Genomic DNA, 72,089 nt, shown 5'->3' with positions numbered 1-72,089 from the left:
TTAACAAAATAAAAGCCTTGTTTATTTATGTGGGTTTCTTAGACAAGTGTAAGATGACTCTGCTCTTCGTTTCCTCTGGGGATTATTTTTGCCGTTTGGACTTTCACAAGCAGACAGCATCCAGCCGCCCAATCTGTTCATTCATCTGATATGAATGAGAGTGAAGGACAAATAGAGGGCACTTGTTCCTGCACATGCTATTTTGCAATGACCTCACCAGTTTTTGCCACTCAGTTGATGAAAAGTGGCTGCTGGGCAGCTGCAGCCAGGATCTCAGTGTCAAATGGTGAATATGGCTGCATGACGCTGCAGCTTCGACTCAAAAACCATCTCAGACACAGTTTTTGGTTTTGTTTTTTCTATTTACTGTATATTCAGATGACCGCTTTGCTCAGTTTTGTTTAGATCACAGGCGTTATCTTAGATCGACTACCGGCTGCACTCAAGGCTGCAGGAAGCTCAGACTAGACAAAAAAAATCAAAAAATCTCTCTGTGTGGGAACAAATCTGCTCCTTCATAGGCTGGAGGTCATTTCATTGGACATTTAAATGACACCCTCCAAAACTTGATACACTGTCGTCAGCAGTGAGTTTTTCAGTGAGTTGTGCATATTTTTTAAATGAAAACATGACAAAAGCGCTTTAACGCTGCCTCAGTTTTAGCTGCCGTGTTCTGAAAGAACTGTGAGAACAGAATGGCTGGAATATGATGACATTACCCCCAACGTGGTCCAACAGGTCCCTTAGTCCTGCATCTGACCACACAACAATTAACGACTCATTCTTTGTCCCATTTCATTTATATCTGCCAAATTCCATACAATCGCATCATACATCAGGTTTATCTTTCCATCATCATTTTAATGCCCCTCCGCCGCTTTTGCTGCTAGTTTGGGTGTTGGACAAGCACGAGCCGCGTAGTTATGGTGCACAGGCTCCTCTGCTACAACTGTAACCCAGGGATGGATGATCCAAACATCTCTTCATGCGATGCACTTGTCAGAGAGATGAGTGTCAGAAATATCTCCCAATGAAGTGTTTTCAGTGTTGGTAGGTGTAGCTGAGCGGTTCAACGCTGTGTCAAAGGTTTCTGCTGAGTCACAGACGCAGGCTTTGATTCTGGCCACTCAGGTTGCTTTCAGCAAGATTATATCTCTTTCCAGCCGCACGTGTTTTTTCAGGCCTTGGCAAATAAAGTGTTGCATGCTTAGCTGTCAACAGATAGAAATACTGATACAGATAGAAAAGCCAGTGCACGTGAGCAGGATCTAGTTGAAAATCCAAATCTACTTCCATGTGTGGATGCTTTTTTAATAGAAAAAGCATCCTTGTCAACCCACTACAGCTTTAAGGCTAGCTCTTTACTCTTTACTGACAGTAACCTAAGAATTGTACTCGTGCTCTGACGCCTCCTAATTTTAAACCTTCTGACTCCAGGAGGACCTGAGCTAAATATAACCCCTGGCATATATCTGAATGCCTGTAGGAAAACATTCCCCAAACTCTGAAAAGTGGTTATTCATGCCCATTAAAGCGATTCAGACTGAGGAGGATTTAGCTCAGCCGCAGCAACTCATGACTCATCATAATATCTGCAGCAGCAATGTGGAGTTGTCCATCGGAGCGAAACATCTGATGTCTTCAGCACCTCCTTCTGTGGAGAGGAATGACTGATGGGCTGTCAAACCTGCGCCCTTCAAAGGGTCTAAATGGGTTTGTCCATGTGCCGCTCTTTTCTGGCTAAAACGGATCCGTTTGCACCAGAGCCGCTATTATTCCTTGGGGCCTCGCGTTCGACCTCTTTGAACTGAACACTTCCTTATTCTTGTGTCTAACTTTAGATCTGTCATCTTTTTTTCTATCAGGTTCTCTTGATCACACACACTTCATAAAAGTCTCGGGAGCACCTCCCGAATGGTGGTGTGCGTCCAAAGCAGACGGTATCAAATGTAACCAAAACCCTGGACCTTGATTCAGACCTTGATGCTGACGTGCAGGTGTAAAAACGCTCTTAGCAACATTGTGAACTTTGATGGGCCTCTCTCGCTGATGTCACAGCTCTCGTTCCATTTCTGCACCCCCGATCACCTGTTTATTTCAGTTTGCCCGCCACTGACCCCCTGTTCCACCCTCCCTGCCACCACTCCATTCCAGCCTGGCACTCAGTGGCACTTTAGCAGCAGGCTGCACACACACACACTTGGTGTCTGTGTGTGCGTTTGTGTGTGCAGTGGGTGGGAAAAAGTGAAGCCTGCCACTACTGCATCACTCATTTCTCGCTCTCATTCTTTCTCTCCCTCCCTCCCCAGGGCCCATAAACCTTTAAAGCACCTATAAAACACTTGGCGAGGCCTTTTTGAAGTTTTTATGAAGATCTGGCTTTATTGTTCCCAAGAGATGAGCCCCGCTCCGCTGGCGCCTCTGAGCTTTCAAGAAGTGCCAGTGAATTCAGTCGGGGGGGCTGGGACGTGGCAAAATAGGGAGTCCCAGGGAAAGCAGGGCTGGGAATGGGAGTGGGCACTCTGGGGTCTGTGTATTTATGCCCCACACTTTATCTGGGGGTGCAGTGTGTAGCGCACATGTGTGTGCGTGTGCACGCATGCAAATGTGTGTCAGGGTGGCATGTGAGCTGCAGCTGCAGCGTGAACAGCAACAGTGTGAGCTGGAGCTTGGCGTGTTGAGCTTCTGTCCTTGAGGTAGATTTAAGACACGCCAAATCAAACATGAGTTTAGAAAGTTCTAATAAAAGCACATGTGTGTTTGAACACAAGCATGCGTGTGTTCCAGCATGTGTGTCTGCGTATTCCTGCGAGCGCAGACGCTGGGGGCCAGCAGGTTGCGTCCTTGTTGTTTGAAGTGGAGCTCTGTTGTTCTCATAGAGCTAAATGAATGGAGCCGGACCCCCCTCCATCTGTCTGATCCAGCGGCACCGACACTCCCTCCCAAATCCCGGCTCCGACGCCCGACACATCGGCCCCCTCAAAGGAACAGTTGGCAAACGGATGGCCCATTAAAGAGGCGAGGGCGACGAGCCCTCACCTCTGTGCAACACTTGTAAGAGCAGACAGTGTGACATCGACAGAGAGAGATGCGGAGAGATAAAAGCCATCCAGAAATGCGTATGCGCACGCCTGCTTGTGTGTGTGTGTGTGTGTGTGTGTGTGGGTTGGGAGTGGCGGTTACAACTCAGTGGCCATGACATTATCCATGTTGGGGTCTTTGACTGTGCCTCTGGCCTCCAACCCCACTATTGTAACAAAGGTGTGTGTTCTCACTTCCTAATCAAGGCCATGACAGAAAAACATGTCTTATTTTGCTACATTCCCACCCACTCCAACAATTACGCCCCGTCATTCGTAGAAGGGGAAAGGTTGCGTCTGCCATGCGAATGCTTTTCAGTGCATCGGCAGGTTGATTTTTGCTCTCGATCCAGTTTTGAATCTGGACCCTTAATACTGAATCTGGTTTTGCTTTGTTTGGGGTCTGTCTCCGTCTAACGGGCGTGCTTTTGGTGTGTGAGGTGAGCTGGGGTGAGGTGAGCTCAAGCGCTCTGTTCTGCAGATTCTGTCAGGTTCAAGATTGTTGTATAACTCAAAAAGGCAAAAATGTGGATACAATTTGATCCAGGAGCTGGATCAACATTTACAAATGGGGTGTTTCGTCAGCGATCGTATTCACACATGGTGGCCGATGTATCTGCTGTCAACCTCGAGCCTCCTGGACTCTGCAGCCCTAATTCTGTCATGGTTCCTCTTAACACACCTACAGACCACGATGACCCGTTCAGAAGCCCGCAACACTGAAAGTTAGCTGTCCTGTGTAGCCTGGAAGGTCTATCTGGACGGCACCACCTCTGACAGTAAAACCGTCAAGAAAGAGGGAAAGCGATGGAGGGGGTGGGGGGCTGCAAAGGCCCAGCTGAGGGCATTCTATCAAGCATCCAAGCAAACAACCTGAAAGCAATTTCTTTTTTTTTTCTCCAGATTTATAGGATCAAATCCCTGTTAGTCATCGACATAAAAGAGCTCCAGAAAAGATGAAGGGGAAAAACACCAGCTTGGCACATGTGAGTGGGGCATAAAGTAAGGAACTAGAAAAAAAAATCGAAAGATAATAAAAAAGTAGCCAGACTGCAGACTTCAGGAAGCTAAAGGGCCACAAATAACAGACGCATTGGCCAAATGTGTGGCTGATATGCAGAAAACTCCCAAGCACACATATTCGCACATAGATCCATGTTAACCCCAGCTCCAGCCTCCTTTGTGCAAAGAATGATGTCATGCTTTCTGGTGGGGGGGTGTTCAACATCAGGGGGTTTAAGGGGGATTCCTTTGGTCCTTTTAAGTTTGCAGGGGGAGCCTTGGGCCACGGCAGGGTAGACAGTACGAGGGCAGGAGGCTCAACGCTGACACAGCCCCCCCCAGCAAGCAGTCACATTAGGCACGCTCCGGCCACAGCATCAAAGGCCCGGCTTACAGCACACACAAATATGCACACACACGCTCACACACACATACACTCACACAGCTGCTTCACCGACTGGATCTATGGACCCACAGATATAAGCTAAACGAGCATGTTCACACTCCAATGAAACAAACCCGCACCCAAAAATAAAGATATACACGCACACCTATACACACACGCACAGCAAACGCACACACATTCACACCCACCCCCACCGGCTGTGTTATTGTTTTGAAAATATGATTGCAGTGACGGATGGGGTGGGGAGAGGAGAGGGCTCTGGCAGGGGCGAGTGGCAGGGCCCCTCTATTGTCCCCGACCAGTGTGAGTCTGTGTCCATAGCTATAGAAACTGGGGCCACACTGGGAAGGCATGCTTTCATCTCCACCACAGGATCACCGCTTGCAATAAGGGGTCAAATAAATCCCCCTGGATGCAGCGAGGAGGGAGGAGTGGGGTTAGTGGGCACACGCACACACGGACGCATGCACACATACACACAACGTGTAACTGGTGTTGTGGATCCACTTCAATAGATAGGTACTGTATCTGCAATGATGTCTCTGGAAATATATTAACAAATTCCCCTTCAGTTCATGTCACATAGATACATTTTTCCTTCTAATAATGACTGAAAAACCTTTGGATTCTTCTGGTAAAACTATGAATATGTGTGAAATGAATGTCTGGTTTTGACTCTCATGTAGGACAGGGATGGCCACTCACTAAGAATCGTGATGACTTCATCCAGACGCCGTGACTGCGCTCCATACTGTAGTGACTAGCATTTACCGTTGACTGTGACGCGGAATCATTCCTACATTTGCAGCATTGTGTAGTAGATGTGTTTGTTTCCTGGATGTGTTTTTGTGAGTGTTTTGTCATCCTGAAAAATCAATGTAATGGGCATATTTAAAGCTGATGCCTGAGCGATTCTGTCACCATCTTCCAGGCTAGCGTGTTAGCTGCTGCTCTGGACTGCTGTGGGTTTTGTCGCACATCAAGTCTTCAAACAGAAGTTGAGAGATGCAACCCTGTAAACACTGGAACCAGATCTTCTGCCTGATAACTGTGCAAAATGCATGCATGCATGCGTATGTGTGTGTGTGGGTGTGTGTGGGTGTGTGTGTGTGTGTCCACAGCACAGCCTGAAGATATTAAGGCTGGACAATTGGATCAACTGACCAAATAATAGACAAATATGGGAGTAAACATCGTCTGGAGCCGAGAGGATCATCGGCTTCGCTCTGTCTCTTACATAAATTACTCACATTGTGATATAATTGCTCACTTCATGTTGAAACAATTTAGTGAACCGATTTGATCTAATTTTGGCCCCGTGTTTACAAAACAATGGCAGCGATGGTTGCTCTTTATAGCGTTTTGAATTTAGCCCAACAAACATCATAAAACAGCGTACCGGTGAAGTCGGAGCCTGTCTGGGAGTCACCAGGCCTGAGAGGCGAAGGGAGGGAAGGTCAGCACCGCCCACCGCCACAGACAGAGTGACGGTACTTCCACTGGGCTCCACATGAGACCTGGCTGCAATTACAACTCACACGCATGCACGCACGCACACAGACACACACACAAACACACACAGGGTTCTATGCAGCTTTCTTTGCAAAGCTTTTCAATTAATTTCTACTTTTCACATTAATTGATAATGAATTATCATTTACATCTTCATTCTGAAATTAAATAATAAAGTGGCCAAAATGGCTGGTGGGACCCCAGTGTGGAAGCAAAGTTCCTGTCAGGTTTTGAGGTGCAGCAGTTTTGGAGGATCTGTGATGGGGCACCTTGTTGGGTTCAGACTAAATCAGTGACATTGACCCGAGGCCTTGAAGAGGGTTTGGAAACGAGCATAGCAAGAGAGGACGGTGCGCTACCGGTGAGCGCGGGACCATACAAGGGACAGTCTTTAGAATTAAGCTGCAAAAAACGTAAAAATTACAGGTTACGGTGGAGTTTAATTATTTAAGGGGATTGTTTGTGTAGTAACACTGTTTTGGACCATTGAACTCTGTGAAGGACAATCAAGCCAATGGCTACAGTTAAATTATGGGGGGAGATGTTATGGCTACAACATGAGATGCAGAGCACTGCTGTGTCTGCAGACGTGTGGCCATATAATGCATCTCTATGGTCAGACTCCGAGGACTCGTGCAAACGTGCATTTCCCAGCTTTCTGTGTGAATGGACACTTGTAGTCTGAGCTGTCAGCTGGCCAAATCCAAGGTTAAATAAGGTCAACAAGGTTACTTGCACAAACCACAATTGTGATCCTGTTTGGCCCTCAGACTGACACCAGTACAGATCTCAGCTATCAATAGTTCCTTGTTGATCTACTTGGCGAGGTCGTTTGTCGTCTCTCTTCCCCTCTCGCTCTTGCTCCATGGGCTCTTTGACTTGTGAAAGTTATTGGAGTGTAAATGCATTTAACAGCCTCTGTCTGCTGCTCTGTGTATGGAGGGTCTGATCTGTTGTCTGCTTCCTGCTTGGGCGCTAAAGTGGTTCCAGTTCAGTCAGAAAACCGTCTCCCACCACGTGGGAATCGAGTGGTTCGGATGCGATATTGCAGTGGATGAAAGGAGCCGTTTGGAAAATTACTTTTATTACTCATGTTTACCGTCTTTGTCGGAACCATGCTGACAAGTCAGAAGAGAGCTGTTCCACAGTGACAGGTGGGTGGGAATGGGCGTTCCCAGCTCCCCTTGTCTTTCCAGTTTAAAAAAACCAAACCAAACGCTGTTTTAATCCAGGATTGAGGTGCTGCTTGGGGTTTGTCATACTTTGGCTTCTCATAGATTTGTCTCTTTCTAATTCCATGGCAGTTTCCGTACGGACCCCACCCCCGACAGAGAGGCAGACGCTCCTGTTTGCACATGGCTCCAGGGGCTTGTGGCTCACGATTAGCAAACCAGTGTGAGTCAACATCTGGTACATCCCCTGGACAAACTATCTCTCTGAGTGCACACTCGGTCTGTTGTCAAACCCCCGTCACTTTCCGTCCGGTTCCCAAGCAGGCAGGCACCCCCTGGGCAGCAGTGCGTGCTCACACGACGGCGAGACATTTCCCAAAGCGTTCCCAGTCCTCCTGGCATCTCGGCATGCTCTCACCTCCTTCCCCTCCTGCGTGTTCCACAAACATACCAGAGGGCCAAAGGGCAGCGAGGGCCGGCACTGCCCGTTTGTCAACATGCTTGATTGGGGTTAGGGGCAGCAGGAATCGCTCAGGTCGTGACGCCGATTCGCTCCATCATGTCTGCGCAACCTGCAGTGATTATTTGACTGCATTCCATGGAGGACACAGGGCTTTTGAATGCGGTTTAAGGGGCTGCCAGATTTAAACAGGGACACCTAAATCTGAATCCTGTCACAGGCAGATGAAGATGCCATCACAGAGTCTCCCTCCCTTTGTTTTTGTTACTCAGTGCCAGTCTATGAAAGTTTCTTGGCTCTAGACTCAACAGAACACACATGCTGAGGCAGAGAAACATCTGTTGTGGTCAGTGGCTGTGGGCAAACTGCTTTATTTCGACAAGATGGCCTGTGGCATCACAATGGCTTAGCGGTCGGGAGAATGGCCGATTTGCCATTACTTGTGGTTGAGTCGGACCGAGCTTCTGAAAGACGTGCGGTTGCATTATACATCAAAAAACTCTTAGTGATACATAAAAGAATGCTGACGCTGCCTTGACACAATTGCGTTCCAGAATTAGCTCTTTTCAAGTGCAAATGTGGAATCCAGATCTATATTCACCTTCATTTTCCTTTGTCCTCCCTGAGACGGGGAAACTTCTCGATAACTTAGAGTGAGTTTAGTGGCTTTCACGCTGAGTGCTTAGCTAAGCTGCTTTCTAAAAGGCCATTTTTCGGTGTCAGTATTTTGTAAATACCCTTGTCCAACCGGGACTTACATCCCTGATGTGAATGCTCTCAGGAACGGGGTACTTCCTGTAAGATGATTTAAGCTCCGCGCAGTAGTTTCTCATATCCTGATACGGTGAGTCATTGATTATTTCACTGATGAGAAGGTGGATTAGTGTCACAGACTGGATCTCAGGGAGTCACGAGTAGTGAAAACATATGATTTAACTGTTCAAATAAACGGAGATATTCTGTGTTCCACTGTTACAGCTCTTGCGTCTCTGCCATGGGCGTCTATTCAAACTCTGCTTGATGTCTCCGACCTGCCAAGTCTCTGTGGAGGAATGCGGAGCGCTGGTCAGCATGGCTGTCTCTGGGCGTTTGTGTGTTTGTGTTTCAGTGTGTAAAGCCTTTAGGTCTTAACATTGCTGGCATCCTTTCACTTTTCCCCTTTCTTCCCGTATCGCTCACTCACTCTTTCAGCCATGCTCTTGCCATCTCTCTTCTTTTCTTGGCTGTGGTGCCACTGTGGAGAAGGCAACAGTGACCCTATTGTGAACGGTGGGAAATGGGCAGCAGGCCAATGATGTCATCCTGCCATAGGGAAGAACGACGGGAACGCCCTCCTGGCGTTCAGAGTGTGCTATTTTTTCCTGTTGTTTTCCGGAAGGCGGTGATCAATTTAATTCCATCCTCATCACTCCCTGCTTCTGGGTGGTGGGGGTGGTGAAAGACGGAAGGAGGGCAAATGGAGGAGGTGCAGGGAATAGAAAAAACATGGGGCGGCTTCGTACCCTTTCAAAATGTGATGTGACAAAATGTAAGGACAGAGGGAAAAGATGAGGAACTTGAGATGGTCTGAGCTGAAAAAAAATCAAACGTAAGCATCAGTGAGACCTTATTGGTAAAGAAGAGATTTATTCGTAGTAGACTACCTCATGGGGCGGCACCTGCTCATTGGGATAAATGACACATATTCAAACATTCATTTGTGGATTTAGTGTGTTGTGGAGTGCAGGGACACAGCATCAAACTAGCAACCTTGGTATTACCAACACTGACCGTCACTGACGTTTTTGTCCTAAATCGTCGCTGACCGGTCACCTGAAGTGGCCGTTGTTGAATTGTTCTCTGGAGGCTCTCAGTTTGCTTCTGGCTGAATTCCAGGAGTGTAATAAGATGCACCTTGCAGAGGCTTGTGGGATGGGGTGAAGCTCCAGCTGTGATGATAAAGGAGATGGGGTGAAAATAAAAGACGATGACGATGACGTTCCATCATTTATACTTCTGAAAGATGACCTATAGGTGAAAGAAAATGTGCAGTTTTAAAAACATGAATAAGTTTTGATAAAGAACTTTCAGTAATGGCCTTCTCACCGCTGGTTTCTTTTCTTCACTCAAGTGAAAGGGGATGTTTACCACTTTGGTGCTGTTTACTGTGTTTTTTAAAAAAAATAAAAGGAATAACAATAACTTTATGATGAATTTAGGGGAGGGAGGAAAAAACAGCAGAAGGGGCTTCAAAAAGTAGCGTTAACGGGAGACAGATTTTTGACAAGCTTCCCAAGCCATCTGCTTTGGGTTAAGGCTCGGAGACAGAGTCGAACGGGGAGGAGAGGGGAGCGAGACTGAAGGAAATGGTGAGGGAAGGGAATAGAAGGAATGAAATATTGACAGGCATTGATGAAAAGATTTGTATTGCAAGACTCTTTTTTAATTGTTGTGGTGGGTGTACTTGGATGCAAGGCGAAGTAATGTGCAGTCGATCAACAATCAAGGCGCGAGACATGAGCTATTGTACTTGATTTCACATTTCATAAATAAGTCAAACGCACTGTGGTTTTCATATCATGGACAGATATTTATTGGAAAAATATCACGCATTTTATTGCAGTTTTTAAAACCTTCCAAATGACCTGTGGAGGCTCGAGATGATTCTGAAGTCTGTCCGAGAGCCAGAGATCCAAGAGAGAGCGTTCTGCCGGAGACGCCACATCACTGAAATAATTAGGAGCTGTGGTCCAGGCATATCTACTCGTCTGAAGGGAGAGCAGCTTGGGGATTTCAGAGCTGCGCTATCGTTGCCACTCGAGACGTTTTCCAAATGACCACATTACCAAATGTTGCAGTTTTTGCTTATGTTTCTGCTAGATTGTGTAACACCACAAGAAAATCACAAGAAATGCAAAAAGATGTTGACACTGACAAACCGCCTCTTTAGTTTATCTTACTCTTTGACTTTGTCCTGTCTTCACCTCTATCTGTCCTCACTGTCTCCGTTCACCCCCCTGTGCCATTCTACCAACCCCCAGTTGGGCACAGCCAGCCAGTCTGGCCAGACCAGACCCTTGCTGTGCCCCTGCACTGGATTAGCTGTCTGCTTGCCTGGACCTTGGGTAGAAACCTTTGTATAGAACCATAGGGGTGTTAAGAGTGTGTGTGCGTTGGTGTATTTGCTGGTGTGCATGTGTGTATAGTATTCACAGAGAAGAGGGTCCTATCCTTGCCTAGGGGCTGCCCCCCAGTGCACCCTCACCGTGCGCCCTATTGAGACCTAAGGGAGCATGAACAATCACTGTAAAACCAAAGAGCTAAGTCCCCTTGTTATACAAGCCCAATTTTCGGCACCGGCCCCACCTCCCTCCTCCGTGGTGCTTTACACCCCCACTCCGCTCGTCAGAGGTTGATGGGCTTCGTTAAAGTGAGCCAGGTTCCTTTTATGGCATTATTTAATTAGCCATTCCACAGCAAACTGCCATCCGGAACCACTGCTGCCACTCACCACCCCACCTCCGCCTCCACCCCCAGCCCACCATTGCCACCATTCCCCTTCTCTTTGCTGTAACCACCACAGTCTTCGCCATCCTTGCCATCACTGTTTTCACCACTCCCCCTTTCTTTCCCCCTTGTCTTTATCTCCAGTAATTAGCCAGAGGGTGGGGGTGTGCTCACTGCCGGGTTGCTCCACATTATTAGCGTTTGAGAGTGAAGAGAAGTGTCTCTCCATGCATGGGATTTTCTCACTCAGTCCACCACCCCATGACCTGTGGAGGGAGACAATGGAAGTCAGCGGTCCTACAGTAGCCAGCTCAGCCTTACTGTCCCCACTGCCCACTGAGCTACGTCTACACTGGCACCCAAATCATTAACCAGATTACGACTTGGTCTGCGTAGTGGAGAGGTCAGCAGGGAGCTACTCACAGGGTGTGGAAGACTGCTGGCGACTCTCTAAACTGGAGTCCTGCAGATTATTTTCTGAAGATGATAAAGTTAGAAGTTTTAATTAAGAAAATATGAAAACCAAGTCTAAACCGCTTTAGGATCAATTTCACTCGGTTTAACTGGGAGCTTGTTCTCCCATGCAGTCACATGAGTGTGAGCAGTCTCCCAGTGAGGGAGGAGAGCCAGGGAAGCCCCTAACTGCTGATCCGGATCGTGCTGGATCGACGCCCTCTAGTGACCAAAACAAAAGACAAGCGGAATGAAATAAATGTGGGGGGTAAGATGACATTCACTGAATAAACGCTAACAGATTAAAACCAAATACCAAAACTACGTCTAACGTTTTGTGACTGGATTACTTTTATCATGACAGTGGGCATGTTAAAGTTAAGAGTTTGGGATGAAATGTATTTACCACATTGCAGGAAATTTTTGCTTAAAACGGAAAAATTGTACGTTTGAATCCCAGCTTCATCGTGTCCTGATGATTACTTAGTATGGGAAAGGTACCGTGGCCGTGGGTAATAGTTACCCCTGGCCATTAATAGCCTTTAATTACGGGTCCATTTTGTGACCTCTGGGTTCAGCGGGCTGATTTCTGACCCAAAAGCTAACGAACAAAGGTGGAATGTGATGCCCCTCTTCCGTAGACTCGCTACTTAACGTTTCCCATCAATTTCATGGGAAAGTTCAAGCCGAAGGAATCCTTTAACGCATGAGTACTATTGACAACGTATTGAAGCCATTAGAGCATCACAACCCCTCCAAAGAAAAGAAGGAACACGTTTCCCTGGCGCGCAAACCGTGCGTAAGAGCTGCGCACAGCGCGGGGTTGTGGAGGATTCTCGCCTGGAAGAAAACAGACGCTTTAGGACCCAGTAGATCTTGATTGAGCCTGATATTTTCCACGTTGTGAGTGGAGAGGGTGGCCCGGAGGAGGGAGTGGGGTGCTGTCAATCAAAGTGAAAGTGGCCGGGGTGGGCAGGACCCTCTGACACTTTGTACCATCGGAGGGGGATATTTAACTTGGGACTGAGCAGCGCTCGCTGCAGACACACTCACGCACAGTGTGCCTTAGCAAAGAAAGACTCGAGTGCCAAGTCACTCAGACTCCTGAAGTAGCAGCGACTGAGAGCTTCAGTTATCACAGGAGTGGAGACGCTCCCGCAGGATTTGAAGGCTTGCATCGGCGGCGCAATTGGGTTCCAGATTATGGATGGTCTCGACATGTTGCGACGCTTGAACCTGGAACTTTTCTCAAAGGATTCTACAATGCCACAGTGAAAAGAATCCCAGAACTTAAAGCGCTGGTTGGCTTTCTGTAGGCTGCAGTTGAGGTGCACTGGCAATTGATGTGAATTTCTCTCAAGCGTTTCTTTTTTCCCCTCCACGTGTGCACAGCGGAGACTTTGTGGGAATGTTAGTCTGAGACTTTTATTCCCTAAAGAACAAATCTGCGTTTTGGATCAGCCTCTGGAAAGATAAGTGGCTGTTATTTGTTAAGTTGCTCTTACATCCCACAGCAACACGTTTTCTCCAATTTGGACAGTCTAGCGAGGTACCCACGACTGGAATACCAAAACGGACCTGAGGGCAGAAAGTGTTCCCCTCAGTCCATGGATTGTGCGCTCTGGGACCTTGACAGACCTGAGAGTGTCGGGCAACGTTAAAAGAAGCTGCATTTATAAAAGCCGTGCGTAAAAATAACATTGGCCAAGGCAGCCCTCATTGCCGGACGCGTGACATTTAAAACATTGTGAAGTACCCTTTGTACGCACCTCTGTCGCCGGACGCTCCGGAACTATTCTGTCTCTTTAGAAAACGCTCATTCCATGCAGGTCTCGCCTTGGCCGCTGTCATCCAGTGCAGACAGTTCGTCGTGGCTTCGAGTCTCCGGGGTAACCATGACAACCAAAAGAAACCCAAAGTGAATTTAAGGGAGCGAGGTGAGGCCAGAGAGAGTGTGTGAATAGACTTTCTTTTCCATTCTGTTTGGTGCTTTTTGTTTAGACTAAACACTTTTCTGCAAGGCGGGGGATCCGTTACGCGCTGCAGGGTTCCATCAAATCGTAAAGTTGAGAGCCCTAAAAAGCAAAGCACCACATGTCATTCAAACCCAACGTGGTCTATTAAAAGTATCGCTTTGCTGTTGACTGAACATTTACTATTTATGAAGCCCCGGGCTGATCACTGTAGAGAATACAGTAACCGGGAGAAGAACTGAATATCATTTACGCAAGGAGATTGTCTGCGTAAAACAAGAGGAATAATGGGCCTCTCACAAACGCTGCTCTTTTACGTGCTTGTGTGCGTTCACCTCGGAGTTTCACAGATTCTTCGCCTCCGTCCTTCGCCCAGTGATCACCTCCCCGTGCCCGACCTTAGGGAGGACCCCGACCCGGAGTACGACCCCCGAGAGCAGGACTTAGCCGAGAGGACTCTGAGGAAAAAGCTCGGCAGTAACTTCGACCCCAACTTCATGTCCATCAGCCAACCCGTGCTGGTGAACCTCTCTGCATCAGACAACCACGTGAAGATGCAGGGGCCAATGCCTAACGAAATCAAAAAGCTGGACTTGACAGAGACCCCCTATGGAAAGCGGGTAAAAGTGGGCAAGAAAGCCCGTAGGAAATTTCTGCAGTGGCTGTGGACCTATACGCACTGCCCCGTGGTGTACACCTGGAAGGACCTGGGCGTGAGGTTCTGGCCACGTTACATCAAGGAGGGAAACTGTTTCTCAGAACGCTCTTGCTCCTTCCCCGAGGGGATGTCCTGCAAACCAGTCAAGTCAATCAACAAGGTTTTCCTCCGGTGGTACTGTCAAGGCTTTCTAAGACAGAAATACTGCACGTGGATACAGGTGCAATACCCAATCATCTCAGAGTGCAAGTGTTCCTGCTGATCTTCTCGAGCTGAGGGCAGGAGGTGACTGAAAACACGGTTTCTATTGCACTGTTAACTTTCTACAGAGATGGGCACCATAGCGAATCTATTTTTTTATATAGCATTTTAAGTGAAATACCAACATTGTACATATTTAAGAAAAATGCAGCTATTTTTTCTAATTAAACCAGGACCATATTTTATTCTCCACCCCAAAACGAGTTTTTTGGGGGGAACCACGAGCACTTCAGAAGGAAGAGCTTTTTTTTTTTTTTATCATTGAAGAAGGAATACATATATGCTACACTTCTCCAAGAGGTGAACTTTTTTCAACTGAACATTGATGCTGACTGTTATTTCACTGCAATGCTGCCTAGAGTTTTGTTTTTTTGTTTTTTGTTTTTTTGTATAATATTAATATCAATAATAATTCAATTGTAAAAAAAAGTTGAGGTTAAAGATATATATAAAGGCGTGAACTCAGCTTTTTTGGAATACATAGTATTGTAGAAATAAACAAATCTGTACGTTTTATTTATTATTTTAACGATTGTGAGTATAGATCATAAGGAAAGAAAATAGCAGAGTATACCAGAAAAAATATGGGAGATGTCTACTTGAATATTTCTAAAAATATATTAAAAAAAACCAATAAAATAAATAAAAAAAATAAAACATATCAGTGTACATGTTATGTTTACACGTTTTAGCAATAAAGTCTATCTTTTCAACGTGCTTAGTGTCAAACCATGTTGCTTGGAAATGTCCAGAGGGGCGTGTACACTGTAAAAAATATCGTCTCGACACTTTTGGCTTATTCAGTCCGTTTATTTCTTTGTCAGCTCATTCCTCCGATGGCTGAGGAATGCCTGAGAATTTATGATCCAAATGATGGTTCATCTGCAAAAGGTATCCAAATGTTGAAATAGTAATATCATACAGATCTCGTTTTTAAGCTTCAAACTGATATTTTTACAGTAAAGAGGTGGCGAAAAGTGCTCAGTCCCAGTCCAAGCCCCAGTGATTCTATGCGGACTGCCTGACGCTCCACGCCGTCAGAGTGATTTTAGAAAGGCTTGATTTACTACGCCGCGTAATGCGCAGCGCATACCTCAAACGCCTCCGCGGAACTGGCTTTGTCTCAGTATGAGACGGAGAGAGGGGCCACGCACATCCATCCACCCCGCCTGCGCACAGGCTCGTTTCAGGGCTTCGAGGTGTTAACATAACGGATAAAATATGATTCAAACATTTCAAACACGAGCAGATGATTAACTGCCCTGCGTAAATACGCGCGAGTCGGTGGCGTCCGGGGTCTGCGCTTTTTTACTCTGGAAGCTCCACGCAAGTTCCACTGAGGTATTTCTACAGAGGTGGACTGAAGCAGACCGGCGCCTGTTCAAGTCTGAACGCCGTAGAGGGAGAGAGTAAAGAACACAAAGCCCATAAAACAATGGTCAACTGTTCCTGAGGTTGCCAGACTATTAATTGGAGAGCGTGGCTGCGCTGTCTGCGAGTCAGAGAGATGTGGCCAATTTAACGCGCTGGAGACGCGCAGGGACATTAAGTCCCATTAGAGCGGTGGTGAGGGGGGGTTGTGGTGTTTATATTATACTTTAAATACAATCATGGGCTTAAACAGTGCATGACTGCATGTCTGAAAGCTAAAATAAGCGTGTGTAGTGTTTCCACTGAGCGCATCGTGTGCGAGTTTAAGTGATTTGTGTTTTGCGGTCAGAGCTGGATTTGACACTTGCCGCCCGGTTATTGTGACAGAACCACTGAGGGAATTTGGTAAGCAGAGGAGAAAAACGGCGGCATGCCAGCGAGGAGGAGGAGGAGGAGGAGGCGGCGGAGGAAGAGAGGCGGGGAGGGGGCGGCTTTCCTTACTGTCAGCTTCTTTCTTGATGATGTCTCGGGGTTTTTAGAAACTGCGTCTCTGACTCGACGGCGCCACTCAGCCGCCCCCTCTCGACTGCGTAGAATGAGGCACTTTGGGAAACAGTAACCCTTTCAGGCTCTGCCCGGAGAGTATTTTAGAAGCGTGCGAAAGGCAATACGCCGCCCTGGCTCCAGCCAGTTAGGTGCGCACCTTTTAGAAACAGAGCCTGCCAGGCGGACGGATCTCTGGTTCCAAAGTAGGGACCTACAGGTGGTCCTGCAAAAGATTCCAGATAATTAAGCATCTCCTCCTCTCAGACAAACGAAATCCTCTCAGCGGGGTGTGTTCATTAAATGAAATAATTGGTATAATCAGGTCCTCTCATGGTGCTCTATTTAAAAGCTCATCAGTGTCTAAAATGCTGTCTGATTAGATAAGCTGACATTTGGCTCGTCGTGCTCAAATCCTCTGCACATCCACTAAATGAATACCATCCTAGAAATAGAAAACTGTTGAATCCACATAGGAGCATCCAGCATGGTTATAGGTTAAATATGGACCCTGTGGCTTTTCCCTCTTCCATCAGGGGAAGAAGGGGGCCAATCCTGAACAGAACAGTCAGAGGCCTCCTGTCTTCAGAGCTGTGCGCCATTCATAAAATCCTTGCTTTCATTCAACAACAAATCATAAAGTGTCATCCTGAAATTCTCTTGAAGTCGATTTATGGCTGCAAAGAGACCATCCAGCAGAGAGTTGTGGAACCTGGAGAGAAGAGAGAAGCTGAGAAGAATTCTTTGCATCAATGTCAGGAGGACTTTCAAACCTTCAAATCCTCGGAGGCCGATACAGTTGCCATGTGTCTCCACATTCATCACAGAATGCCTCTGGGATGCAATCAATCCATAACGGTAATAAATGTCACTCGGTATATTCAAACACATACGTGTTTGCTGCCTATAGGGGTTTTAAGTAAGAGCCTGGAGACAATTAGGATGAGGAAGGAGGGAGGAGGGTTTGGCACGGATGATGCAGAGGTTGTGTCTCCTAATGGGAATGAATTATTATTGCTGAGCATTGTGGTCTGATTGGGAATGACTGGAATGCATCAGAGTGCGGCAAAAGGTTTGTGGCGATTCAAGGAAATCCTTCAAGGAAACATCCCGTACCTGTGCACGTACACACAGAAAGAGAGAGAGAGAGGAAGAGAGAGAATAAAGAGCATGGAAATAAGCATGCACAGCTAGAGGCAGAATGTGTGTGTCTGTTTGTGTGTGTGTGTGTGTGCGAGAGAGAGAGAGAGAGAGAGAGTGTGTGAGATCCCTCCCCTCGGTGCTCCATCTAATACCCTGTCATCATCAATAACCTCAGCAGTGCTGACTCACTGGCTTTTAAAACTATGGGGTTTGGGTCTTACTTACAGCCACAGACCCTTGTCTCCATCTGTCTGTCAGTCCGCCACGCACACGCCCGCACGCGCACGCACGTCTGTTGCAGAGTCCCTGCTGATGATACCCTCCTTTCAGCCAGACTGTCGACCCCAGAGAGAGTCGAAGCTAAGTGGCGTGCGTCCACGGCGCTACGCCAGCAGGAGTCCTTGACTTATGCTCCAAAATATGCGTTTTTTTTAGTGTTTTTTAAACATGTTTGTATCTCCCTCACTCCCTTTGCTGTGAGACTCTTCCAGGATGGACTGACCACCCTGAGGTGGACCTGCCATCAGCTCTAGAGCATGCCATTACAGCCATGCAGCAGTCACGTCTGACTGCAAATGTATGCAGGAATTCTCCAGGCAGATTCTGTCCAGCTGTGTCACCTTTCTGTACTCAGATTTGATTATCTTCTTAGGTGTAACAGATATAATGAACCCAAACCCAGGCCTAAAAATAGAGCCGTATGTGGCAGTGCTTGCAGGCCTGGGAATAGTCCATATTCTGAGCTCTGTTTCCATGGTTACATCAGCTTTCTCCCATTTCCATCGCGGTTGCTGCTCTGTGCCCATCAGTGGGCAGCCCAATTTTCCGTTTTATCCCGATTCAACTCCCCCCCCCCCCCCAGTCAGGAAATGTTTGTTAAGACTGTGATTGCTGAAGTGTTACGTCTGGGAATTAAAGTCGGCTTTTAAACGCGACTGACTTTGCTATCATGACTCTATCAAACAGTATCCAGGAACCTAGTACTTCAAATGGGAGACAAATTGTGGGACCCCCCCCGCCCCCCCGCCCCCTTTTTCCCCAACTTCCAGTTATCTCTTTAACACACACACAGAATCTTAGGATAGTGTGCAAACCTAGGTGTTTCCAGACGGGTCCTGATATCCTAGAGATGCATGCTGGGAAACTTATTCTGATTGTTTACAATGGATTTAGTGTAGTGCACACACACACACACACGCACACACACACACACACACATACATTTTCCTCTAATTTAAATCTATATTTTCTATCTCCTCTCAGCAGACTGTTTGCTGCTGTACACACACACACACACACACACACACACCTCCCCCTCGCAGCCTGTCCGGCGGCTGTCTCCCAGTACCCCTCTGTGCGCCTAGATGGCATGCTGAGAATGTTTACTTTCACCACAGTGTGTATTTACAGAGCCTAATAGTTTTTTAGGCCGCAATGGCGCCTCACTTCGTAACATGTGTACAACCCACCTACTCCTTCTGCTCCCTCCCTCCCTCTGTCGCAGACTCACAAACACACACGCACACACGCAAAGTCTCACCCACCAAACAAGCCAGACCTCTGGTATTTGGCGTCCAGTGCAGCCAGGTGATGTGAGGAAGCAGCAGCAACTGAATGTGATCTCAGCTCTGCTCTGCCTGAAGTCAATGGATCAGGTAAGCTAAAAATAAGTCACAAGAAGAGTGTGTGTCACCATGGCTGAAGGCAGGACCTGCAACAACTGTAGACAGTCATGTGGGACCGAATGTGCTGGAGCTCCAAGATACAGCAAAACACACAGATTATTATTATTATTATTATTATTATTATTGTAATTATTATTATTATTGTACTTTGCTTGAGCAGCATGGAATAGCAACTGACTGTTTAGATTCAAAGAATAAAAAAGGCAATCTGACAATATTAGTCCACTGAGAAATTAAGATTAAGATTAAGATTAAGATTAAGATGGACTTTATTCATCCCCGTGGGGAAATTGAATTATAGTAGCAGCGAATGCAGAGTAAAGAGACAGAAAAAAATAAATACAGATAGATTAGAATGTTATAAGCATATATACAGCATATATTATAAGCATATATATAATATATACATAATATAATATATACATATTATAAGCATATATACATAAATATAGAATAAATTAAAAATAGAATTACAACATAAACATTACACAATTATTGTTGAGTTGGTTTGAGTGAATTGTACAGTTTAATGGCGGACGGCAGGAATGACTTCCTGTACCGTTCCTTGGAGCAGCGAGGCTGCAGGAGTCTGCTGCTGAAGCTGCTCCTCAGTTTGTCCACTGTGTTATGGAGGGGGTGGGAGGGACTGTCCATGATTGTCCGCAGTTTCAACACCATCCTGTCCCTCACCACCTCGTCCAAGTTATCAAGTCTACAGCCAACAACAGACCCTGCCTTTTTGATGAGTTTGTTGAGTCTGTTGGCATCCTTTGCTTTAATGCCTGCACCCCAGCACACTGCAGCAAAGAAGATGGTGCTAGCCATGACAGACTGGTAGAACATGTGGAGCATCCTGCTGCAATCACTGAAGGACCCGAGTCTCCTGAGGAAGTAGAGTCTGCTCATGGCCTTCCTGTAGACAGCATCGGTGTTTGTGGACCACTCCAGTTTATTGTCCAGCTGAACACCCAGGAACCTGTAAGATGGGACTATTTCCACATCTTTCCCACTGATGCAGACTGGGGAGGGTGGGGACTTGCTTTTTCTGAAATCCACCACCATCTCCTTCGTCTTGGTCACGTTGAGCTGCAGAAGGTTCTCCCTGCTCCACCTGACAAAACTCTCCACAAGGTCCCTGTATTCATCCTCCTGTCCATTCTCCACACACCCGACTATGACTGTGTCATCCGAGTACTTCTGGAGATGACATGTCTCAGAGTGGTACTGGAAGTCGGCTGTGTAGGTGGTGAACAGGAATGGGGAGAGCACAGTTCCTTGGGGAGCTCCTGTGTTGCTCATCAGGGGGTCGGACACACAGCTCCGCAGTCTCACAAACTGTGGCCGACCTGTCAGGTAGTCCTCGATCCAAGAAACAAGGGGAGCATCCATCTGCATCTTCTCCAACTTCGCCCTCAGCAATGCTGAATTATCCAGTTTTATTATTGTTTAAATGGGTTTTCTTGCCTTTTTGATTAGATGAATGAGAGCTGTGTCTTCAAGAGCTTACTTGAATAGACACAGCTCTTCCGACAGCACCTGCTCTCCTAACAGCACTTATCTTCTCCTTCTATCTCTTCCCACCTCCTCTCTCCTCTCCTGGTTGCATCCCTCTTCACTCCCTCTCCACAGCTGTAAAGTTGTATTTTATTCACATGAGCCTCAGTTGCATGGTGGCTTGATTGTGTAACAGCAGCCTCTGCTTAATGACTAAGATGCAAAATGCTTCAGAGGGTCCAGCTGGTTCTTTAAAAACATTCACAAAGGAAAATGACGGTTAAAAAAATGATCTCAAAATCCGTCTTGGAAGATCACTAATTGCTGATATGTGAGTATAAACATTCAACGATGGTCATGTAGTCGACCCCAGAGGACAGAATAGAGTCAAAGACACTGAAGCCTTTGTTTTATCTTCTTTCTCCCGTAGCAAACAGGTGAAAATAACCGGCTGCGTTTTGCTCGCTCAGTCACCGTGCTTGACTTGATGAACCTGATGTCCTGACGCCTGCCTGTCTGTCGTATTCAGCCGAGGTGGTCTATTCAGAGTTAGGGACCAAGGGACACACTGCCCAGGGGGTGTGTTTGTGCCTGTGGGTTTGTGCGTGCGTGTGTGCCCATGCATGTGTGTTGGGCTGCGAGGGGGAGGGAGGAGGCGCTGTGAGCAGCAGAGAATGCTTGGTGATGGGTTACCAAAAACAGAGCACCAGGGGACAATGGGACCTAGGACATTCCTGACATAACCCCAACACACTGGGGAGGAAGTAGAAGGGGGGATTTATTGGTGTCAACGGCCCCTCGCCCTGAAACTAGGAACGGGTGCCTCTTTTGTCCCCTCTGGCGTTGGAGATGGACCGAATCGAGACGCCTTGCACACAGGACGCCTCTAAACACATACACACATAATCACTCCTTTGAAAGAAGAACCACCAATTAGGGAATGGACATATACGGCTATAGAGGTTCAGGCTGTGAGGGGGCCGGTTCCTCTGAGTGTGTGTGCCGGCCTGCATGCACTTGTCAATAGGGTCCGAATGTAAAGAGAAAGCCAAATGGGATGCTTTTCAGCTCAGATTGCATGAGGGTTGACCTCATGGGAACACCACTATGAAGTTGTTTGAATCAGAGGGCATTTAGTCTCATTTAGGAACGGTTCGTATTACGCCCAAGGAGACCACATCCAGCAAGACAATGTGCTAATTGGCTGCACCATTCTCCAGCAAATTTCCCATAGTGGTAACCTAAATGTTGCTACCTACAACATGCAGAACACCCTTCCTTCTATCACTTATTGTACTGCTTTAATATTTAAAGCAAGTAAAATGTGGCAAAAGTCTTCAAAATTCTGACTAGTAGTATTTTCCCAGTTGCACCAGTCGTTGTGCTCATCTAATATTGTTCAGACGAAGCATCCTTTAAGAAACTGGACTGGTGCTTCTCTTTACGGCTGCACAAAATATCCCAAAAGCAAAAAATAAACATGTTCTATGCTTAAATGCTATAATTGATCATAGATACCATAGTTAGTGAGGATGGACTGAAATGTGAATCTATCACCTGGATGGAAAACCAGCAAGATTCCGCTGCAAAAGTGGACCTTCAATTATTCGATCCTGAAGTTTTGGATCATTTATCGATTAAAAAATATGACTTCAGTCAGTTTTGACCTATTAAAAAACCCTGAAACAGGTAGGAGACACACCAACATAGTCCAACACTGTCATCTAGTGGTTAAGGCGGTATTATATTTGCGTGTGGGGCCACATGAAGATCTTCTGTCATTTTTAAAGATGTTTTTAAAAAGAGATTTACTATGTTCCCCCAAACCAATCTGATGGTGATCCCGAATTTTTATTTTTGTTGACAATATGGCTGTTGTCTGCAGCAGCGTGGCTGCCTCCCCCACAGTAATACTGGGATGAAGCTCATCCTCTGGGGGGATTATTTCAGACGTCCTGAGAGACCCAGAGAATCCCTTTAATGTTTTAGTGCATATACTGAATGATCACACACTAATCAAAAAGGCTAATAATTACCACTTAGATGTTGATGGAATTAGACAAGCGGGAAATGTCAAGACATTCAAATGATTCTTTTAATTGTTTGCAGATGTATTGGATCATTATTTATTGTCAGTGCACCTATAGGGAATCTTTATCATCATCCACTTCCAGCTCCCTGGATTATCAGTAATTCATAACTCTATAGCTTTGTGGTGGCATTGTTGTGGCCGTGTAATTTATTAGTTAATGGACGAGACAGTGCCAGATCCTGGGGCTCATGAATATCAAGGCGGAATGAGAACCAGAATGTGGGCTTTCATTAGAGCGTTACGTCTCTCTTGCTCTCTCCACATCTTCAGAACACACATAGAGTTCAAATAGGAACTCCCAAGCACTTCCAGCTGGCAACACTTTGGGATAATGATGCTGGATTCCACACAAATGAAGGGTCTAAATACCACCAGAGAGGTACCTGAACCAACACCCCCCCCTCCCCATCTCTTCAATGCACAGGCATGCATACATATATGTAATAACACTACTTATACCAAGCAACCTTTCTTTTTTTCTGATGGTCAGGACACACACACACACACACACACACACACACACACACACACACACACACACACACACACACACACACACACACGGTGTGTGTGTGTTACCAGTTGCCGCCTGGTCCACTCCTTTAATATAATTTAATCTGTGAAGTTAAGCCATCAGAGTGAGATGACCAAAGCTAGACGGATGGATGGATGGATGGATGGATGGATGGATGGATGGATGGATGGATGGATGGATGGATGGATGGATGGATGGATGGATGGATGGATGGATGGATAATCCCGGCATGAGAGTCATCGATACCTCTGTTTCTTCATGTACACACATCTCACAGCAACATTGTGCCTGAAAACACACACACACACACACACACACACACACACACACACACACACACACACACACACACACACACCGCTGATCCACAGGCTCTGAGGTGAAGTGGCACCTGAGCAGTGAGGGAGCGTCTGAAAGGTTGCATACAATAACGCCAACATGTCGTCCTGACTTAAGATGAGTCGGCAGAGGGAGAGTAACCAATCGGAGCCTCCTGCTGCCTGTTGCTTGATCCTGAGGGTCTGCTGAGAGGCGCTTGAGCTGTTTATCTTAACATAGGAACTCAATGACAGTTCAAGTACATTCTGAGCGCACTCTTCTTGCTGTTTTAAGCTATTTTTCTTCCTCAATCCCTGCTGTAACCCTCACCTCACCAGCAGACATCTAATTAACAGTCCACAGGGTTCCACTCTGTCCATGTTTGGCCCACTCCGCTACCCCTGACTGTAAGGACATATGGATATAGGATGTGCTGCTTTTACTGTGCAGCCAAACACTTTGACTGCTGAACGGAAGGGCATCAGCAGGGATCTGAACAACATTGCAGGGTTTTTTTTTTTCTAAGTAATAAAGGTGCCACAATGAGAGAAGCTTCATTTATCACGTAACTGCATTTGGAATCTGTTAAGTGTGCTGACAGTTCAAGTGTTGGATATTATCATGTTCATTTGTACTGCTGACTGTATATTTATTATAGGTAAACATAAAGAAACCTTATTGAAAAGAATAAATAAATTATTTTTTTTTATGTGTTAGACTGGTGTAAATGAAGATGAACTATTATTTAAAAAAAACAGTAAATGTCCTTTTAAGTCCAGATAATGACATTTCCAAACACTGTGAAAACAGATTTAGCAGCACAATGATGCCAAAACCTCATAAATACTGAGACTGCGATCATTTTACAAGTTGAAGTAAAAACTCAAGATCAACCCTGACATCAGTAGGAATTATTGTGGTTGACCATAAACCTTAATTTAGATAGTTGGATAATAACGGCGCTTATCCACAAGAGGGCGCTTGCTCCCCGTTTAACACCAGGTAGCAGTTTTCGCCCCCACCCGGACAAGGTAAGCATCTCATCCTGCGCTGAGCAGCAGGGGTGCGAAAAAAAACATGAAGCGAGGAAAAAGCATTTTCTCCAGGGTGTCTGCTGCAGGGAGCCCAGCTCTGAAGCCCCGGGGTCGTGAGCAGACGCACCGCTGAGACTTGTTGTACCAGACAAAATCAGACAAGTGTTCCAAGTGCAACAACTAGAGGACCGAGGAGAGCTCCCCGCCTGAGAGTCCACTGACAGCCAGTGAGTGTGTTGCCTATTGTTGCTCTTGTTTCCTTTCATTCTTTTATTGTGTCTTTTACGATTTTCTGCTGTGGATGACTGGAGAGAGGCTCAATCTGATCTTCAGATTCCAGCAAAATCTATTTTATTTTGTATTTCATAAACATTAAAACTCGTCTATGCTGGTTAGATTGGGACGGGATCTATGACCTGGATTAGTGAGCCGTAGAAGTACAAAATAAAGGCTCATGGAACCAAAATTGGACACGAGGCCCGAGATTCAAAAGGAGGAATAATAGACCAAAAATGTAGGTTGCAGGTTTCCTGAATTAAAATGATCAGTTAACAAAGGGAAAAAAATGTTGTGGCACCACAACCCATCTCGCCCTGGCTCGAGTTTGATTGCCTTTTTCCATTTTAGCCCATTTTCCTGCTAAATCTGGCACACATTTCCCTCCGGTATCCAAACCCATTAACTGTCACTGACACCATTAATTAGCATCGGCTGCAGGTGCTCCATGAACGTGCGTGTTCATCTGTTTCAGATGCGGCATTTGCTTCTCTCTTTTTTTAAGCGTCGTTTGTGTGAGCGTAAAGCTACAGAGCTCCGTCCTGGGCCGGACCGGCCCGGGCCCGGGCGGCGTGTCCCCCCAGAGGATGGTACAGTAAATACGGGAGGAATGTTGATCAGCTTACAGCAGGGCGGTGGAGGGGATGGGGTAGGTGATCGACCACGATGCTTGAATAACAGACGGCACCTGCCCAAACACACGGCGCAAACGTTGCCCGTAAAGACTACACATGAGACTGCTGCTGGCCTTCTGAAGGAACAGAACGCGTGTGCGCACTGACGAAGTTAATCCTCAACCAATAAAAAAATCCAACTCAGAATACTCACATTTGCTCTAATTCCTCGTCCAAAAAGGCAACCCCCCCACTCAGCCCGAGATTTCCTGTTCGACAGCTGCTCTACCTTTAGATGAGGAGCAGCCTAATGCCTTATGAATGGCACATAGTCACATATACTTTATAACTCACACGCACAAAAGAAGGTCCACAGGATGCAAACCATAACGCGCTGTTTACTTTTCTTATAATAGTGGTAAAATGTCAGCATTTCGGGTAATATGTCCAATATGTCTTGGACAATTATGAGGATTAATAAGTTATAACATTCTGCATCTGCCTCTCGTTTCTGTGGCCCCCGGAGCCCCGCTATAGGTCCCTGCTCCGTTTCAACAGGTTCCGCGTTGCGCTCTCATTACGAGCGCCATATGGCTGCGCGCCGCGGCGGCCACTCTGTGCGGGCGGCTCAGGCAAGACGAGTGCGTGAGGCGTGAGGAGCGAGAGTGCTGAGGAAGTGAGTCCAGTTGTGTTGCTGAACCAACTTATCCGGGTTCGTTGTTGTTTTACGTTTGTGTGTAATTAGCCTTCACTTTTAAATCTGAACGCCTCACCAAAGCGCAGCGAACATTTGCCTCTCTCTCTCTCTCTCTCTCTCTCTCTCACACACACACACACACACACACACACACACACACACATTCTCTCTCTCTCTCTCTCTCTCTCTCTCTCTCTCCCGCTCATCCACGAGTTGGGGAAATCTGGGTTTGATTTTAATGGGGAGTAGCCTATTTCGGGTTCGCTTTACAACCCATGGCAGTTCGGGACAGTTTTCACTTGGTTTCTGCTTCGGGGGCGGATGGCTGCGCTCCTCCGTGGTGTCCCCTCACCTCTGATTAGCGCGTTTCTCTGGTCCTTGAGGGAAAGAACGAAGCGACGGGAAGAAGCCGGAGACAGTTGAGCACTCGGGGAGGACAGTTTCTGACCGAAGAGTACGCCGCACATTAATTGTCGTGGATCTCAGGAGACATATTTGTAAATTCACAGCTTGACTGGGTAAGTTTCTAATCGCTCTCTCTGAGTCTTACACGCGTTACGCGTTGTTTTCGTGGCGATTAGATTTCAGTTTTACTGATCCCATATCTGAAATAGGAAGTGAGGGCGCTTCTGTTCTGATTGTTCCAGAGGTCTTGATTGATAATTGTTCTGACAAAATGACAGTCAAGAACTGACTGAAGTTTCCCTGACTGGTGTTTGGGTGGTTGGAAGATCGCTGCGCTGGCGCACAGGTCACGGACAGGTGTTCATCTCCTCAGCTTGCAAGTGTGAATCCTACCGACAAGAGAACAATAATAATACTAATAGTATTACTACTATTAATTACAAGAACAATAATAAAAGAAAATCGAATCCAATTTACATGCCAGTGATTGTCTCCCTGAGTCAGTGAGCTGGGAATCCAGACGCCAAATTAAGCTCAACATTTGTTTCTTTGAAATATCTTGCTCTTCAAAATTTTAGTTTTTATTTTAAACGGAAATTTTCTAGATTCCTCTGATGGTTTAATATGGTATTGTGTTAACGGGAGTTCTGATGTTTTTAATTGTACATTATCATACAGCTTCTCTGGAACCATTTCAGTGGTGAAGGTAACCGGAAACAAAAGCCTGACAGCCAGAAGCAGCTCCGCCCTTTTTGATTTAATCTGTTTTCCCCTCATAAGTAGGGACAAGAGAGGCCTGAACCCCTTATCCTAAATATTGCAGACTGAAACAGTGTCACCCACTTGACCTACTTCTCACTCTGCTGAATAAGTCCATGAAGGCATCAGTGGTTCCTTCTGCTCACTAAGGTCAGATATGATGCCAAAGTTGCAGTTAGAGGAAAACTGTGCATTCACCTGATAAATTAAGGAGTTTCCCCCCCCTATTTGCTGGTATTTCCCAAATTTCCCTATTACTTAAATTAATCAAACAATTCAGTGATCAATAACAGAACAGCAGAGGCTCACCTGAAGACACATGACCTGATAACCAACCCAGAGCCACCGAAGTGCTGGTTTTATGTGCGTGTGCTGCTGAATGTAAAAACAATTCCTCAGAACTCACACAGTGTAAAATCAACATCTCAGTATATTTTCCTTCTGTGGCTTCAACATTTTGATGGTGCAGAGTTAAGGGATAACTCTCACCTTAGTAGTCACTCCCTGTTCTTCACTTTTGTACCTTCCAGCTAGTTATTCTTCTGTAATACTGAACCAATAACCTTGCTGGTGAGACTGTCTGTGAACCCAGGGATCAAATCAAGCTTTCTTATTACAGCTGTGCAGCAGGGGCCGTCCTATCTGCCTCTGGCACTCATTCCACAGTCTAACACCCCTCTTGAATGGCAGATTAATGTTGCGGTTTGATGCCTGGAGATGGATGTGGTGTGTAAATACCCACATTACACAGTCAGACACTCAGAAATCCACTGTCTCCTCCTCCGAGGTGAGACAGAAGTTAAAACACTGCTCTTGTGCTGACTTAAGTGGTCGTGTGTTTTGTCTTAGAGTGACAAATTGTGTGTGTGTGCATGTGTGTGTGTGTGCGTGCGTGCGTGTGTGTTTCCTGTTAAAATACCTGTCATTCAACGGCACAACACCCCATGTTGGGCTCTCAGCGCACAGAGAGGATCTGGGGGGGGGGGTTGGCTCACATGTCTCATCCTGCCGCTCCCTGCACCCTGCGAGGCCCGCATGTGTCAGCCACACACTTCCTCCAGATGCAGAGGAGGATGTCTGTGTGTGAGGTCCACGGCTCTCCATACATCCATAGCAGCTATCGCTATCTGATCTGGATACACACAGCAGACACTGAATGACTTATGATTGGCTGGTTCTTCAAAAGGCCTGAAGGACCACTGTGCTGCTGCTGCTGCTGCTGCTGCTGCTGCTGCTGCTGCTGCTGTAGCTGCTGCTGCTGCTGCTGCTGCTGCTGCTGCTGCTGCTGCTGCTGTTTCTGCTACTGTTGCTGCTGCTGGCTCAGATCACTCACAGTTACACATCAGCATTTCCACACAAAAAAAACAAGATGGAGGTGGGGCTGAATTTATCATGAAACTGCAAGCCAGTCAATCCCCGTATAGGTCAATATTTAACATAAGAGACCACTGTTTGTTTTCTGTCTCTAACCAAATTGTCGACTTTGCTTATTTTTGTCCACAATTGTGGACAAAAATATTTCTCTAACTCCATCCTTAACCTTAATCCACCACTCAACCTACAGAGGCCACGACAAGGTCTCAGTCTGGGTAGTTTCCCCATCTTTTCTTCAGTGGGATGTTATCCTTTTAATTAATTGTGTGTTGAGGTGTATGGAGCTTTGCTTTTTCCTGATCTGCAGAGATGTCAGAACTGCATTACAATAAATCAGGCCGACGGACTGAAGCAGCTGCAGATGCGCTTACATTCGCTCACATCAGTTACTTTCTCAGACATTTTAACATTCAATCTATTAGGAACTCAACCCAAATAAGGAAGAAAGAAGTGAAGAAGGTGGAAAGAGAGCAGGACAACCCATGCCTGCACACCTAGTCAAACTATAATACAGACAATTAGTCGTTTTTTTTCCTCTACACAAAGAGACCACCGACCTTTGAACTTGAGGTCACTCGCTGCATGCCAGCAACTTTGAGGGAGTTGAGGTGGAGATTAGGAGGGAAACGGGACAGACAGAGTAGGGAGACTGGCTTGATGAGTCACCATTTTTGACATGTTTTAGAAATGTGTCTGCATATGTGAGCGTGGGCACTCTGAGACCCAGCAGTGTCTGTCCATCACCAGCGTGTGTGTTTAAGAGCGACGTGCACAGCTCTGTGAGTGTACCGAGCACTTAATAAAATCATTTGTGGGTTTTTTTCCCCCCTCAAAGTTCAAAGCTGGTCCTCGCTTTCGGCTGTGGGGTAGAGGTTGTTCTTGTGCAATGGAAAAAAAAAAAGAGACTGTTTTCCTGTCAGGGGGGGCTTTTTTGGGAAAACCGCGGCTCTGCCTACCGCAGCCAGCCTTCAAAGAGCTTTGGAGCTCACCTCTCCTCTCCCTAAGTCCTTCCATCTCTCCCAACAAGTTACTTCCTCTCGTATTGGGGAGTATTTCACCTGCCTCTCCTCGACCGCCGCCGTCCCACCACAGCGCTGCAGAGCTGTGGTCAGGATTGCGCTCAGGTTCATGGGAAATGTTCAGTCAAGGAGCCCTTAATCCTCCCACCCACACGTCCTCAAAACAGAGCGCTCCAGAATCTTTAACCTTTCAGCATTTTTTGCATGTTTTTATCATCTCTGTAAAGATGCCACATGGCTGCCGTCCAGTGACAATGTTGAAGAGTGCGTCTGCCAGTGGCGCGGGGTGTTCTCCTCACACATCTTGACGGCACATGCAAGGCAAATATCTCCGATATTCGAAAGAGTGTTTTTGAACTCGCATTTCTTCACTTTCAAATCTCTGACAGTAGAAATGCGAGCCTATAGTGATAATTTATGTAATACTTAGCAAGCACACAAGCATGTTATGCGGTGATGCTCTACAATTCCCTATACTTCATTTGTAATCTGAACACTTTTTTTAAACATATTTTCTGTTAAACCCAGTGAGGGGGGAAAAAAAATCAGATTTTTAAAATACCATTTGAAAGTTCAGTCACCTCATAGTTGGAATAGTCAGAAGTCTGGCTAAAAGTCAGCATCACATTTGCTTTTTCATTCCATTCCACCCAGTCAACACGGACCACAAAAACAGTTTGTTGTTGCCTCACAAAACAGAACAATGGCTGGATATGTTGAGACATCCAGGCAAGTGAAATATCTCTAAATATTTGCATCTTTTCATGCCTCGTTTCTCATGAATTCACTGTGAGCGAAATAAGTCACCACCACTCAGACCCGTCTGCCTGCACACATCCTTTCCCTTCTCAGAGCTCCCAGTTTCTCACCAAAAACACTGAAATGGCAGGATATTTTATTAGCAGAAATACACACCACAACTTGTCCTTTCAGCACTTTTGCCCCTGCTTTGGAACCACCATGCATGTGTGCGATCACAGAGCGCAGTAGCTTAGCAAAACTTCCTGTCGATAAATCTGCGACAACTAGCCTGACCTCATATTCTGCCCTGGACTCTCTGTCTTTTTTGTTCTTCTGTTTGGTCCTGGATCAGGTTCTGTTGATTTAAAGAACCACTGTTAGACTCTGGGCCAGCCGTGCGGGCTGAGCCAAAGAAGCTGCTGCATTCCTCTACTGGGCGTTCTGTCTTTCTTTCTTTCTCTCTCTTTTCTGCCAGATTACATGCGATATAATGGCGGTTCTGAAACTTGGACTTAAGACCAAAGCAGCAAAAACGATCCTTTAGAAATGTGTCACGCACACACACACACACACACACACACACACACACACACACACACACACACACATACACACACACACACGGGTCGACTCAGCAGACATAAGTGGGCTTTAAAAATTTGTCAGTGATCCCCTCAACTAATGATACTCTCAGCTGTGAAGCTGACCCCCTCCTGCCCTCGGCCCTCCCTGCTCCTCCTCCCATCCTCCTCAGTTTGTCCCTAATGAATGCCAGCGAGGAACTCCTACACCCACCTCCCACACACTCTTGCGTGCTTACCCAGAAAACAGTATCGTCATCAACACTGCAGAGGGGCCTATCGTCACGTGGAGTTCAGAGCGTTAATATCTGACCCCTGTTACCTGAAGCCTGTCAGTCATGTTGATACATCTGGACAGGTTTATTTACTTTTTAAACAAGTGTGTGTGTGTGTGTGTGTGTGTGTGTGTGTGTGTGTGTGTGTGTGTGTGTGTGTGTGTGTGTGTGCATTTCACTGGTATCAAGCACAAATCAAAATGTATAAAATTTAAAGTCAAATAAGATGTCACCCGTTGAGCCTTCTCTCAGTTTGACTCTAAACATCAACAGGATTTTCTGTAATTATAATAATCCTGCATCAACGACCTCTTCAAATCTACACACGGGGGATTGTCTGACTTTGCTGCTGCTTCTTTTATATCCATACAACTCAACTCTCTGTAATGATAATGAGAGTGGAGGCAGTCTGTTGTTAGCCAATTAAAAAGTCCTCCATGGTTCTGGGCAGTTGCTAATGGACCCACCAGGGATTACTGTACAGCAGGCTGGGGGGACAGCAGGGCACCAGTTCGGGCCCCAGCTTGCTGTCATCCGAGAGAAGCAACCCCGTCGACTTGCATTCACCCCCAGTCTTCGCGGGGGCCTGCGTGGCAGCTCTCTAGAACAGCGTGAAAAGCTCCCACTTGGGATACAAAGTGGCTCAGCTGTCCCTCTCTCCTCTCCGCACCTCCCACAGTGCCCTCCTCTACCTCCAAGCCAAATAAAGCCTCTCACCAACTTCTGTTTTCCTAATCTGTGAACTCTGACAGAGGCGCCCACGCTTGAAAGAGCTAGAACTCAACATGGGATGATCTCCTGGTGACAGGGAGAAGCTGAAAAAACGTGGCCGCAACCACCAGACCACCCTGTCATCCCCCTGTTTCTGCTGCCACTCCCTCTTTGTCACCCACTGCTTATTCATCCATTTTCTCTCCCCTCTTCCCTCCATCCTCTACCTCTTCTAATTGGGTTGTCAGAGACAAATGAAACCTCTGAGTGTCTTCCAACTCTTTGCTTTAACAGCATATTAATATTTTTAACCATGATCCACACCACAAATTGTTTAACATGTCAGAAGCTTCGCCAACGGGGATTTTTTGTTGGTTTTTTTTTTTGCCTTTAATCCACAGAGGAATGCCGCTGTTTGTAATTGTCGCCCCACTCAATAAAGCCATTCACTTGGTGAATAAGCTGCCGCACAGATTCCACATATAGATGGTGTTTGGTGCAACCTGTGAAAAAATGCAATACATTTTGCACTGTTAAAGAAAAACCTGCCCAGATTGAGAGCTGATATTAAACTCAGAGGAACAGAATCTATTTGAGGAGTTGTTCCATATTTGTTTTCACAGCTTCTATCGTGTTAAATGGAACAAAACAATGCTGCGTTTTTCTGTTTAATCCCTTGTCGTGGATGGAAGCGCTGAGCTGAAGCTGTTGCTGCGTCAACCACGTTTAACGAAATACCACGTCTGCCCCCAGGCCGAGCAGACCCGGTGGCGTCTTAAACACCATATCCAGGATACAAACGATTCCTCAAAATTCGAATTTCAACCTGCTTCCCCACAATGCCAACATCCTCGCACGGCTGGCAGAGAGTTTGAGGGTTTTCTGATAATCTCTGAGTCTTTCAGTGAGAGCCAGCTTCATGTGTTTGCTCGGACTTGCAGAGCTCTTGCAGAGTTGAGGGTACAGAGTGGAAGGAAAGAGCCGTGTCACTGTTCTCCCCTTTGTTTAACCTACACGTTCATATGCCAGACGCGCCTGACAGCACCAGACCCTGGAACAATTTCCCAGCAGGCCGGCGACACGCGGACTGCACCATATTTAGTCATCCAGAGTTCAGACGCAGACCAATGCAGCCCTCTACTGTCATCTGTCACCCCTCTGTTCCTCCCTCCCGTTTTTATATCTTCCCTCCAACATCCCGCTCTGTCTCTGTCAAGTTTCCTCTCTCTCCATCCATATCTGTCCTTGCTCGCACTCCCGCAACTCATTGCGCTCCATCACTGTCGTGCCCCTCGCTGTGTCTTTGCCTCTTCACGAGTCCCTCTTTTTTCTAACTTAATCTCTTCTTTGCCCGTTTGTCCTCTTTTTTTAGTCTCTTAAGCTTGTCGTATATTTTCCGACAGGCCTGGTTTTCATCTGGTCCAACTTTTCGAACTTCCTCTCACTTCCTCAACAACATGCCCGTCAAATCTGAGCCTGCGTAATTCTCAACATCCGTCTTTTTTTTTCTTTTCCCTCGTCAGCTGTCAAAATTTCTACCCTGTCTTCTCCTTTCTGCTCCTTCATCTCTCCCCAGGTCCCTTTTTCTCTTGGATGAGCCCACTGCTAATGTAGCTAGGCCTACAAACAATTTGCTAATTCCATCAGTTGTCTGCTCATGGCCTCCCCTGTGGCCGCTGTGGACTGCCAACTTTACTATGGCCAGAGATTTGACGGAGTGCCTTGGCTGAAGAACTGCAGCCCCCATGCCCGCTTTAACCTCCTCATCCTCACACATATGCCAGTGATCAATGTCCTCAACTGTCCTGGCACTCTCGTCTCTCCCCGGTCATTCATAAGCGGGCTGATGTCCTGGAATCGACTTTGCATGTGTTGAATATTAGAGGATTCTTTTCTGTGATGTTTCCAGAATTGCAGAGGGAACTTCAGATCTTGTTGGGAAGGATCATTGAATCCTGTGAACATAATGTGAAAAAATGTGAGCTTTACAAGTATTTGAAACAGTTGACGGTGTTTTGGATTTGACTGTGTCCTCTGGATGTTTCACATTCTGCAAAATAGGAAAGTTGTCTATTTGAAATGATCCATCAAGCACCAGGCATTACAAGCAGCTGGCTTTTTTTCTCCTCCCAATCTTTCTGCTCTGGATAAGTCCCTCACACATTTTTCCCTCAAGACCCAGTTTGTTTGTTCTTAAGAAAAGGCCACATGGCATGGTTTAAGCACTTGAGCACAGAAGAGTGGTCCTATTTACCAGGCCGTTGGGCTCTTTGGAGGGTGTCTAGCTTTGGACCCCTCATATTCAAAATAGAAGAAGGAGACTTCTGTTTTTCAGCTTCCATTAAATCCGTCTGTCTGCCTTCCCTGCTCAACTGAAGTGGATAGAAGGACGGCCTATTGTTCATCCACACTGAAAAAGGGGATGCTGCGTTGTAGAGGCTGAGGGTAAGAGGAGGTGGTCGTGACTCATTGTATTTTAATAAATACCTCACTAAGAGGGTTAAGATGCCTTCACAACCCCTAAGCTGTCTGTTTTGAAGTAGGATTCTTCTAGATTTGACACCCAAAGAAATAAAAAGGGGATTAGCAAAGGAAAAAACTGGTATACATTTCTGTCTTTTTCTTTGTCCTAAAGATTTCCCCCTCTGTCCCTTCAAACTTTCACTCTCCTTTGACCTCCCGTTGAGCTGCAAGTGTGTGAATTACGCCATCCAGGTAACTGAGCTTAGAGCTTTGATCTCCAGCTTTGAGTCACATATCCTCCATTAGTTTAATGTTAATGGTCTTCAGATGTCTTATCTTCTTTTGTCAAATATCGAACTTGATGGTTGTCCTGTCTTGGATCGGCAAATGTCATAGTTGTGGTGTTTATTTCTCTTCAAATCTGCACAGGAATTGATTAAAAAAGGCCAAAATAAAACACAGAGCTCTTAAAGCAGAGGTTCTGCTATTGGACACTGGGATGTGGTATCATCAGGGATTATAGGGTAACTTCTGCCATGCTGCTCAAGCATGTCCAGAAGCTTTGGCTGAGTTCAACCCGAACGGGAGCTCTGAATGAGAGACCGGCATTGAAATTCTGGACGCAGTCAAACGTAACCTCTAATGTCTCTCTTTAAATGGTCACATTTGTCCTCCGCTTCTCCCGGTCAATGAAAGAGTCTAAGTCCACAATTTCATTTCCTTTAAAGCTTATTTTTATACTGTAAAATTCAGCCAGTGTCAGTTTTATATATTAGATCCTTTTATGGTAAAAACATGTCTGCGACTCTGACCATTGTGTTTGTTTCCCTCTCTTACAGGAAGGGCTCTGGCCAGCCCCGAAGTGAAGGGTCACTGAGCTCAGACACCCTAATTATAAACACATCGGTGAAAGTCACACGCACAGACTGCAACACTTATACTCTCACACTTAGACGCGCGCACACACACACACACACACGAACGAGCACATACACGTACACACCCTCCAATTGTTAGTGCACACACAAAGACACAAAGATCACCAGCACAGACTCAGTTTCACACACAGACCCTCTGATCAGGATGAGGGAACCCTGGAGGAGCCTGCTGGGATTGTGCATTCTTGCATGCTTAGCCTCCACACACAGTGCCACCAATCCCTTTGCAGGGCAGCAAACGCCTCAGGACCCTTGCTATGATGACACAGGCGCTGCCCGCCGATGTATCCCAGAATTTATCAATGCTGCCTTTGGCAAGGAGGTGATGGTGTCCAGCGTATGTGGCCGGCCACCTTCCCGTTCTTGTAGCGTAGTGGAGCGAGGCGATGATCGTCCGTCTGTGCGCACATGCCAAATCTGTGATGCAGCTGACCCACGTCGTGCACACCCTGCTTCCTACCTCACGGACCTGAACTCAGCCCACAACCTCACCTGCTGGCAGTCCGAGAACCTGAACACCTCACCACACAATGTTACTCTTACCCTCTCCCTGGGTAAAAAGTTTGAGATCACCTACGTCAGCTTGCAGTTCTGTTCACCAAGACCCGAGTCCCTGGCCATATATAAGAGCATGGACTACGGCAAGACCTGGATGCCCTACCAGTTCTACTCGTCACAGTGTCGGCGTATGTACAACCGGCCCAATAAAGCTACCATCACCAAGCAGAATGAACAGGAGGCGCTGTGCACAGATGGCCACACTGACCTCTACCCACTTTCTGGAGGCCTCATTGCCTTCAGCACTTTAGACGGAAGACCCTCTGGAAAAGACTTTGACAACAGCCCAGTCCTCCAGGACTGGGTGACAGTCACTGATATCCGTGTAGTTTTCAGCCGCCCACAGCTGCCCAGAGAGCTGGGTCTGGGGCCTGGAAGCAACAACGGGGGGAGAGACGATGAGCCCACGGGCGTGACGTCAACACTGCCGGCTTATTTCTACGCGGTGAGTGACTTCCAGGTGGGCGGCAGGTGTAAGTGCAACGGACATGCATCCCGTTGCCTGAAAGACAAAGAAGGAAAGCTGGTGTGTGATTGCAAACACAACACAGAGGGACCCGAGTGTGACCGCTGCAAGCCCTTTCACTATGACCGGCCCTGGCAGAGGGCCAACGCCCGCGAGGCCAACGAATGTCTGCGTAAGTCCACCTTGTATTCATCATCCTTTACCAGTGCTTCTATTTGTCTTCTTCTTCTTCATTATTTGAAATCCATGCACTTTATTTAGGCTTCGGACAGCTGAACTTTTCACCACTTATTTTGAGGATATAATAAAACCAGTCATGCAATTTAAAAACATACACATCCACAAACTATGACCTGTGGTTGGCTGTCGCAAGGGCAATTAGGAGTTTTTCCAGAACATACCAGATGAGTTTGTGTTTACACAGGTGACGCCCGAGAGTGGTGGTAGCAGCAGTTGAGCTGGCAAGTCTGGCAACGTCTTTAAGAAATCCATCTCGTCCTTTTGCATTTCCCAACAACCTGCCCTGTATTTACTGGTCCTCCACAGAGAAATCAGTTTTTCACAATCAGGAATAAAGATGACAACAGTGTGACTCACTGCTATGCTGATTCATTTAATCCATCCAATAATGTCATTTGGTTTTGTTGGCTTTTACTTCACAATATGTTTGCTTTGTGTGAAAATTGCCCAGACAGGAATTATGTCCTTTTCTGTGGCCATTTTGTAAATGTAGATTGATTACACTTGCATTTGTTAAGACTATAGTTAAATGGGCCATAAAATAATATGGGTTTAGTTGTTATATTAAAAGCAAACGTTGATTTAACGGTTGTAAGAGAGATTCACGCGTGTTTTAACCACGTGTGTTCACAAATTAGTCCTCCAATATGTTGCTGTTTCCTCGGCGGCAGTTTTAACAACATTGGTTTGTTAGCATAACGAGTCATACTAGGAGCAACCTAATTTAGGTCAATTAAGTCTGTCTCCCCTTCCTCACCATTTACCCTAATGAAATAAAATTAAAGCCAGGGTAATGAACAACAAAAAGAAAACAGGAGCAGAGCTTTGAAAACAGCCTTTATTTTTCTAACAGCCATAATGAGTCAGTATGCCGGCCTGCATCATATTTAACGTCAAACCCCGCCAGATCTCCAGAGGAGTACATACATTTCAAATAGGCCAACCAATCCAACCTCCTGTGCCAAAAACACCATATTTTGGCCATTCTTCCCTCCCTGACACCCTCACTTACTCGGCTCAGAGATACAGGCACACACCCGTACACACCCTGCTCTTTCTGCAACAATATCCTGTAAATCCCTCAGTGTGCTCATGCACACAGTTTTCCACACACCCTCTTTCAAATGTCCCGTAGCCGTTTCCGAAATGTTACACCCGCTTCCCGTAGCTTTCTTCTCTACGGGCCTGACATGTAACTTCCATCCACGATTTCTGGACTAAAGAGCCCGCCTGCCCCGGCCAAAAATGATGACCTAATCCCAGTGTTGATACATAGTTGCACGTTATACCTGATCGCACATTTTTAATGTGCCAAATAGTTACTCCCAGATGTCCCTTATTTTGTTTTCCAATCCTCTTTTTACAGCTTATTCCGGAAGAAATGTTTCCAGAATATACTCAGAGTGGCAGGAGAACTTTTAAAAGGCCTCTCAGTGTATATTAAAGCCCATTCATCCGATCCACTCCCGCCGAGTTGGTTTGGTTCTGAAGCAGTGGACGGATGACAGGCAGCAGCGAGAAACCTTCAGTCACAACTCTGAGGTGACGAGGTGCGCATATCTAGATTAGCCAAGTACTTGAGTGGCACGTTACATAGCCAAGGAGACGTCACCAGCGCCTCCGTGAGGCCCTGCGGCTGTTTGGGTTGGGAGGAGGACTGAGGAGGCCGAGGTCACGATCCTTTGTGGGACGGTGATGAGGTTAAGTTGACAGGGTGAGGATTGTGGGTAATGAGGAATGTAAAGCAGCCAGAGAAAGAGCTGAATCGATTGCTGTTTCACGCCCGCCTCGACTCTGCCCTTGAGAAATCACATGTCTGCTGATAGGTGTTGCATTGCTCGCAACGATCATGCGTGGTTTTACGCTCCCACTGGGAAGGAATTGACTCAAAGGATTTTATCCTGTGTTCCAGACCCAACAGTCACATTGCTGCTTGACATGTTTGACATGTAGCAACCGTCTGAACTCGTGTACGTCTCCAGACGCCAGCCACACACATACACCCACCATCTGCCGCCTCCTTCGCTATGAATTCCACATTGGGACGTTGGTTTATAAATCCCTGTTCCAGTAGTCAGAGAGGGCGGCCTTGTAAAGGAGTGTGTCTGTTTGTATTGAGGGAGACATGATGGAAAAAGCGGTGATTTATCTGAGACAGAATGAGGAAACAGATGGATAGGAGCTGGAGTATTTGGTTACCGGTTGTGATGGAGTATGGGCTTTTTTCTGCTGACAGTCTTGTATGTGCAGGTCTGATGCTGACTTCCAATGTGGGCCAGTGGCCCGTGCCATAATAACGTGCCGCCATTTAAGATGAAGAGGCCTCTTGTGGACTCAATGACAATGTGACGTCCAAAGTAGATGATAATTTATGAGGGTGTAAGAGCTCTTAGCGCCTGATGGTTTCTGCAGCCATCATGACCCTGTTTGGCTGTGGCGCTAAGCTCTTTTGTGCTCCGGATCTTCATCTCTCTGATGTGGACTCTGCTCTGGAACAGTGCGAGCCCAAGGTCAAACCCAGTCCTTTCCTAATGGGACAGCCAATCCAACTCTGTTTCCAGTAGCGGCCGCTGGTGTGTATTCATCAATATAAAGGCCACAGGAAGGTCATCTTTTGGTTTAAGTTGCCATTAAATTGAGATGAGCTGTTGCTGGTAGTAGAGTGGGTGTCCTGGGAGCTTCTGCAATGTTTTGGTTTCATTTTAACCATTTTAACAGAGAATTTTGATACATCATCTCCAGGGAGTAACACAGGGTTCATGGTTTTTTCCCCAGGGAAATAACAGCCATAACTAAATGAATAGCTTCTGTGGAGTCACCACCTCAGGAAAATCCCACAAATTAGAATGAACATATAAAAACGAATTACCTTTTGCACAGTCATGGTTATTAGCTCATGTATTCCGCGCTAATGAGTGAGTCACTGACTTTATGTTCAACTTTAACCATAGAAAGCGACTCAAAAGAGACATTTTAAAGTTGCAAACCTTTTCAGAAGCCAAGTCAAACTTTTTTCATGGAAGCTTGTGGTTTTTAGTGGGCTCGGCCCTTGGTTTTTGGAACCTATTAGCTGGAATTAGGGGGGATTTGACAGATGGGTTTCTTAGGGGAAGCGCTGTGATCCAGCAGAGGTGTGTGTGTGTCAAAGGAAGAGGCCAGCCAGGAACAGAGCTCACGATCAGACCTCAGATCTGTAAAGAGCTGTGGAAACTCTGAAGACCACAGAAGCACAAGTTCATTTCTCCATTTTTTTTTTTTTTTCTCGGGGTTCTTTATTTTCGCTCTTTTGATTGCACTGACAAGAGGGCAGATGGTTATATGATGCTGATTAGAATTTCAAACTAGGCCTCGGCCCTTTCACACCGTTAGCTCTCCCCTCCCCTCCAAATCTCCTCCAAGGGCAAGCAGAGGTCAAACCTATGTTCTAGTTGACGTGCATGTTTGCCAAGACACTTCTTAGGCTTAACTCATTCTCTTAACAACATCATATTTCACTCATTATATGTATGTATTTATTTTTTACCCCTCCAAAGCAGTTGGGGTTGGGCACATTTTTCTTACCACACCACATGACTTTACAACTTGTTTGAATTACCACATTACACAAAATTAATGTCCCCACAACTAATTCCAGTCTAGAGGTTTGTGGATATATGTAGCCAATTTATTCAATTGACTGAAATTTAAACAGTTGAATTGATTATAACTTAGTAATAATAATAAATAGTGTTTGTAAGTTTGCAACACTATCTGTTTAACTCTTGGTTACTTGGTTACCTTTAAATCTCTGTTAACTACGACAAAATGAAAATAACTATTGTGTCATATCATCTCTGCGGTCAGAAGAAACGTAACTATCTGGAGCTAAACTGGGTGACTTTCTAAACACAGAAGAGCAAAGCCAGAACTGCCATCATATGTCTTGCATGTATGTTCTGTGCTATTACTTTTGTTCACTGACTTAAAGACAACTCCTGCCCCTTCGCCCTGGTGTTCGAGGTGGTGGGGGATTCAGTTGCTGAGCAAAAGCAAGTGATTTTTTTACTTTCTTTTTTTTAAAGAAAAACTTTGCCTGTGTTTTCCAACAATTACACAGTCAAGGAATGTTGTTCCAAAATCAGCAGCTTTCTGAAATGATGTCCCTAGGGGAGTTAGCAGGAGACACTGGGACAACAAAGATGCAGTGTGTGTGTGTGTGTGTGTGTGTGTGTGTGTGTGTGTGTGTGTGTGTGTGTGTGTGTGTGTGTGTGTGTGCGTGTGTGTGTGTGTGTGTGAGGTAGTGTGTGTGATCAGTCCACATTATCATCAGCGCTTGGTCATTTTAGATCGCTTTTCCATTCTCTTTTCTCTGTTCCTGTTTTTGTCATTACTCTGTTTTCCTCACTTATGTCCGTCCCACAAAGGCTGATATTTCACTCATTCTACAAACCTTCCCGTAAAGATTTTGTAGCAATCAAAGAACGCTGAACCAAACAGCAAAGCATCATATAACAGCATCCAACTGCTCGCCTCTCTTCAGGAAACTCTCTGCAGCAGCCTGAGGCCCAGAGAAAGTCTGCGTCGGTGTGTGCGTGTTCATCTCCCTGCATTTGTGCATACGTGCACGCCACATGTAATCTGGTTGTGTGATGTAGTGTTTCATCCTTGTGCCAAAGCAAACTGATGGGATGCCCACCTCTCTCAGCCCCCCCGCCCTCAGCTCTCCTTTGCAGATGGTAATAATTACCTCCTGAGGTGTCCCCGCCAGCAAACTCTTCCTCTCCATCCTCTCGTAACCGTCTTCTGTCACAGATTAATATTGCTTTAACCTTTCCCTTCCTCCTAACAGTTTATTATGTATTTTCGATATTTCTCACTACTAAATTTTTTTCTGCTCTTGTGTGTTTTATTTTCGTAAGTGTCCTGCCACGTTGAAGGCCATGTGCTCCATTGTATGAGAAAATATGCGGTTTCTGGCTGTGAGCCGGCATTGCGGGAAGCGAGACTCCGAGGCTGTTAAGGAAAAATATACATTTGCTTGCTTACAGTGACTGCACTGCGGTTTGGTGGCTAACATAAGCCGTTGAGCTAATCAGCCGCCATCGCTGTGACCTGGCCAAGCTCATCAGCAAAATTTTGATCTAATGTGAACATTAACCGAAAGCTCAAGTGACGGTATTTAAAGGACAACAGCCTTTGGCAGGAAGGATGGGAGACATGCATTGAAATTTCAGAAGCAAAATCTTTTGCCATTGAGCCTGTAGCTTCATTCCCCTATAGAGCTTTGGTTAAAGGATGGACACCTCATAAAAGCTTCTTTGACACCTCCTTATCCTTTACCTTCCTATCTTAATATCTTATTTTACTTTCAACTAAATGTCAGTGGCGCAAGCTGACCATTGATCACCCTAAAGTTCCTCACCATTTTCACTGTGGCCATAGTGGCCATCTGTCACTTTCTATTTCTGAACAAGTCCCGGCATCACATGTCTCCTGGAGGGCACTTCGTGCTGCACAATCAATCTTATTTTAATTCAATCCGTCATGATAATGTGCTCGTGCAAAAGTCAGGTTCTGTGATCGTGCCAGTGGGAAAAAAAGAACCCAAGCAACTGAGACAGCGAAGGCAAAGGCACAACAGAGATAACAATGTTTAGATGTGGGGAAGTGAAGTGGACCAGTGAGACAGAACAGAGCGAAGGACTCAGCTCTCCACTGACACCAGGCCTCCCAGGCTGGCAACTGTCCAGCTTAATCTTGTTAAAATCTTTCCCTGCCTGATGCCATCCAGAGAGAAGAGGGCTGGGGGAGAGAAGAGGGCTAGGGGAGAGTGGGGTGGGGGGGGTTGGAGGGCAGTGAGAGTATGAGGTCTGAGAAGGAATGGTGGGAGAGGAATGAAGGGTAGGCTCAGTTCAACAGACCTACAAAACATGGCGTTATGAGGCTAACAAATGGAACGGAGACGCTTTGTAGAGGAGAAGGACACTGTTTTTTATGGAGGAAGAGCCGGAGCCACAATGACTTAATTACGGCAGGCCATGATGCAAATGCAGCTCCAAGTAAGGCTGGAGCTGAAATGCTTTACCTAAAGCAATCAACTTCACAAGTACTGGGGTTTAGACCTTTCACTTTTTACCTCTGGAGTCTCTCTGTGGTTGGTCTGAGTGTGTTTGTCTGCACTGTACACTTCCTTGGCTCTAATAAGGAGCCAATTAACCGGGTGTTACCCCGGAGCCCTGAGCAGGTGGCTGGAACAGCCAGGCGGAGCTCAGCCCAAATACACAGACACACACATATGCATGATGGCAGCTCACGGAGCAGAGTCTGTTTGGCTAAGCATGGAAGGCACCCAAGGGGGCTGCAGAGGGGCTGGACGGGGCAGTGGTGGGACCAATTTTAGCTACGGGGTTTGGGTTTTCCACAGGCATCCAAAATCAATTGGCTGTGCTTTACCGGCTCAGCTTTGCTCAGAGTGAAGGAAAAATGAGGGCAGATTTATCATCAACATATGGAGGGAAACAGAGAAGCGGTGCACTCCACAAACACACTTGCATTTCATTTTCAGTCTTTACGGGCCAATTTGTCATAGTACACTTGACAGATCAGTAACTGAGCTTGTTCAGAGCACATTAACTTGTTGAGGTACCTGCTATGAATGCTGGAACAGAACCGAATATGCCCGTAAGATGATCTTCTGCCAGGGTAACTCACCAAAAAAGCAAGGTAACACTAGACAGGCCATAAACTAAAGAGGAGGACAATAGTTTCACTCGAATTATTTTATTTTTTCCAACTTTTTCCACTACAATCACCAGTTTGCTGCAGCCTGTGTTTGTGTTTGTTTCAAATTAAGAAGCTGGAGGAATTGAAGGAGTTGGCAGTGTATTTATATTCTTATTTGACACTACTTGCAGCTCTTGTTTTTGGCTCCCCAACTGATAAGAACTATGAACATTTCTTTTGGTCTAGTCGGGCTTTAGTGCGTTAATGAACTGAGGAATGACCTTCAGCAGTGTTCAGTTATCCCCACTGAGCCTAATTTGGGTTAGTGGGTGCTGTGGTTGTTGAAAAGGGTGGGGGATGGGGGGTTTCAGCATGTGTGAATGTATGCACACAAGCACTTCAAAACAAACCCATAAACATTCCAGGATCTTTGGGCATCTGCAGCTCAGCTGCAAACCACATACACCACCATCATGAAGAAATTGAAACTGGCTCTTATTTGCTTTTTTATTGACTTGAAATCCCATTTCCGTACACATTTTCAGTTACTGACGCTAATTCTCTCATTCATGAACCGCCCTCACTGTAAAAGTCATTCTCAGCCATCGCGTTAACACATGCTCAATCAACTGAAGCTTTTTTTTATTTTCCACACTTGGACGAAAAGATTTCCCTCCTCTGTCACCTACGGACTTTGCTGCCTGATCTCGTTGCACGAAAAGAAAATGGAGACGATACCGTGAGAGGGCCGCCGGTACTTTCGTAAAGGAGAAAATGTGAGACGCTGCTTTCATGTTGTGCTACAAGGTGTTAATGGACACAAGTGCTCACAGCTGTGTGTGTGTTTGAAATGCTTGATCATAATCACACCGGCCACCGCCACCACCAGCGCTGCTCTTGCCGGAGCTGCTGTGCTCTTCGTCACAGGCAGCCCTCAGTAGAGGATCTGACAGGCTCTTTAAGTGTTCACATGCGCACACGTTAGAAGCACAGACAGACAAAGCTAATCTCAGCATCACACAATGCTGCTGTATTGGTGCATTAACATATATAACTCGAGCTTTCAGCTGCCTGTCAGCTCCTATTTTTGGCCAGTATCTAACATGAACTACCTCGATATGGATCCATAAGTGAAACCGTGTTTCATTAATGGCAACATTAGTGTACGCGCAAATTTGGTTGCATAAACAATTGGAGTCTGGGAATGTGCTCACTCCCCCTTTTTTCCATGGTGTGGAACCTGGGAAAACTGGGCCTCTTCCCGGACCTGGTGCCAGGTCCGTCTCATTGGCTGTAGGGTCTTCATTTACTGTACACATAAAGGAGTCTCCACCCTGCATCACCAACAGTCATTTTGATCAACTGTAAAGAGCTAATCCAACATTTCAGGGAACATTGAGTTTAATGTAGCTGCTGATCTAACCTTGGCAGCAGGGATCTGTATCAGCTAGTCGGGATGAGGGACTGAACTTATTTAATCTTCTTGAAGCACCTCCAAGCAAGTGTGATTGTCTTACCATCCAACGCAAATACAGAATTACAAGACTTGAAGAGAGCTGAGAGCTCAAAGTCAAGAACTCCCAGACTCCTCAGACTTACCTCAGTGCTCAAACATAATTCCAGAGATTATGTACTTTGTAGAAGACTGAAAATCTGGAAAAAGATAGATGTTTTAAATTACTGTCATGTAGCATAAAACTCTTCCTTCCACAACACACAAGTCATGTAGTCAAATCTGCACAGTACTCTGCTGTTTCCCAAAGTGACGTTCCTGAAGGTATTTTGCTGGGTTCTCTGACGGGTGCTAGTTGCTGGTGTCTAGTTAAACGTGCCATCTTTTCATTAGCAGCTCTGCTTTTGTTTTAGCCTTTGGTTTGAAATATGTCCGGTTTAACCTGTCACAACAGACAGGCCAATCTGCTGAGTAAACATCATAAATGCAGATGCAAACCTCTGTACGCACGTAGTGATCAGAGATAACAAATAGTGTCAGCGCTGCGATTGAAGTATTGCTGGAACGTGGTGGGAGTTGATGAGGCATAAAGCTGTTGGGTTTCAAGTGCACCCTGGGGACGCTTGCTGGGACATACGTACGTCCGGTTTTACTGTGGCTTGGCTCATTGAGAAGAATACCAGCTCCAGCTCATTCCTATTTCTGAACCTGGCTGGCATTTATTAGATCTTAGAGGTCTTTGCTCATCTGTGACTTTTAAAATGAATGTCTATCTTTCCAGTGATTAATAACTGATGGGCTGAGAGGAGCCGGATTCATTAATTATGAAATGGAGAAAATGAGCCCTGCAAATATCACCTTTGATTGATGAGCTCTGGAAAAGCAGCCAAGCACAGAGCCACAGTGCAGATTATAAACCACTCACCGCTGCCTCACTGGAAAATCTCTCCCAGCTCTCTTGTAATATACACAATATAATATATTTGCCTCTAACGCACAGTCTGATATTTAGACTGCAGGGAATTTTCCGGAAAATAATGTTTCACTCTTCTCATAATCTGCTAATGCATTTACACAGCTGACAGCATTAACCCTCTTTCTTCTGCAGCGTGCAACTGCAACCTCCATGCCCGTCGCTGTCGATTCAACATGGAGCTGTATAAGTTGTCGGGGAGGAAGAGCGGAGGCGTGTGCATGAACTGTCGCCACAACACTGCAGGTCGTCACTGCCACTACTGCAAGGAGGGCTTTTACAGAGACATGGCCAGGCCCATCACTCACCGACGTGCCTGCAAAGGTAAGAAGCCGATACAAAGAGTCAGTTAAGCAGTTTTGTAAACTCAGAAATCACATTTTAATAACAGATTCCTCTTTATCTCCTTCCAAAAGTCCAGTTCTTCTTCTGCTGACCACAAAATAAAACCTTTTATAAACATCGCTTTTCTCGGAAAGAATGACCAACCACTCTGTGTTTACAACTCCTCATACAAACACGGATGGATCCCCTGTTATATCAATCAGTAATAGAGTAGCACATTGAATACGTATTTATATGAAATTGTCAGAGATTATAACTTTAAGCTCACTCTGACATTTCATTTGGCATTATGCTGCGCTAAATGTTTATTAAGTGCTTAAACAAAGGCTGATTGAGATGTTCTAACTTCAATAATATTTGTGTTATCGTGTCAATTCTGGAAAGATTTACAATAAGTAATAAGTTATGATTAGAAACACACACTGTCACAGTACCGTAGGAAATATCAGCTGTCTAATGCCTGAAACACGTTTGCCCCTCTCCAAAACTCTCCTCCTATCACAAACCACACAATTTTATCGCTTGACCAGAATGTTTCTCATGACAACATGTGTTTTACTGCATTTCACATTTAAAGCAATTATATTTCAGCCTGATTTTATGCTCCAAGCATTTATTCTGTCTTGTTGGAGCAATTGCAAAATCAACAAAAGTTTCCTGCGTGTGTTACTTAGGAAAATATTCAAATCAATAACAGAGAGGGAGCGCTCTTGATTCTGATGATGAAGGTAAAGAATCTCATCCAGAATATTCAATAAGAGCGCTGTGAGCGCTGCCAGCGTTTCATAGCTGTGAAGATCTATTGGGTGAAAATTCCTCTCCCACTAGTTTTGGCTTTCCAGCCACATCAAGCAGTAACCAAACACCACGAGTGCAGGAATGGCACCATATGAGATGTGCTCAGATGTTTGGCCATCCCTCATAAGATGGCAAAACCTCCACCTACCTTCAAAATCAATCATTTAATGCAGCTGCTTTTCAAAAATACTGACAGAAAGAGATCATGCACATAGATGATAATATGATAAATAGAATGCTAATCTACTATTATTGATAGCAGTTCCTTGTCTGGAAGGTGAAAGGTCAGTGTGGCTGACACGTTGCATCTTTAGCATATTTGAAACAATAAAACACAGACTGAGAAAGATGTGGAAAAGAGCAGCATCGGCCCTGGAAAAACAAATATGCCATGCCTGTTTCTAATAAGACCTGAGGCCTGTACTACAAGCTGACCATATCCAGGATATCTTTACATCATCAGGCCACACTAATTTTAAAATGGGAGAGTTGTTCCAGTATGTTATTCCAAAAAGGAGGGTTGTGGAGAGAAACAAATGTTGTAGAGACAGATATGGACAGTATGATTGGGGGGAAAAACAAAGGCATAATCGTTCTAAATGTTGGAAGGTACTGTAAAAATACTGTGTAAATATGTTGAATAATACACTTCTAAAATGGCTGTGACTCAGTAGGTTGCATGCCGATACACTTTTGTATGTTATTATAGTCCTGTAACTTTAGGTTGCTCTCAGTTGCATTGCGGCAGTGGCCAACAGTCGTGGGAGCAATCTGAAATGCATAAGGTATAAAACACAAGTCCAAGCAGTAGTAGTCCGTCCATGTAAAACACACACTCAGCTTCCCTTGTTAAAGACGAGGCCTCCAGCTCTGCAGTGGAATTGCACAGACACCAGCCGCTCCTGGAGCCCTTTAAAGTGTCAGGAGCATTAAAACATCAGAAAAATAAAAGCAACATGGCAAGCACCACATGGTCTGGCTGCAGCGCACGATGTCTTCAATCCAAGCCGTACAGCTGGTATCTGTATCTCCTATCGCAGGGGACATTGATTAAAGGCGTTTAGAGGAGACTTCAGAGCACATGATGCAACACAGGCCAATATTAACCACACTGGATGTCTGTTTAAATCATCTTTCTGAATTAGGGTTCGATGATATTCGGTGTCGTGAAAAAAGTCTTAAAGTAATTGCAGGTTTATGATAGAGAACATGGCCTATGCCCACAAGAGAATATGCTCCTTAAACTCAGATTTTGTAGATGAAAAGAGGAAAAGCAGAGAAAAGAGCCTTTGATTTAAAATCTGGTTACAACACAAACACAAATGTCCTAAAAAGTCTTCACAACTCTTCAACCCCTCCGGTGCTCTGTTGCCTCTTTCTTTTGACTGGATTTTCACCAGGTTTCCTTAAATTACCACACACAGAAACACGCAGAGGGCCACAAATCATTTACAGGGAACAAACGTCTGTCAGAGGCCTGAAAGCCCAACGCCGTGCATGTCCTGTCTGCAGGCGCAAAAAAAGGCTTGAAAAGTCATCAGCCTCTGAGGATGTTTTTACTGCGTCTTAACTGGCCCGAGCCCCTGCACATAAAACTTCAGAAAAAAAGAGCAGTTCAAGGAGGAAGGCTGGGGGTGGAGATTGACACCAACCGCCCCCTCCTGCCTCTTACAGCCTATTCAGATCTGGCATTTGTGGGTTGTTTACTGAGCGGTGTAGACACACAGGCAGTAAACTCTGAAGTCTTAACAGCTTGTGATTGTTTAGAAGGGAAGTGAGAAGATCTAACATTGCTTGTGACTTGTTTATGTCGAGCAGACTGAGTTGATGTGGTGTACTGCCAGGCGATCAGTCGGAGGAAACAACGGCCTCTTCTTCAGACTCCTGTCACACAGATCTCACCGCACTGAGTGTATTCTTTCACAGGTAGCAAACCTGAAACCTGTGGGCTAAAACGCAAAACAAGTTTCTGGTTATTAGCACAGTCCAAGCAGCCGTGGATGGGGAACATTTATGTGTTGCAGCTTGTTTTATGATCAGGCTTCAGCTCGCACGGATGACCGGGGGTGGGAGCAGATGTGTGCGTAGACGACCAGAGATGGCTTGACTTGACCTCTGACAGCCTCCTCTGTGTATTTTCCTCAGTTCATTCACAAACCGCGTGAGCCAAGCAGCAAGGGTTTTGCACGGACGCTGAAACATCAGATTTATGTCTCCAGCTTCAAACGGAGCGCGGCCACTCTGACACCTGTGCACCTCTCGGCCCTGCCGGAAAAGGCAAATGTGTTTTCTGAGGCTCTTTACTGCGGTTAATCCCCTCTAACCGCGCTTTGAGACACACACCATCACTTTTGGGTTCGTTTCAGGCATTTAACCCCCCCCACCCTTCCCCCATGTGTGGTCAACAGGTGGTAACGCCTCTGTTATAACATACGAAAATATAGAAATACAAAAAAAATAACCAAAAGAAATAGAACCCAACTGATGCAGAAGAAGCAACATTATCAATATGATGTATATTAATATTCCATTACTGTAAGTGTCTGAGTGCAGTGGTGTGAAATTTAAAGTATGCATTTTTATCCTGAAATTATGAATGCTTATTTGATTTAACAGCATGGTTTGGTTAGATCCACGGTTGTTTATGCTGGTGACACACAGGAGGCTGTGTTTGGACTGCACTAAAACACTCTCCCCAGTCCTCTGCTTCCCTTCTCACTCACAATATTTAGTTTCATCCTCTCTCTGCTGCCACCTTCTCTCATGTCTTCAGTGGCTCTCTTGGTAGGTTCAAACTCAACTTCCTAAAAAAAAAAAGCTTTATGTTTCAGAAATTTGCAAAGAACCATCAAACCCTATTAAAGCTTTAGAAAAACAAGGTGACTCGGGCACTGCTTGTTGCTGTTGGCGTCGGCTTGACACTGGCTAAAGGTTTTGGAAGTGAGGGCACATAGCGATGTCATCAGGCCGGCACCGCCAGATTTAACATTCTAACAAAGGAATCCGCTGTTTTGACTGTGCCAGACTTGAAGTATTGATATTCAACAAACTCTCTCTCTCTTCCTCTCTCCCTTCACACCTGCTGCCCCGACCCCCACCCCAGCCTGTGACTGCCACCCTGTGGGTGCTGCTGGCAAGACGTGCAACCAGACCACAGGCCAGTGCCCCTGCAAAGATGGCGTCACTGGCATCACCTGCAACCGCTGTGCCAAAGGCTACCAGCAGAGCCGCTCCCCTGTCGCCCCCTGCATCAGTGAGTCACACACACAGTAAAATTTTAGTGCAGCCGGATAAAAGCTTCTACTGTCAAAACTCTTGATTCTTGGTGCTCTACTTACAGTAAACAGCACCATGTGCCCATGTAAAGTCGACTCTCTGCAGTATACATCAACTTCCTCGGGTTTTTAATTTGTCATGCAAGTTGTGCAGATTCTGAAATATGCCAGTTGCCTGGCACATGGAGCCGAGTGTAATCGGAAACACCTTTACAGCACGCAGCAAGTGCACACGCTCTCCAACAAAGCCAATGTGCCACCTAGCGATGTAGCATTTCCCGCTATATTGAGCCTCACACTGCCAATGTTGTTCCTCTGACATGCAGCTCTGCAGCAGATGGCAGACGGAGGAAACAACTGTAGTCATGCATGGCAGAGCCCGCGCTTAACGAATGCTACTGAAGCAACCCAGAACAGCGAGAAAGGCTTAATTGAATTGGCCCATTTCACTAATTCTCTGGATTTGTCTCACAGTTGGAGTCGAATAACGATGTATTCTCAATCCAAAATGAGATATAAGCTAGGATAAATATTCCATTCAGTCTTAATCTGTATTTAAGTACATGAACATGTTTGGATCCATGACAGTATTAATGACAACTGCGTATGCATGTCTGCGGCCTCATGGTGAGAAGACAAGCCCCTTAAGCTGCCAATTAGTATGATGGCGGCAGCCCTCATTTGAATGATCCTTTCATCATCTGTCCATCTTTGCGAGATGTGACCGTAAAGGGCACGCGGAAAACAAGCTCCTTCCAACAGCTGCGCCTGCCTTTGCTAAGCTCTGGGCCCTTGTTTGTTTTTGTTGGTGGGGTGTCCATGATTTCAGAGACACAACTGTTCCTTGTCTCGCTCCAACAACCGCCCACCGGTACTGTCCTGCTCGCTTGGTTTAAACCATCAGCCTCCCAATGAAAAGCAGATCCTGAGGATGGAGGCAAAGCCAGCCTTCCCAGTGGCTGCGGTTAAAGCAGAGAGCCTGTTGTTAACGGCAGCATTTGTATTAGAAAGTTGAATACATTTACAAGTGAGGTCCTGGAGGAATTCCACCAGCTTGAGAACAGCCAGCGGGCACAGGGAGGGAGTGTCGCATCTGTCTCAAGATGATCCAACCAAAATTAGCCCGTGCCATCTGTCCATTTGTCTACGCTTGCATTAGAGTTACGCCGCCATGTCGACCCAGCATCTGTTTCAGGAGGACAACACCAATCTAAGGCAGACACGCTCTCACCCAGAGGTATCGAGCGTGAGCTTTGAACCGACTGACTTCTCCATAACAGGATTATTGCATGTACTGAAAGCCGAAATGGGATCATCAGACATGCATTTCATTCCTCGACTTACACAGTACAGGATCTTTCAACATATTCCTTAAAATGTTGGAAAAACCACCGCTTTGGTCTGTGGAATTCATGGTTTGTTTGAGCTCTTCTTCGCTTTCACCACCAATAAGTATCTCTGTCAGTGTTTATCTAGCATGTCTGACTCCAAATCCCCCGCGTGTTCTTGGGTGCATTGTTGACATAAGTCACAATCCAAACTTACAGTGTTATAAGCCTGCTGTTTTTTCCTCCTTACGATTAGCCTAAACTTTCTATTCTGTTGTGGGTGTATTCACATATTCATAAATGTCTGTGGAATTACTTTTATTGAATTCAGACATGCTTCAGTTCTTTGACTGCTCATGCACTGTTAGCAGCCACAGAGCCAGATCATTTAGACCATACTTGAAAGGTAAGAACGTGCATTTAACCAGTGAGATGACTGTGTTTCTGGTGTGCTTTGCAGAAATCCCAGTGGTCAGCCCCACAGCTGTGGTGAGCAGCACAGAGGAACCAGCAGGTCGGTAGACGCTCTCTGCACCTCACCCCTTAAGCACCGCTGCTTTATGAGAGGAACAAAAACACGTTTTTTTTAAGTACTGCATTTCTGGACTTGACTTTTAAGGTGTGGAATAAATATTAATGAAGGGTTGGTCCTGTCTTTTGAAATTCTCCACATAAAATGAGTGAACTGGGACCTGCAGAATTTTTTCCATTGTCTTAAAAATCAGTGTCAGTGGCGCAGTTTCCCTGCTAACCTCCAGAAAGTGGAGCTGTACTCGGCACAGCAGCAGTCTGAGGCCAAGGCCAGCAGATAGACAGACAATTAGTTAAACGTTAGCTGGGAGACACAGTGGAAAGAGGAGTTCTCAGGCATGAAAGAGGGTTTTTCTGCCCGATCAAGGGGAAATTTGTTCTGTCTCGAATGTCCAACACAGACTGCATTCAGTTATCCTTCCCTTACTTTTTTGTATCTGTGTCCTCATAATCGGAATGTTGGAAAAGACGCTTTATTTTTATTTATTGCATTAATTCATCGCAGATGTTGTTCCATAAAGGCTTCCAACAAGGTGTATTTTCACTTTTATTTAGAAAGATGGCCACCTTTAAAGCTAAAAGCTAATAGTAAAGAGACGGGTATTTCTATTGAAAGTTGATGATATTTGCTTTCCTGCCAATAGATTTATGAAGTAAACTAATAATTATCTCAACACAACTGAATTCCTAATCTTATTGGCATTTTGGCTCCAACTATTGTTTATGTTTACAAGAAAAACAATTTTCTATTGTGCCACCCTGTTTTTCCATTTTCTGCCAATTATCAACATATTTTTCATTACACATTTTCATATGATAAAGGGTTTTTTGAATTTATACTGTTTGTACTTCAGAGCCTTTTGGAAAAGAAATTTCTTAGCACAGGCACTCAAAGGCCTCTCTGGTGGGTTTTTTTGCTTCCCTGGGAAAATGTTACCAGGTCTAAGAACACAAGAGTTGTTGATCGCCAATTCAGCTCAGGTCCTACCAAAATGGACCAGAGAATTTGCCCCATCTTTCTCCCTCTGAAGCTACCGTGAAACTAGAAACCTCAGAGGCGGTGGGTGCAATTTGTCCTTGTCATGGCACAATGAGAGGGGCTCAACAGATCAGGGGCATCTGGAGCCCCAGCAGAGTGCCAAGTGCAAGTCAGTGGGTGATTCAGGTAAAGAGCAAAGGAAGAGTCTTCGTGGGAAAACTCAATTTTATACCTTTGGGCACACACACACACACACACACACACACACACACACACACACACACAGAGTGATAATGGTCTAATGAAAGCCATGCAGATGCAGGGCTGCATGCTAGTCTCACACAAATGCAGAACCTACAGAGACGGTAACGATCTGCACATGAAACCACACACTGACTTATAATGAAAAACCAAGCCGCCATCTTTAATATCGGTCTGTCGGTCACACACACACATAAATCCATCCTTTTGCACAGCGTCTGCATCCACACCTCAACTCATTTTTTTTATCCTGTCTTGAGGTTATTGGAAGTTACCATCTGCTCTTTCTTTCCCCTTTTTATTCATTTTCTCTCCTTTCTCTGGCTAATAAAACCTCCAGCACTCTGATATATGGCCAAGCCTCCTGGACGTTTTTATGAGCTCCTCGTTCCCCTGTTTTTTCCCTTCTTCCATTGCTCCATCCGTCTCGCCCCCAAAATGAACAATGTAACACTCCACTCTGATGCAGCTCAGAAAATGTAATTCCTCTCTCTCGTGGCCATTTTTACATCCTAATTGCTGTGTTTGATGTCCAGCAACTTTATTTGATTTGGGAAGCAACGGGACTGAATGGTTTCCCCTCTGAAGGCCTGACCGCGGATACCAAACCTGTTAGTCGCATGTGGTTTTTCAGTTTCATGCCCTGACATTCTAAGTGAGCAGAATGGTCAGCTTCTCAGAATTTCTCTGATCTGTGTTGGAAAATGTTCATATTTGTAACTTTTAAACTGTTCCCATAGTTTTGTGAGTGGAATAAATGGATCCAAATGTGTACGGTTTATAAAATCCAGTGGCATCACGTCATGTGCGGCAATGATCAACAGTGCCTGTTTCATGTAGCTCACCATTATTTCACTTTTCCACTGAATTTGCCTTACCTCTATACCACTCTAAACACCTTTGGAACTGCCAGTTGTTTTTTTGTTTTTTTTTCCATGTATAAACTTAAATGAAAAGGCAAGATGTTTGTTAGCATTAGCATTATCCAGCATCAGAAGATATAATCCAGATCACCGTGATAGACAGCAAAGGTGACCAGGATTTATTATTAGCAGGCACTAACATCGCATTTTAGGATGGTCTGGACTATAATAATATACTGTAGGTAGTATTTTAAAACATAGTTATTACAAACATGTAGCAGCGAGTAGAGAGGATGCATATTAAGTGGATACTGTCAGGACTATAGGAAGATATTTTAAAAGCAGTCATACCACTCTGTTTTTGAAACTATATTTCAAATTTCTTAATATTGTATTGTGGGATGAATACAAGATTTTCTTTAGCCCTCTTTTTTGTGATTATCTAGAACCCCTCTTAAAACACTGTGATGACAGAACAATATTTTTATGTGTTAGTTACACAGGCTGCGTTAAACTTATTCCAACTTACATGTCTGCAGTGGAAAGTGTCATTTAAAGAAAAAATACTTTTTTTCTTTTAAACTTTTGGCCTTAGAGAAACCGGAATATTGCGGCCAAAGTGATTTCAAAATTACTTAAATTGAGCTGCCTTTTTATTTTTTCATACCTCTTCTGAAGACACCTCACCACTGACAGCTCTACCTATACATGGTCAGTAGAGGTCATCTGTCCAACGTGTGGTCTCAGTCATCACACTGGCAGCCAAGGCCTATTCAACTGCATCCAACCATGAACTGCTTCCACCACGCTCTGTTTTTCTTCAAGATCCCTGAAAACATGTCAAACGCAACACTTTTTTTCCACTCTGGTATGTTTCACCTGCCTCTCGCTGCTGCCATTGGATGTGTGATTTAGTCTTTGTTGTCCTTTAGCTATGCAGACCAGGCTCAACGGCATCCGCCCGCCCGCATCTGCCTCTGTGTGCTTTCACAGTACATAAAACTGTGTTAAGTCGCACAGACTTTGCATAACAGATGTGCTTCTCCTCATTTCTGTGCTCCCAGAGCTCCCCATAATGCACTGTGATACGGTGTGAAATTGTCTTAAAATGTAACCTCGGCAATTTGAAGTGTGTAAGCGTCCCATTATGCGTGGAATATGAGTGTCAGCAGAAGAGCTGTGGTGTTCTCAGCTGGTTTAACTGAAGCGATGGTTCTGCTTGTTTCTGCAGATTGTGAGTCCTACTGTAAACCAGTCAAAGGAAATCTGAAGATCAACATGAAGAAATATTGCAAAAAGGATTATGGTAAGACAGTCAGTCGAACAAGAGTGATTCTAAATGTTCAGTATATGATGTATTAACCTCAGCATATTTTTGTGTATAAATGTGTCTATAGCGGTCCAAGTCAATGTTCTGGATATGGAGACCATTGGAGACTGGGCCAAGTTCTCAGTGAATGTGGTGTCGGTGTACAAGAGCCGTGGTGAGCCCTTAAAGCGAGGCGATAACGTCCTTTGGGTCCACATGAAGGACCTGGCCTGCAAGTGCCCCAAGATCCAGATGAGCAAACGATTCTTGGTGATGGGAGGCAGCGACGGTGGGACCGCTGTGGGTCCAGGATCTGGGCCCAGTCCCGGAGCCCCCAGTCCAGGAGCAGAGAGAGTGGGCCTAATGGCTGATAAGAACAGCCTGGTGATCCAGTGGAGGGACGTTTGGACAAGACGCCTGAGGAAGTTCCAGCGCAAAGAGAAGAAGGGGAAGTGCAACAAAGTGTGATGGAATAGCGAGCGCCCATCCCTACCTCTCCCTGGATCAGCCGCTTCCATGAACCCACTGATCACCAAAATCTTTCCCCATCACAGGAACACATTAGAAAAACTGCATGTACCCTACCTGTTTGAAGGACTATGATTTGTGTAAATTGTATAATTATTTTACTTTTTTTCAAGATTTGTCAGTTGTCGATTGGTTTGCCTTAAAAAGGGACCATTAAAAAGGGTATGAAGTGTACACTAAAGAGACGCCATTCCCTCCCCTTGACGACGACAGCAGAAATGTCCACCCCAAAAAGGCGACCCTCGGCCTGACCCCCCCTTCTTCCTCTTCTTCCTCTGTTCCTGTCATGGCTGAATCTCTCCTGCCCCTCAGTCTGACATCGTAATACCAGTGCTCACTCTTCACAGACCTCTTCCAGGATTTTTTTTTTTTTTTTGACAACTGACTGATCTTCCCCGGCTCAATGTTCCGGAAACAAACTGAAAACATTTGAATAAATAGGGTCTGCCGGCTCCTGGTCTTTGCAGTATCTTCAACAGGCTGTAATTGTGAAACTCTCGTCCTGTGAGGAATCAAGGGCTCCCATTACAGGGACAATTTCCACAGCAAACCTCAGTCACGCTACCACTGCTGCTGCCACCAGACGGCCCTCACAGACTAAACTGCTCATGTAGGTTGTTATATCTGCAAGTATTCGATAGTAGAGTTTATATCCTTTGTATTATCTCATCCTTTCATATCCCAGCGAAATATTCATTCTATAGATGTGTCCTCTGGTTGCGTTTCTAGGCTGAGTAAAGCTTTTAGCATGCATGAGTCACATCCCAGGGCTCCAGGGAAGGCGCATCCTCTCGTGAGTGGTTTCCAAAGTCGTGCATCACCATCATGACTCATTGCTTGTCACTGTCAGGAAGAACAATTATCCTGTGTGGGCAAACGGCTGGAATTTCAGAACGATTCTGATATTTCCACGGAGGCTTCTGAATAGTTTTTCTTCACAGATCGGTGCCCTGCTCGGTGTTGTCCATCTAGATGTTAAGCTGTGTGCCCAGTGTCATCATTTGTATTTATACGTGCGAACCTTGTGCTGATGTGTCCGTTGACTGGCAGGCTGTTGTTTGCCAAAATAAGAGAATTGAGGGTTCCTTTTCATGCAGTAAAACGAAACAAGTTCGATAAATACCACATCCATGTGTTTCGCGAGCGTATTTTGACAAAATGAATGAGGCTGGAAAGTTTTTAGTGCTCACTGATTGTATTATTACACAAGAAGCTCACATTTCATTCCTCGTGTGCTTTGTTGTGTTTGCATGTTTGTGGTTTTTGCTGGTCCATCATAATCTTAACGTGAGCAGAAGACCTAAACCAGTATGAGCATTGAATTCCAAAGGAAAACTACCCAAGTCATCTACTTGCCCACCATAACACGGTCCCTGTCATCCTTTGCCAAATAAGCATAGTCAGTTTTTAAATTCAATTAAGGGACTGTGGAGGTCAGGACTAACGAAAACCACAGAGAACCATCTGGGTGCTCTCCAGCTTTTTATCTGCCTTTTGCTTTTATTTCATTTTATAAAGCACATTTCCACTTATTTCTGAGAAAGAGGAAAAGATAAACACAGATTTTAAGGGGCACTTGGAGCCAGTGTAGCGGCCTGTGTGTGTGTGTGTGTGTGTGTGTGTGTGTGTGTGTGTGTGTGTGTGTGTGTGTGTGTGTGTGTGTGTGTGTGTGTGCACGCGCTGAGAGCAAGTGACCACATTTTTCTGACTGTGGTCGTTTGTTTGGTTTGTCATCCTGTCAAAAATGCCTCTCTTCTACATGTCAGCCACCTTCCCTCTCAAAGGCCAGTTTTAAGCTCTTTCTTGTCATGGACTCATTGTTTTTAGATCGGCGACAGCACAGAACCAGACTGCCAACGAACATCCGTCTCAGTGGCCGGCTGTTCTGCACTATGCTGTATCTGAACCCGTGTATCAAACTGTGAAAAACACACTCACACAGGTGCAGGCTCTGAATGTACGTGTTATGCTAATATTTTTCTCTCGTAACGACATGTTCCTCTATCCAGAAATGATCCATAACCCGCTTTTTCTGAAAGGACTGAGGTGCAAACAAGGAAAATGCAGAGCCAAGCTGTTATTAGTTGTTCACGGCGGTCTGTATGACAGGTGGTGGTGGAACCGCACCGGCCTCCTCGCGCTGGTATGCGCGTGTAGCGTGACACGTTGTGATTGATGGTCAAATTACGTGCCCACGAGGCCTCTCTGGCACTCAGTTCCTTAAACACCCAACACATTACTGCTCTTAAATCTGGACTTTCGATTTGCGAACGTAAAAACCTGAACGAAATCCTCTGGGTTCTTTTGAGCCCGCTGGCTCTCTGCTTCTTCCTGTTAAGTGCCCACCCTGAATGTCGGAATAAAGATAAGGAGTATGAGAGAGCCAGATGTTGTTCGGAGGGTGGAAGTACAGTCTCGTGAAAACTGTTTAGCGAGCTTCATACAGAGAGCCGTCCTGTTGTTTTCCTTTAACAAGCCCGGGCAGCTTGGCAGTGGAACTGAGGCCATAACTGGTGTGCTTTGTTCCCCCCTTAACAGCATTTATTGCATTCACAGGTGTGTGTGTGTGTGTGTGTGTGTCTGTGTGTGTGCATGTGTGTGTATGTGTGTGTTGGTGCCCCCTCCACCCGAGTCAACAAGTGATATGCACATGAAGGCAAAGGCAGACTTTATGGATGATTTTTCCGTTTTGCCACATTTTATTGTTTGCTTGAGCAGCGTATGATGGAGAACTACGTTTTTCACACCTCCTCCCCGTCTTTCTTCTTCTTCACATCCAGCTCGCCTTGTTTAATAGGTCTTTACACGTTTTTATAATGGTGTAAATATGTACTGAACACGCCTCTCGCCATTTGTGTTGTCGTTTTTTAAAACGTCACTTTGTCGTGGATGACTCACGTGTGTGGATGTTCAAACCAGATGATGTTATATGGATGTAGAAACCAGAAACATATGCTTTTGTGATCACGACCACAAAGATGTGGTTCAGATGCTACGCAGAATGTATTCCTTTAGGTTTTCTGGCGTTTCCAGGCAACAGTCACCCATTTACGAATGACTTTGCAGAGTAAAAATGTGACACGTGCTGTTCGGACCCTGTGCTTCTCCAAGAGGCACGGACAGCAGCCGACACGATGACCCGGCACTCTGCGTTACATTAATGGCTTGGGAATAATGCTTTAATTACAAAAAAAAATGACAACCGACCCTTCTTGGGGAACAAATGGATTCATCCCTCGTGCCACTTCTGCTCCTCACTTTATTATATCAAAGTCTTCCTTGTACATTTTTCCTCTGAGGCAACGAACCACTGACTTTTTAAACTAAATGATAAAAAAATAAATTATTAGTTAATGAGCCACGTGTTGTCTCTTTAATTCCAGTCGTTAGCTGATATGCGTGTTTCCGCCTTGGAAAGTATGCGTGTGTACGCGAAGCACTGCTCTGGTGTGTTTCCACCCTCTGGACTAGACTGAGGGAGACTGTCAGCCAGTGTGGTTTCACTCCTCTATGAACAGAGCTCAAGCTCTGTAAATAAACACTGAGACACACACACTTGAATACGGAGCTCACCTCGGAGGAAACCCAACTCCCCAAAGCAGGAAACCCCTCTGTTTCTCCCGCCGTCTCTCTCTCACCTACAATCTCCTCATCTCTCCACCCTCTAACCAAACAGGCCGGTTCCATCCATTCTGGTGAATTTAAATCAAAAACTGATGACTCACTCCAGATTACCCTGTTTTGTCTTATTTTACCAACAAGCACATGTATTTGAATCACGTACATCCAACGCGGACTCTCTGCAGCCATTAACCGACGAAGATGACCAGTTTGTTTTGGCTACATCTCAGGGTCCAAAGGGAAACCAAAAACCACAAACCACAGAAAAGAATGATTGGGCTGATCTGGGACCGTTTCTTTAAGCACATGTTTGCTTATTTAGATGGTTTAGATGGTGCATGTTGCCATGTTAGCCCCATCAACAGCTTGATAAATACAGTCACAGTCGTATGGTCGCTGAAAATCACAATATCATTACTAGTGAAAAGACTGTTTATCTGTGAACTTCACCATGTTTGCAGGTAAAACTGAGCTTCAGAGAGACGTGCCATTAAATTCAAAAGCAGGTTTGGCCCAGTACTCCCCATTCTCCCTCCTCCATGTACTGACACTCACACATGTCCAGAAAAACCACATCACCAACCAGAGGAGGGGGGAGGGGGGGTTGACCAGTCGGGCTTTCATAAGCTGCCAAAGCGGCTTCTTTGCCTTTAAACTGAGCCCTATCATCGGTCTGCTTCAAAGCTCAATCACACTATTTTCAGGATGGAGTCTGTGCGTGTGTCTGTTTCTTGCATTTTCTATTTTTCTTGAATGCATTTTTCTTGCTTTTCATCACATTCACAACTCTCCATTCTAATGAAGACATATTCCCCTTTCTTATTTCTTTCCCTTTTTCCCCCTTGTTCCCTATGGAGGCACTAAAGGCATGTGCTAATATCTGAGCGTGTCTGCGAACACTCATGCACGCTTGTACGCGAGTGTGTGCGGGTCACCAAGTGCTAACCTCCCCACCCACCACCTCTCTGAAAGACCGCAAAAAATGTGGCGAGAAATCTGTGTGGACCCAGAGCATAAATATTCAGAGGTGAAGGTCTGATCCTCTCGCTCTCCCTCTCTCCTCAATCCACGTCTTTTGGCTGAGTGAAACCAGCTGTCGTCTGAAGACGCACCACTCCCTCTGGAACTGACAGCATGCGTGACAATGACCACACCTCTGCTTGTACATTTGTCGTCCTTCAATCTCTCCAGTTTTCCTTCTTTTTAGTTTTCCACTGGAGGAAAAAAAAGATTTCATCCTCCTGAGGAGAATGCCTTCTCTCACTTTCAAACACACACAGACGTGGGCTAATCACAACCACGATTCTCAGTTTCCCCAGAAACAAACGCGTGATGTCCAGAATTGGAGTACTGCTGTTGCACAAAACTGAGATTGTGTGTTTCTTTGTTTGTCTTTTTAACTTGAGAATCCAACTTTATTGGGCCAGTGAGTGATTGAAAATGATTCGGGAATCGGGGGTAATTTAAAACCAGTGTGGTCTCTGATAGGAGCATTGTGCAGCCTAAGCCTGCTCCTAATCCACCCTGCAGTTCTGTGTTTGATTGGGTACTGTTGAAAATGGGGATGAGTCCATCTCTTCAAAGCCTGTAACATAGAAGGAATGTGTGTGTGTGTGTGTGTGTGTGTGTGTGTGTGTGTGTGTGTGTGTGTGTGTGTGTGTGTGTGTTGCATTATGATCACAATATCGGGATTAGTTAAACCTATAAATATTGATAGAGATTATTAATGCTAATATTCTTCCATATTCATTAAGAACTACAACGCTGAGCTTCCACCGCAGCATTGACAAAAACTGCTTTAATGATGCATAAAAATTAATTGTGGTGATGTTTTTGGCTGTGAACACAGGATTTTATGGTTTTAGGACAACTTTGCGATTCTGAAATCAGACACTGTTGTTGGATGGGATGTGACTGAGGTCTTAGCTATAAATTTGGAAGCATAAAAGCTTATTCCCAATGCCCTCATTGTTTAGTTGGGCTGTATGACACACGTTTGGTTTTGACACGGGGGACCAATTAATCATTAATTCAAAGCATGGAAAGTGCAATATAACCACGAGAAAAACAGCTACATTGCAGCCATGTGATGATTCAGAAGAAATACGTTCTGAATTGTTATACTGTATTTCAAAAACAAGCTTTATTAAGTCATGTTTTATCATCGATGACAAGCTGATTGGTAAAAATGTGCCATAGAACGAATTGGCCTTCAGCTGCACCCACATCTCAGCCAAACATGTGAAAAAATATGCATAATTCAGTGGTAATCCTTGGACAGGCTGTGTTTAAACAAATCTGACTCATTTTCTGGAATACATATAGCAATTTTCTTCATGTGATGCTCAGAAGAGAATTGGTTCTTGGATAAACCCTTGGTTGAAAAGCTTCTAAAACGCATGTAAAATTAGCTGCCAACATTCTTTTCTTAGTATTTCCAAGATGTGGAGTCTTCTGTTGCTTGAAACTTACAAGGAAAAAAGTTGTTGGTGTGGTTATTCCCCTTTCCTCTGGGCACAGGTATTTCTTTCTGTTTGACACCTCAGGCTAGATTCTAACCTTGTACCACTTCAGGGCCCATCTGTTGGCATTTAGCACCAGCTTTCCCTCCTCTGCACTGATCTCCGGTCCTCATGAACTGCCCTAATTTGTCTGCCAAAGCCCGCTCTGATTGCTACCATGTGATGTTATGTGAAAGGTGAGCGATGCCTCCTGTCTGTGAGGATGGAAAGGCAAACAAGGCTGAAGAGGAAAGTTGTTAAAGGATGACATATAGAGGGAGAGACAGAGGGCAAGTTCTTATCGTGCCTCTCTTTGTAATACAATGAAGGATCGAAGCTGAGGCGCTCCGGTATCAGCCGGGAACGTTTCAGGTCACACTTGGGTGTGTGGAGTCCAGAGTGATCTTAGTTTTGGTTTCAGTGAGGTGTTCACTAATAATGATGGCAGTGGTATAGAGTGTTTAAACATGCTCTGTTGGGCTTTATTTATGAACATCTGTGTGCTGACCATAACCTCAGCGTGCTTTCACTCCTAAATTTATAACACTGACATTATTTATTTCTTCTGTACTCAGCAGTCCCAAAACCTATCTGACCCTCTAAATACAGGACCCTGAATGTCTGTACGCTTTCTGTCAATCAGAATTTGTGATGAAAAGATCCACGCCTGACTTGTTCGGCCTCTGAGTGATTGACAATTTAACAATCATCGCTGAGATGGCCAGATGACCTCCTCTTGAGCTCCTTCCACAAATCCTGCAGGAACGCTGCCACAGACCAATTAGAGCAAGTGAACAAGCCGAGTTGTCCAAACGTTTTAGATCATTCATGGATCAAGAAATAATTCAAGAGCAGGGGACTTGATTGACGTTTGGCATTCCATAAGCAAAGGTTGGGATGATTTTGAAAGGACCTAGTGGACAGTAGGTGAATTGGACACGGAGCATTCCTTGTCTTCATCCGCCAGAGGAAGTTCTGGACAACCAAGGCTTTGTGTCCGCCAGGGAAAGCAGGAATAAAGCTCTTGGTTAAACAACGCAGACACCTGTGAAAATATGGGCAGCGCACCACACATCAATCCAAATAAACTGGCTTTGGAATCATACGAGGGCACGCTCCGTTGACAGATGCCACTCGACAGTGGTACTACTGGCCTATAAAACACTTCGCTAACTTGATGGTAAAAGCAAGTGCTTTGTAGTAATTCTGAACGCTAAACTGAGGCAAAAAAAGGTTGACTTAAGCGATTGTGTCCAAAGGAAAATACCTCAGTAGGTGCAAAACACAGAAAACGACATCTAAGGATGGACTGAAGCTGCAATTGCTGTAATAAAAGCAAACACTTTTGGGTGTATGTCACAGGTCATTGCCAAGTAAAGTCCAAAGCAGCACCAACACAAGCAGTGGCTGCAGAGAAGGGCCATAAAAGGTCAAAGGTTAGTGTTGCCTCCACTGACAGAACTGCTCTTCAGGTAGATGGTGGCCAAAGGCCATCCAGGCTTTAACCATTGCTGTTTTTAATCCTCTCCAAAACAAGAAAGGAAAAAAAAGGTTTGTATTTACAGATCACACGGACAGAATGAAAAGTGTAGGATCTGGTCAAAAAAAATAGAGCAAATTTAGTCTAGAAATTGATGGAACAAAAAGACCTCACATAACTCCCCACACACACACATTCACACACACACACACACACACACACACACACACACACACGTGTGTGTGCGCGCATCCAACATGACATGCAGGTGTGTAAATCTTCACCACATAACACAAGAGCAATGATATTCACAGATATGGAGACTGTCAGTAAGGAGCAATAGAAAGGCTCTTTTAGCAGCGCTCCACCTGAATGTGCACCTGTCCAGGCTATCCCAGAAATACGAGACGGTGGGGGCAGGGAAACCCCAGTGAAAGTGACAGAGCCAGATGTGCAACTTTCTGCTTTTTCAAAAGACTTAAATATAGTTTATGGCTGCTAAAGGAGGTCATCTCAGAGGCTATGGGACATCGGTAATAAATTGATAATTCTCCCGTCTCCTGGAAACAGCGTGCTTTCTCACACGACCTCAAAGGTCTTCACACACATTCCCTCCTGTTTTGAAAATAATAACAGCATAGACGTTAGTAAGTGTTTTCATAGCCTGTTGAAGCAGCTTTGTGAATAATGAAAAACACATCAGAGGTGCAGCATCCTGACGAAGCGCTGAACTCCTCAACCCAACTAGATCCCCTCTGTGTCGCCATAGGCAACCCACAAATGGCGGTTATCTCTGAAGTTCATGCTCTCTGGCCTCTCCGGGCAAAGCCCGGGAATATGGGTGCCAGGCTACTATGGCCGTGTAATGATTATGACTTCAAGGCTGAGGCAAGGAGAGGGTTAGTGGTGCTGGTGGGGTGTTACCAGTCAAAAACTATGTATAATAACAACCAGGTGAGAGGGCTCTGTAAGTTCATTGGAATGCTACAGACTCCCACCACCCTGTCTGATTACAAAAGGAACATTTATGAGCTGAAAGACATTAAAAAACAGGCAGAAAATTGATTTATGATTGCATTATTCTCGTCATGTCCAGGTGCCGATTACGCAGTAGTAAAGCTACGCGACGAGAGAACAAGCCGATGTGATTTTCATTTTGCAGCAAACACACCGCTGGCTAGTCTCTAAGACTTCACCCTCACGCTATTCCTGCCTTCTTTATCTTTCAACAAATCAGATTACTCGGTCATTCAGTTAAGGCTGACAGTCAGTGGGAGTCAATTACAAGACACTATTTGAAAAGTCCCTGAAGACCCGTTGCTTTGTGGTGTGAACAGCAGTGTCTGGTTACACATCTTAAGCGAGCTGCCATTAGAAGGTGTTGAGCTACATTATGGCCGACACCACGCCTACAGTGACCACTGTGGCTGCAGCTTTTCAGCATTGTTCCGCGAGCCTCTCTGGAGCCGGAGCCAGTAAATCAATCCTTGTCTTGTAACTGTTGGTGTTGTACAGATTAAATTACTTATCTGTGATTGTTGTGTTGTATGAGAGCGAGATTACGGGGAAGAGCAGACGATTCGAGTATTTACGTTGAAACTTCACATTTTTATTTGCTTTGTGGTATCTCTACATACTTTCATTATCTTGAATGTTTTGATTACTGAAGGCAGCAGGACTAAATAATTTCATTTCTCTAATTCTTTTTCTTGAATGTCAACATCTGGTTGAGATTAAGGGGCCATCTGGACATCCCCACCGCATACCTAACCAACCAATCCACCCACCGAAAGATGGAAAGTTGTGTTCAGGGCTCACTTTTTTGTGGAAAATTTAGTTCAGGCAAAGAGTGAATTGACACAAATTAATTATATTTGTTTTACAGGAAAGCAGGATTCTGTCATGGCACTTTGCACATGCTCGATCTCGTCATTCTGAACATCAAACTTTGTAGCAGCAGCATGATGATTCCATGAGCCTGCAGTTTAATGTAGATTATTCAGTGGCAAAAACACCAGGATCCAGACACACACGGAATGGAAAACAGAAGAAGCAGTCAATTAATGTGGTCCTTAAAGGCAAATGAAAGGTTCTCCATCCCAGAGTTGGAATGTTGTTTGGTTGCTAAGGGTGAGGAAAACTCAATTTTGACATATCTTCTGCCCAGGCTGTTCGTATGTATTCAAAATATTTCTTCTTCTAAATTTGAGTAAATACGTGCACGTCACACCAGGCCGGTCTCATTAAATGCATCCTCCGGCCCTTAAAGACCCTTCAGAGAGCACACCTGAGCTGACTCATAAAGCTTCCAGGCAGCCTGTGCAGCTGTCTTACATGCAGTTTGTGATTGTTGGCTTCTTGTTCCCCCTCCCTCAACTCCCAGGTTCACCTGGTCATGCACGCTCCACTTTGCGAGTCTCTGCATCTTGATGGGTTTCATTTCTTTCCTGATTGTAATGTCTGGTTGCTCCTGTGTGGTACATCGTATATATTCGTTTCACGGGTTCTTCTCGGTGATTCCATCCCTCTAATTTTTTACCGCCACACACACCTGCACTGTCACTTAAATACCTGTTGTTGTTGCAAACCCATCATTCACTTTCACCCCAAAGCTTTTCCTTACTGTCGTGGCGTAAGTGCATGTTTGTGCACAGTTTCCAAAGAAGCCATGCTTGTGTAAGCGTGCAGGAACAAAAAAGTTATGCAGAGGGAAGCACAAACAGCACATCCATTCCGTACACTTCCAAGTGCATGACCAGCAGGGTAGAAGGTGAGCTTTTTCCCAAAGGGACCTCTGCCAGTTTTCTTTTCATTACTCTACCGAGGAGGTAAACCCCCACTATCACAATAAGCTTTATTTTTATCGACAGGTCCAGACGGAAGCGGCATTCCAGGGCATTAGGCTCAATTTCATATGGCCTCCAGTGTTTTTAGGGAATACCATTCTCCCACAATTGCCCCATGCCCCCCACTTTATTTTCCTTTTTGGGAGGGGGGATATATGGAACATGCTGCTCACTCAATATCAAATCTCCGCTGGTACTATACATTGTTATTTCAAAAGGGGTCTATAGATTAATTTAATTTGTTTGTCTTACATTGTGGCCATTACTGTGCACTCACTCTAGTTACACTCCTCATCCTGGTTTCCATTTCAACTTGCCAAGAGTTTCATGTGAAATAAACCTTTTGGTGAATATGATGATGATGATGATGATGATGATGATGATGATGATGATGATGATGATGAATGGTAGGAGTGGTCTGAAAATGTAGTCTGATATCTCTGCCCAAATGCAAGAGATAGATCAGTAGAGCTACGACTTTTGCCATTATGTTGTGCGAGTGCACTGTAGTGAGTTACTCTACCTTAATTTTACAGTTTAGTGAAAGTTAGAGTTATAGGTCTACATGCTTTAAGAGGTTCAAGTGAACAATGTATTTGTTGGAATGTGAAGAAACACTAGTTAATGCCACATCTCTGCCCGGGAAATCTTTATTTTCGACTGTAAATAGAGACATTTGTTCTGTCCTTTTATCCCACTAGAAAAGATCTGTGTTTATTTTATTATATTTGCATCAGCTTGATTTTAATAAAATATATAATGACTTATGGCTTGGTACCAGGCTTATGGCTTATGGCTGCAGATAACATCCACATGTGCACACACCTCAAGACCCAAAAGAATTAATATGAGCTCATTTACATCTGAACAACAAATGTAATCACATTCTATTCAAATGTAAAAAGCAATATTGTGGGGGGGTTTTCTGTTTTTTTAATAATCAAATGACACTGTTGCTTTTTGCAGGATAATTTGTAATTCTAACCATGACCACAAGAAACACTGGCATTGCTGGAAGAGGTTAATCTGCAGCCCATGGAAGCTGCTTAAACCACAAGCATCAGGTCCAACACACTGAAGCATTTTAAAAACATTTAATCCTGCACATATATCCAAAGCTGCTATTTAGATCCCACTTCCTTATTTGGACTTTTTAAGAATAGGCTTTGAATGAGACAGAAACAACATTTCATACTAAAGCTTATTCCTGCATTGTATGAAAATAAACTGTTAGCAACAGCTGCATTAGCATGAGTTTACTCATGTTTTATCATCCACTCTTTGAGATAGGAGAGTGAGGGGATACATTGGGGGAGATGACAGTGGATATTGTGCCTTGACTTTAGTCTATGTGTCTATATGGAAGAACTGAGCTGTAACTACCTGGGGATAACCCCCTTATATGAGCAGGCTTTACAGTGTCCAAAGGGACTTCCTGCTAACCCCACTTCTGTAGAATAACAGCAGGGAACCAGCTAATCAATGTACTTTCCCAGAATCAAAGTCTGTTGGATTCATTCATTAAACATTCATTTCTATAGTTGTATAATAGATACATATAATACAGCAGCCTACACCTGTCAGCTGTCTCTGCTTAAATATGGTGGTAGGTGGGTGTAAAAGTGGCTGGTGTATTTCACACACCTGCTCTGACATTATGGATGTTTTTCAGAGTTGTGTCCATGGCTGGAAAATATGTTCTCCTTATTGGGTTGTTTGGCTTCCTCACCACCTGGGTTGTTCAGTCTCCCCCTTTGCCCAGTCTAATATTAGTGTCGTGGCTCAGTTAAAAGCAGTGAACAAGTCAGGGTGTTTTCCAGCCCCAAACCCTGCAGACTGAGGTACCCCTCCTAATCCACATATTGTTAACGGGAACAAGGAAAAGGAAAGAACTGTAAAATCAGGCAGGAATTCTGTTTATGGGGCGCCAGAACCCAGCTGCTCGCTGAAACTGGCGATGAAAGGCTGTCACGGGCGAAGCTACGATCTGCTGTAACTCTAGTGGCGTTTACCAGATGGTCGACGCAGCTCAGTGCATAGAGCATACAGCACAATACACAACTACACACTCTGCATTATACCAGCTATGTCATTAATCCTGGACTGCCTTTATAGCTGTGTGCACCGCTGTCAGATGTGGTGTGCCAGCCGGAGGTCCCCCGAGTCACAACGACAGAAGCCAAAGTGGGAGGGCGAAATATTGTGAAGATTCTGAATGGGGCATGAAAGCATGATTTATTTTTTTTTAAACATCCATTAAGTGACTTGTGTAGCTTTGCCAAGTATAGTCAGCCATCAAATGAGTCCCATTACTGGTTCCTGTCCAAATGGGACCAAAAGAAAATTTCATCTGAGTCGCTGGAATAAAATGCAACACCTCAATCACTGTTCTTTGATTATTTATTTTTTTAAATCATAACAAACCAGAATAAGATATAAAAATAATGGTTGAAAGGGGAAAAAATGTAACCAATACCCATTTTGATCATTCTCAAAAGCTCAAAGTGCACATTGACTGCTTCAACCACATAACAATTTTAGTTTGTATGTTCAAACACACAGTATTGTGCTTGTGCACGTGTCCACTGTCTGGTGTTTGAGTCCAGGAGAACATAGCGTCTCGGCATTTATTGATCATTATAAACGTTTAAATTGATTTTTAAATATTGATTTTAACTTGCATAAAATTAACAGCAGTATTTGTTAAAAACACGCTAAAAAAAACTATGTTGGTCAAAAATCTATGGATCACCATTGGTCGCTATGGCTAAAAGACTTATGAACATTACACAGGGAGGGAGTAGCAGTCATCATTGTTTGGGTCAATATTGTTGCGTTGGCAGCAGACGAAGCTCCAGCAGGTGCTGAAATTCCAGCCCAGCTTCTTCCCTCTCTTCCATCATTCGCCAGCCCTTTCTCACACTTGCTCCCTTTCTTCCCCCTAACTGCTGCCTGTTTAATTGCAGATATAAAAATGGCCAAATGCTACCCTTTGATGGGGAGGGACATTCCTGGCGTTGCTCAGATGTCTGTGCTGCCTTGTGGTAACCCAACTCTGGTTGAAAGCATTTTCCCGAGGTAAGAAGGTGCGTGTTCGGACTGAAGGTGGACTGGGACACCTGCAGCTTGGGCACCATGGTGACTACAGATCAGCCCTGGACGTGATTCAATGCCAACAACACACATCAACACACACACTCCTATGCAGATGAATTCACACCGAAAAAACGATCCCTCTTGGCATCAAGGACTTCTCAGCTTCACTTGGAGATGTGTCTAAAAGGGAGGAAGATGGACAGCTGTTCCCATAAAACCCTGTCTTCAATTTGTCTCATTCATTCAAACTGCCTAATTGGGGCCAATCATGTGTGCCAGTGGTGCAGAAAAGTACAGGGTATCTGATTACAGGAATAAAAAGAGCTGACCACTCCATAAGAGAGCAATTACAAAGTATCATTTTTTATCTAATCCTCAAAGCAATTACCGTATTTGATCAAAACGATGCCCTAATGGGAGACAGCAGTCAGCTGGAATGAGAAAGCCAAGACAAGCCACCTCGATGGTGGCGTGCTCTGTTTTTCCAAATCATGCGGGTTGTGATCAGCTTTTTGATGCAGCTGATGAGATCCCCCCCAAGGAACAGTGTGAGGAAGAGGCAACATGTCTTCCATTTTAAATCATGTAAATGCTTCGGCCGGTTCTGAATGTCAGCTACAACTTAAGTAATTGTGTCTGAGCGATGCCTTATTTTTTGACTCCCTAATCTAAGTCAGTACCACCAGGCTCTGTTTAAAGTCGCTGTATCATTTGATCAGACACAGAACTTCATGACAGCTGCTGAGCCGCCAGGATTACATTCTTTGGCTGCGTGGTGAGGTCTGCTGAGACAAAACAGTTTCAGGTACTGTGAAACTCAATTCCTCCAGTGGCGCCATCGACTGTCACTCTCGGCCGTGAGATGATTGACTCCCACCACGCTTCTCTCCTCAAACATCGCGTTTCTAATTCAAACAAACGCGGACGCATCGGCCGTGAGCAGAATCGTGAAGGGCAGCCGTGAATGACAAGCGAGCGTCGAGGCGGGTGAGGAGGGTGAAGGGCACGGGGTGTGGGTTTCTCAGAGGCTGAGCTGGGGCAGCTTGGGTCGACCAGGACGCACGGTTGCACCGGCAGGAATTTGTATTAAGTTCATCTCCTCCTGCAAAATTGCTTCCAGCCTGCAGACGTCAAGATGCTGTCAGATCACCTACACTCTCTCAGTGTCCCTCGTCCCACCCCGTCTCCTGTCTTTGTCCCACACACACACAAACACAAACACAAACACACACACACACACACAAACTCAGACAGCCAGACTATACCCATACCCCCATTTCGCCTCTGTGTGCAAGTGATGAGGGACTGTGTGTGTGTGTGTGTGCGTGTGTGTGTGTGTGTGTGTGTGTGTGTGTGTCTGCAGCGTTGTTCTCAAGTCATTAGGAAAGGTCTAACCTCCAAACTGCGGTGCTTGGAATGATTTAGGCATGACTAAAAATATGTCTCATGATTTCATGCGTGCTTGGCAGCTGTAATCAATCTCTTTGAAGTGGTGGCATGTCTCATTTGGAAAGCAAATAAATGGGCAATGTTTAAGTGATCGTTGAAGAAAGAGCCATTTTTTAAAGGTTCTGTGTCACATCATAAGTAACGTCTCTCTTTGTTTTCTGCGTAATTACACGTGGTAATTTCTGCATATTTTAGTTCCCTATAGTGGGTTGAAATCACATTTATCATCACTGGTATTGACACTGACATCATTCAAGATGTGGTAAATTGGTTGATCCCTCAAAGTTCTGGTCCTGTTTCTTTTGGGTATCAGCTACTTGGTTGTGTCCAGACAGCAGAAGGCCATAGGTGCAAGGTTATGCATTTCAGTAGTGGGACAGAACGCTTCCATTCACAGCTCTTGGATACAGAGGTGCTGCATGGGGTTACTCAGGGCAACGGACCACGCCTGACCGGGGGGCCCCGTTTGAGAGGCTGGAGGTCAATGAGAAGCAAATGTCCTCCATTTAGATCATTCCATTGTAGGGCGCTTCTCTCCTGTTTTGTTGTGCGGAGGAGGACTTGATCTGACCCTGACCATTTCACTCTTGCTTCACATCCCTTTCAATAACCATCATCCATCCTGAAAAGCCCACAACACGAGGAAAGCTCGGCGTGCCACTGAGCTGCTTCAGTCCCAGGGAGGCAGCATGCGATCCTGTTGTTGAACATGCAAGTCAAACTTATTCACATCGCCACCATTTACCTTTTCTGTCTGGTAAAGTCAGAGCAACTTTCATAAAAAGAACAAAACAAAAGGATAAACTTTCCATTGTTTTCCTTTAGAACGGAGAAAACATCCAGCATTACTGTAAACAGCCGTCCAAGGCTCCAGCGGGGTTGGATTAAGTTCCGGACACGTCGATAAAGACATCTTTCTTTTCATCCATCCCCCTTCATGCTAACACCCTCAGCAA

General features: G+C 45.2%; 3 protein-coding genes across 8 annotated transcripts in view; all 3 read left to right on the top strand.

Annotated features, from left to right (window-relative positions):
- ankfn1b (ankyrin repeat and fibronectin type III domain containing 1b) overlaps positions 1-9 on the top strand; it is a 92,100-nt gene extending 92,091 nt beyond the window's left edge. For all 5 annotated transcript variants that reach the window (XM_003961297.3, XM_029847265.1, XM_029847267.1 and 2 more), the window contains one exon: positions 1-9. This exon is cut by the window's left edge and continues 2,761 nt beyond it. The gene's annotated coding sequence lies outside the window, so the exon portion shown is untranslated.
- Positions 10-13,831: 13,822 nt separating this feature from the next.
- nog2 (noggin 2) lies at positions 13,832-14,464 on the top strand. Its single transcript, NM_001078599.1, has one exon. The coding sequence runs from the start codon at positions 13,832-13,834 to the stop codon at positions 14,462-14,464; it is 633 nt and encodes a 210-aa protein (NP_001072067.1).
- Positions 14,465-24,752: 10,288 nt separating this feature from the next.
- On the top strand, positions 24,753-59,336 carry ntn2 (netrin 2). Of its 2 annotated transcripts, none has more exons than XM_011603404.2 (7): positions 24,753-24,905; positions 35,433-36,727; positions 46,059-46,247; positions 50,170-50,319; positions 52,130-52,183; positions 55,535-55,609; positions 55,701-59,336. In XM_011603404.2, exons 2-7 carry the CDS (start codon positions 35,677-35,679, stop codon positions 56,078-56,080), a joined length of 1,899 nt encoding a protein of 632 aa, XP_011601706.1. In that variant the 5' UTR covers positions 24,753-24,905; positions 35,433-35,676; the 3' UTR covers positions 56,081-59,336. The 2 variants fall into 2 exon arrangements, with proteins under 2 accessions (XP_011601706.1, XP_003961472.2); XM_003961423.3 differs by lacking the exon at positions 24,753-24,905 and adding an exon at positions 26,451-26,783.
- Positions 59,337-72,089: the final 12,753 nt, after the last annotated feature.

The sequence above is a fragment of the Takifugu rubripes genome, chromosome 1 (assembly GCF_901000725.2).
Source record: "Takifugu rubripes chromosome 1, fTakRub1.2, whole genome shotgun sequence".
Classification (NCBI taxonomy): Eukaryota; Metazoa; Chordata; class Actinopteri; order Tetraodontiformes; family Tetraodontidae; genus Takifugu; species Takifugu rubripes.
Note: the sequence above shows the minus strand (reverse complement) of the source record. Positions and strands in the feature narration are given on the sequence as shown.

Bases quoted from the DNA above. Each gene is read 5' to 3' on its own strand.
- nog2 (NM_001078599.1), top strand. From the start codon at position 13,832: ATGGGCCTCTCACAAACGCTGCTCTTTTACGTGCTTGTGTGCGTTCAC.
- ntn2 (XM_011603404.2), top strand. From the start codon at position 35,677: ATGAGGGAACCCTGGAGGAGCCTGCTGGGATTGTGCATTCTTGCATGC. The intron at 46,248-50,169 runs GTAAGAAGCCGA...CCCCCACCCCAG, and splicing joins TCACCGACGTGCCTGCAAAG to CCTGTGACTGCCACCCTGTG. The intron at 50,320-52,129 runs GTGAGTCACACA...TGTGCTTTGCAG, and splicing joins CCCTGTCGCCCCCTGCATCA to AAATCCCAGTGGTCAGCCCC.